This window comes from Plecotus auritus, assembly GCF_963455305.1.
Source record: "Plecotus auritus genome assembly, chromosome: 8".
NCBI lineage: Eukaryota > Metazoa > Chordata > Mammalia > Chiroptera > Vespertilionidae > Plecotus > Plecotus auritus.
In genome coordinates this window covers 71,223,270-71,295,358 of record NC_137782.1, presented here as the reverse complement: position 1 = coordinate 71,295,358, position 72,089 = coordinate 71,223,270, and the positions used below count along the sequence as shown (strand labels likewise).

Below are 72,089 nucleotides of genomic sequence, written 5' to 3'. Positions count from 1 at the left end.
TTTAGTTTTATGTTTTATATCATAAAAATAAAGACTGATCTTATGTTTATAATATTACGATTTTGGATTAGCAATCAGCTGGTCTGTTTTTCTAAAAGATGTGCTTGTTATTCTATTTTCAAACAGGAGGCATCTCTGGAACGTCTTCACTCATGTTAATGAAAAAACAAATTGCATATAACCACTTCTGTATTTCCTCTTTTTAATCACTCATTTTATGAGATCTAAAGATATGCTGATTTGATCTGGCCATTTGGTCTGGCCATGCCAAGGAATTAGGGGTGAGGAATTTTAAAAACATTTTAAAATATATATTTTTATTTCAGAAAGGGGGAGAGAGAGAGAGAGAGAGAGAGAGAGAGAGAGAGAGAGAGAGAGAGAGACATCAATGATGAGAGAGAATCATTGATAGGCTGCCTTCTGCACACCCCACACTGGGGATTGAGCCTATAACCCAGGCATGTGCCTTGACCAGGAATCGAACTGTGTCCTCCTGGCTTATAGGTCAATGATCAACCACTGAGCCATGCTGGCTGGGCTGATCTGCAGGAATTTTAATCAGAAGAATTCAATGTGCTGATTTGGTGCTGGTCACATTGAGAAAAAATTATATAATTACTATAATTTATGTGATCTTTGTATAGTAATTAATGTTTCTTTGCTTTGTGTCTTCAACCAACCATCATCTATGAGTACAAGTTAAACATATGTTAAAAACTGTGGTAGATTACATTATTGTTCAGAAAATATTTACTTCCTCCTATCCCCTACCTGTGATGTCTGCCTACCATATTGATGTTCAACTTAGTCTTATCACGTGTTTCAGTTGCCTGTTGTATATGTTTAAAAATAACATTTTATTAATATAATTTCCCTTCTAAATTCAAATAAAAATAATTACTTCAAAAATAAAAACAATAGGATGGTAGTGAGAAGCACAAAATTGGTTACAGTATTAGCTTTCATGGTTGGCAGTTATAACATTCAATGTATTAAATGTTTTAGCATTCAATTTATTCATATTTTTTTGTTTTGGTTGGGCAGTATCAAGAAATTTTCAATCACAAAGAATAATAATTACAATGCTGACTTATATTTTATTTTTATTTATTTATTTTTTTAAACTTCATATGCTTTTATTTTTTTTCCCATTGATCTCTTTTATTATATTTCCTTAAACTGAGGTATAAGATACATAGGTAAAGTGCACAGATCTCAAGTGAACAACTCAGTGAATTTTAAACATGTATGTGAAATGACTATTGCCCCATCTGTGCTCTTGGCCTCCAGCTCCAACCACTCCAACCCATGCTCTATGCTACCACCAGAGGATCTTAGAAAATACAGATTTGACCAAACAGTAAGAATAATGGCATCAGCTGTTACACCTCCCCCACAGCAGTGACTGACTGTTTAATATTTGCCAGTTGCTGCCCTGAGTTCCTTAATGCCTTATTTCCTTTAAGATAAGACAAGTCATGCACTTAGCACATTGCCAGCCATACAGTGAGCATTAAATAGTAACTATTACTATTATTATTTGTGCACAGGAGCCCAAAGAGGTCAGTATTTTTATCATTACCAATTCATAGGTGAAAAACCGAGTCTTAGAAGGCTTGAGTCCTTTGCCCAAGGTTGCTCTGCTTAAATGTGCAGAGGAGGGAGCTGGACTCCTGAGTCTAGGATTAACCACTAGGCTTCAGTGCCATCTTAGAGCTGGCATTTCTTTTTTTAAATTTCTTTATGATTAAGGTATTACATATGTGTCCTTACCCCCCCATTACTCCCCAAACCTCCCACTCATGCCCTCACCCCGCTCTTGTCCATATCCATTGGTTAGGCTTATATGCATGCATACAAGTTCTTTGGTTGATCTCTCCCCCTTACCCCCACCCTCCCCTACCTTCCCTCTGAAGTTTGACGGTCTGATTAATGCTTCTCTGTCTTTGGATCTGTTTTTGTTCATCAGTTTGTGTTGTTCATTATATTCCATAAATGAGTGAAATCATGTGATATTTATCTTTCTCTGACTGGCTTATTTCACTTAGCATAATGCTCTCCAGTTCCATCCATGCTGCTGGAAATGGTAATAATTCCTTCTTTTTTAATGCAGTGTAGTATTCCATTGTGTAGATGTACCACTGTTTTTTAATCCACTCATCTGCTGATGGGCATTTAGGCTGTTTCCAAATCTTAGCTATGGTGAATTGTGCTGCTATGAACATAGGGGTGCATATATCCTTTCTGATTGGTGTTTCTAGTTTCTTGGGATATATTCCTAGAAGTGGGATCACTGGGTCAAATGGGAGTTCCATTTTTAATTTTTTGAGGAAATTCCATACTGTTCTCCACAGTGGCTGCACCAGTCTGCATTCCCACCAGCAGTGCATGAGGGTTCCTTTTTCTCCGCATCCTCGCCAGCACTTGTCGTTTGTGGATTTGTTGATGATTGCCATTCTGAAGGTGTAAAATGGTACTGCATTGTCGTTTTGATTTGCATCTCTCAGATAATTAGTGACTTTGAGCATGTTTTCACATGTCTCTTGGCCTTCTTTCTGTCTTCTTTCGAAAAGTATCTATTTAGGTCCATTGCTCAGACTTATATTTTAAACCTTGTTTTACAGCAGGGGTAGGGAACATGCAGCCTGTGGGCTATATAAGGCCTGTGAAATCATTTGGTCTGGCCATGCCAAGGAATTAGGGGTGAGTTTGACCAAATATAGCAGGCTAATTTTAAGTTGATAATTTTGTATGGTCTGTGAATGATGTTATAAATATACAAATGGCCCTTGGCAGAAAAAGGTTCCCTACCCCTGTTTTATAGCGGAAGGATTATCTTTAAACTAGAAGCCCTAAAATGAATTATTAGGAAATTATTTTATTATAAATTAAAAACAATATATATTACAATTATTTATATTCTTTGATGTAACTATGAAAGTTAGAAAATAAGGAGTCCAAACTTATCATATAAGTGGCAATATACAATAATTAAAAATTATAGACTGTTATATGCAAATGTTTTTACTTTAACCATTTTAAAAATTTTTAGTTTTCACTTACCGTTTACATTCAGTATTATTTTGTATTAGTTTAAGGTGTACAGCATAGTGGTTAGACAATCATATACTTTACAAGTGATTCCCTTGATATTTCAAGTACCCACCTGGCACCAGACATTATTATTACAATACTAGAGGCCCCATGCATGAAATTCGTGCACTGGGGGGTGGAGGGTGGGGAGGGTCCCTCAGCCCGGCCTGTGCCCTCTTGCAGTCCAGGACCCCTCGCTCCTTACCTCTTGGCTCACTGCTCCTTAGTGCTGCCACAGAGGCGGGAGAGGCTCCTGCTACCACAGCTGGACTAGCCAGCTGTGAGCCCGGATCCTGGCTGAGCGGCGCTCCCCCTGTGGGAGTGCAATGACCACTAGGGGATAGTTCCTGTGTTGAGCGTCTGCCCCTTGGTGGTCAGTGCACGTCATAGCGACCAGGCTTTCCACCAGTCCTTCTGCAGTTCGGTTGATTTGCATATTAGGCTTTTATTATATAGTATTATTGACTATAGTATCCCCTATGCTGTACTTACATCCTCATGACTATTTTGTTCCTACCAATTTGTACTTCTTAATCCCTTCACCTTTTTCACTCAACCTCTCAAACCCTGTCCCCTCTGGCAACCATCAGGCTTTTCTCTGTATGTATGAGTCTGTTTCTATTTTTTTAAATTTATTTATGTGAACTTATTATTGAAGAACTACCCTGGCAGACACCTCCTCTGAGTGACACACCTAAGCCTTGGCTGGGGTTAAGTATAACACACAGATACTGGTGCTCTACCTCCTTGATCTTCCAAATGTGGTCTGTGGATAGCAACATTAGCATTGCCTGGGAGCTACTCAGAAACGCAAAATCTGATTAGCTGGAGACCACTGAATCAGAACTCAGGGGTGTAGGGTCCAGCAGTCAGTGCTTTAACAAGCTGCCTGTGTAATTCTGATGCAGTTCAAGTTTAAGAGGTGCTGAGCCAGATGGCAAGACACTGGGACAATACACTTATATAGACATGCATAGGCCAGAACTGAAATAAAACACCAGTCTAGAAGCCCTAGTGTAGTATAATTCTTGTTAATAGTTAATAGCTCATTTAGAAATTTTCACAAATCTAAGAGAGAGGCAGGAGGAGATGTATTTTAAATTTCTGCATCAAAAAAGAAATGAACTTGAAAGCAAATGATTATTCCAATATAGCTATTTTATAGTATATAATTATTTTTATTTTAAAAATTATTGTTTTACAAATAACTAAGTATATTTAAAACAGAAATCTGGATCAATTTTCTGGAAATCTTGAGATAAAAACTCATCACTTCTGTGCAGTTGCTCACAATTTGGTGGGAATAAAAGGCAAGACAAGAGACGGTAAAGATGCTGGGGCCTCTGAGAACCAGGCAAAGGATACTGTCAGATACAAAGAATCAACCCTGGCCAAAAATGTAAATAGACAGGGAGCTTCCAGACAGAGACAGCAAGGACTTGAACATTTGGGATCGATAAGCCAATGAATATGACTGTGTGATTTTTTTTACTCTGATGGGCAAAGAAAAGTCAGCTTCTCTTTTGATTTTTTAACCACTTTATTGAGATTTAGTTCACATGCCATAAAATTCACCCATTTCATGTGTACAATTCAGTGTTTTTCAGTATATTCACAGAATTGTGCAACCATCTTCACTCTAATTTTGGAGCATTGTATCATCCCACAAAGAAAGTCCTGTACCCTTTAACAGACACTACTCATTTATTCCGACATTTACCACTCCCAACTCTAGGCAAACACTAATCTACTTTATGCTTCTATAGATTTGCCCATTCTGGAGTTTTCATATAAGTGGAATCATATGATATATGTCCTTTGCCTTATTTTGTGTCTGGCTTCTTTCACTTTGCATGTTTTCAATGTTCATGCATGTTACAGAATATATCATTACTTCATTACTTTTTATTGCCAAATAATATGCCATTGTATGGATATAACAGATTAATCCATTCATCAGTTGAAGGACATTTGAGTTGTTTCTACTATTCAGCTATTATGAATCGTGTTTGCTATAAATATTTATGAACAATTTTTTGTGAACATATGTTTTCATTTCTCTTGGGTGGGATTGCTGGATCATATGGTAACTTTATGTTTAATCATTTGAGAAACTCAGACTGTATTCAAAAAACATTGGCTGCATTATTTACAGTCTCACTACTAATGTATGAAGGTTCCAATTTCTTCACTTTCTGCCAAAAGATATTATTGAATGTTGTTTTGATTGTAGCCATTCGTGTGTAAAGTGGTATCTCATTGTGGTTTTGATTTGCATTTTCCTAATGACTAATGATATTTTTATGTGCTTTTTGGCCATTTGTATGTCTTCCTTGGAGAAATGTCCATTCATATACTCCCCACCCCCCCTTTTTTAAAAATAACTGAGGTCTAGTAGTTTTTCCATAATCTGGGTATAAGTCACTTGTCCATCTAAATGATTTTAATTGGTGAAGTATAATTTAATCTTCATTCTCTATGAAAACCCCCTCAACAATGGCACAGATGGGAGCCTCAGGATGATAGCTTGATGGTCAAGGGCAGGCCCTATCCAACAGGTCAGGTGGGCCTGATGACTGAGGGCAGGTGTGTGGGAGCAAACTGTGCATGGCTTGTCACATGGGTCAGCAAATGGGCTCACTGGGATAGGTCCCTGAGTTCCCACCTTGCAGGGATAGATGGGCTACCAGCTGGGATTTCCGGGGAATACAGCACATTGCTGACATCAGCGCACTCTGAAAGAGATTCCTGTTCCCCAAAGCCAGATCTGTGGGAACTCCTTAGATTTACCATCCATCCGGACAGTGTCAGGGAGTCCACTGATGAGAGACAGGGAGAGTTGACTCCCACCGAGGATCTGTGTATTTTCCCTACACAGGGCCCACGAGGTCTGGCACAAAAGATTTTCCCTGCTCCACCTCAGGAGTGCCGTGCGTGTGAAGCGGTGGCCCCAGGAAGATGGCCTGCTTGGCAGGGGCAGCCTCCATCCTCGCAGGCTGAGGTCCTGCAGTACAAAGGGCAGGTGCGCGGATAGCGAACTGCGCATGTGCCTGCAATGCCAGTGCACAATTTAGGATCCCTGTCCTGGGTCTCCAGGTCCTCACGTGGGGACAGGCCAGGCCCCAGGTGGGGACCTCTGAGGAGCACATCCTGCTGCCAGAGTCCATCCTGCCGGAGAACAGAGGTGCTAATTCCCCTGGTGCCAGATCTCGTGGGATCTCGGAAGCCCTATGGGATGAAAAGGCACCTGGGAATCACGGTTCCCAGACAGGCCCGAAGTTCCGTAAGGAAAACAGAGGCTTATGAGATCTGACAGTAATCAATATTCGAATATTCTCATCAGTGGTGCAGTTCGGGAAACTGTGGGGCCATGGACGATGACGGGGTGGGCAGGGACAGGCCCTGTCTAACAGGCCAGGAGGGCCTGATGCCTGGAGGGAAGCTGCGCTGAACGCACTGCGCATGCACCTCCTGTGTGACTCAGCACCCAGGCTGCATGGATCTGTCCTGACTTCAGTCCATCCCCTAGATGGGCCACCGACTGGAGTTTACAGGGGACACACAGCGCTGTGCATGGTGTGAGGTAGGCATTCGATTCATTATCTTGTTGTCTCAGCACCATTAAAAAACAAACAAATAACTTTTCTTTCCCCATTGAATTTTCTCAGCACCCCATCAAAATCAATGGCCCACAAATGTAAAGCTTTACTTTGGGACTCTCAGTACTGTTCTGTTGATTAATATATCATTTTATGCTGTCTTGATTACTGTAGCTTTGTAGTAAATTATAGGATTGAAAAGTGTGAGTCCTCCCACTTAGTTCTTTTTCAAGATTATTTTGGCTATGCTGGGTTCCTTGCATTTCCATATGAATTTTTTGATTCTGCATTTCAATTTCTGCAAAAACAAAAAACATCCGAAATTTTGATAGGCAATGAATTTGTCGATCCACTTTACTTTCTTATTGCAAATACCTGAAATATGGCAAGGAATCTCAAATATCTATACTTAATCCAATCATGTTAGAAATTGTAGGCTTGCATATATATAAATGCCCACCTGGTCACCTCTGAGGTATCTCAAACTTACCACTTCAAAGTAAGTCTTGGTGTTTCTCCCTGTCACCTGAACTTCATCCACCTTTCCACCTCCAGGTAAATGGCACTGCTGTATACCCAGTGGATTATGCTGTGTATCAGGTCAGATTCTTTGGGCTGTAGGTGATTTAGACATAAAAAGTTTCATTTTATCATGAAAAGGAAGCCTGGAGGGATGGAGGACTGGTTGGTATGTGAGTACCTGCCCTCTTTAATGTTTGGCTCTTGTCTTCATGGTCCAAATTGACTGCCGAAATTACTATCTCACATCTGAGTTCCAGACAATAAGGTTTATGTGAAGAAGAGTAAGGCCATGACATCTATCTTTTAAGGAAACATCTCAAAAACTCCCAACACTTCTCTTATATCTTACTAGCCAATGTTTAGTGGCATATATAATAATCATATATAACTGAAAGTGATACACAAAAATACAAATCTTATCAGGGACTCTTGGCAACACCAGAGAAATTTAGGGTTCTGTTAAAAAGGAAGGGGGCGATAGATATTGGGATAGGAAATTAGCAGAAAATGATCCTGTAAAGGTCATTTTCCTTTTCTTTCCTTCTCTCCCAAACCATCACTAAGTCCTATTCAGTTTACTTTCCAATAGTATATTAAATTAGTTCATTTTCTATCTCCAGTGCCTTTCTATCCAAGCCATAATCATATTTTGCTGGCTGTAGTATCTCTTTATCTCTGCTGCTACTCTTTGCCCCTGTATTCTCCAAATACCTGTCAGAGCAATCTTTTACAAATGCAAATCTGATAACATTGTTTTCTGACTTAAATCTCCATTATAATTCTCTTTGTTCTTAGAATTCTTAGAGTTGCATTTTGTGGCCTTGATGGGTGGATTGGATACTACCAGTATCTCCAGCTTAACTCATACATTGTACTCTTCACTTTCTTTGATTCTACCAGGTGGACCTTTTTCAATCCTTCACACACATTGTGCTTCCTATCACAGGGCACATATTTTGCCTCTGCTGGAATGCATTGTCTTCCCTCTTTGACTAGCTAAAATAATTCCTTTCATTCTTGTGATCTCCCTTTTGAGGTCAAACCCCCTATTATAAACTCCCACAGCTTCTCTCCTGTGAATTATGTAGTAATTTCACTGAGGTAATTTCACATTTATAAGATGATTTGCTATTTGTAAAGGCAGACATGATGTCTTTATTGTGTTCTTAGAATAGCATTTGACATTTGCTACAGTCAATAAATCTTGGTTAAATGAATGAAATAATGAATTGAAGAGATATCAAGGGGAAGAGTGAATCAATTTTTTGGAGTTTCATAAATACAAAATTAGGACTGACATTAAATTTTGGGAAAGCAACATTGTTAAAAAGAAAAGAACATTATTATATGTAGAATAGCCCAACAACATGTGGGCAACTTTTCTTGTGAATGTATGATCTCATTAATTTATCCAACAGTTGTTGAGGAGCCAATGTATGCCCTGTCACTTGCTGTTTGTATGAACTTGGCAAGTTAAATTCCCTAAGTCTCAGTTTTGTCATTTCCTCAAGTAACAGTAATTGATTTCCCAGGACTCTTTTCAGCCAGTCTACTGAAGTCTGCTCTTACATTTTTAAAATTTTTATTTCATGGCCCTCCTCACCTGTTCATTAATTCACTGGTAATTAAAGATCTTTCTCTGAGGATAGGAACCTATCTCTCTGTATTAGAAAGTTACATATTAGTAGATGCTTTTTTTAGCTGGGTTATATACTGTCATTCTAATGAGTTATTATAGGTGGTTGGTAATATTCATCATTGAACAAACTGGGGATTCCTGCCTTCCTGGAAGTTATAGTCCAGTGGAGAGGAACGCAGATATAATTTTTTTAGATTAAATTCCAAATTGGAATAGGCAAATTTTAATGTTACTTTTAATAGCATTTTGTCTTTGAGATAATATTTAGCCTTCAATCTAATTACATTCTACTTTTCTATACCAGATATCACTTGATACTGCACATTAATTACATAGTAAGCCTAATTATGTACTTTTTCATCAAGACATACAGGTAGAAAAATCCTATATAATAAAAGGGTAATATGCAAATTGACCCTAATGGCAGAATAACCGGTCACTATGATGCACACTGACCACCAGGGGGCAGATGCTCATTGCAGGAACTGCTACCTGGTGGTCAGTGCTCTCCCACTGGGGGAGCTCTGCTCAGCCACAAGCTGGGCTGACTGCTGGCTGTCAGTCAGACATTCCCCGAGGGCTCCCGGGCTGCCAGAGGTATGTCTAACTGCCAGCTTAGTCCCGAACTCCCGGGGCGTGGGCCTAAGCTGGTAGGTGGACATCCCCTGAGGGGTCTCGGACTGTGAGAGGGTGAATTTTTGTGCACCATGCCTCTAGTAAACAATAAAACAATGGCAAATAAGTCAATGTGAAGAAAGCATCTGCTGCACAACTTTCTAAGTCAGGTGTGATTTTAGTGTCAAAGCCAGGATTTTACTTCCAGTGAATTAATTGACAGATGAGGAGGGCTGTGAAATAAAAATAGGAAAAGACAACATGGAGGCTTTTTAGTTTTTATTTATTTTATTTTCTTTACTTACTTTTTTTTTAAAATCACAGTAATGTCCTGGGATATCAAGAAATACATCACCCTCACTCAAAGTTACTTATAGCTGTTTTAGATGCCAAAAATAATCTGATTGTACTATGGTATGTAAATTAATGTATATGTGTATTCCTTCAAACAAAGAAAGAGAAATGGAAATAAAGACTCATATCCCTAAAGCTTTTACATAGTGAAGTGTTTACAATAGTGAAGTGTTTCCAGGGAATTTGGGTATACCATACATCGATCATACTTTGAGAATTCCCACCAGATGATTTGTAAGCACATGTTCACATGTAGTATTGGAAAGAGAAACATTTATGAGCTTATATTCACAATCTGGACAATGCTAGGTATTTGTCACAATGTTTGCTCCAAATGTGACTCTTGGGAGGCATGTAATCACAAGACGTCATTGAGTGTTTCCAGTGTCCATAGACGAATGTTTGCTTCATCAATTCAGAGGACTGGATGAGCCCTGGTCAACTGGTGAATCCATTCTTTCCCATTCAAAGTGGGATCTACATGGTCAACCAAAGACAGATGAGAACCATGCCTGTTCTGAGAGCTCTATGGAGAATATTTCACAAACTCAGCCATTTGTTCTTGTGTCAGTCAACTCTCCATTATTAATGAATTCTTCCTTGTGTAAAACCTCTGAAGTCTGAGGCTAAGTCAGCCTTACTATTTTGTCCCAGTAGAGAAAAGAAAAAAAAAATTTGGCTACCATATAATTATGGTGATTAGTCACCTTTCAGCTCTGTCCCTTCTGGTTTACAAAATAATCTAAGGTTCATTTGCTTTCTCTGACATACCAATTTTGACCTTTTCTTAGTGATGCTAACTATACTTACGTTTTATAAAACAAAGCTTTATAACTGGGAAAGGAGTTTAACCAGAAGTCAAAAATCACATGAGAAAATAGGTTCCTGAACTCACTGGCTAATGTTCTTTCTTCCCCACCTCAGTAAAATCCCTTTTTGTCTCTAGAACAACACTTACCATTTCTAGAATGCAAAACCTAGACCTGTAGGGATTGATAGCAAAATGGATATTTGGAGGAAGATGGTAGTTATTAGGAAAAAAGTCATTGGTTTTATTCTAAAGCCTTGAGAATGAGAATTAAAATTGTGATGGATTTGCCATCCCTCAAGCATTTTCTATACTACTAATCATTCTCAAAGCAGGAGTATGAACATAATTGGGTTTGTTGTCATTCCTGGTCTTGGTTCAGGGGTTTTGGTGATGTAAAAATCAGTCATTATGGCCATTCTCTGCCAGTTCCACCACAAGATTGTGAGAGTCATAAAGTCTGCTGGCCTTGACTCCTGCTCTGTGAGTAAATTCTAAAGCCTTGGCCAAAGAACACTCCTAACCTCTTTCAACACCCACTCTGTATCTTTAATTATAACACTAACAGAGCCAACACTTATTGGGCACTTATAATGTGCCATTTACACACACACATACATACACACACACACATATACATATATATGTGTATATATATATATATATATTTGGAGAAAAATTAGAGAATATAAATAATTTAAAAGTGCATAGAAATATTTTATAGATTTGTTGTATCTGTGTCTATATGTATATATGTATATATGTGTGTGTGTGTGTGTGTGTGTGTGTGTGTGCGCGAAATTCGTGCACGAGGGTGTGTGTCCCTCAGCCCAGCCTGCACCCTCTCCAATCTGGGACCCCTCTCACAATCCAGGACTCCTGGCTCCCAACTGCTCGCCTGCCTGCCTTCCTGATTGCCCCTAACCACTTCTGCCTGCCAGCCTGATCACCCCCTAATCACTCCCCTGCCAGCCTGATTTATGCCTAACTGCTCCCCTGCCAGCCTGTTTGCCCCTAACTGCCCTCCCTTGCAGGCCTGGTCACCCCTAACTGCCCTCCCCTGCAGGCCCAGTCGCCCCCAACTTCCCTCCTCTGCTGGCCTGGTTACCCCTAACTGCCCTCCCCTGCTGGCCATCTTGTGACGGCCATCTTGTGTCCACATGGGGGCAGCCATCTTGTGTGTTGGAGTGACTGTCAATTTGCATATCACTCTTTTATTAGATAGGATATGAATATACATACATATATAACATACTAGAGGCCTAGTGCATGAATTCATGCCTGGGTGCGGTCTCTCGGCCTGACTGGTGATTGAGGCCAATTGGGGCTGTCTTGCCCAGTCCTGATTGGGGCCGGCCAGCTGGGAGGAGGGACTGCGGGAGGTTGGCTGGCCAGGGGAGGGACAATGGAAGGTTGGGGCTGACCCGATCTGGGCTGATCGGGGCTGGCCAGCTAGGGGGAAGGACCGTGGGAAGTTGGCCAGCAGCAGGAGGTTTTCTGTGGGAGTGCACTGACCACCCGGTTGGCCAGTGGGAGGGATGGCGGGAGGTTGGCCAGTCATAATGGTCACTTAGGCTCATATATATATATATATATATATATATATATATATATATATAGTGTCCCCAAAAATGTATACACACACTTTGAATAATTACAAAGGCAATGTTTATTAAATTAAAGACATTTCATTTTCAAAATTGAGCTATCAGCCTTTAAAGTGTGTATACATTTTTTGGGACACCCTGTATATATATTTATGAATATATGCAAACACTACATAAACACATATATACATAAAACAAATACAAACCTATATGCATAAAATAAGGTCTGGAAGGAAATATTATAAAATATAAACTGTGATTATCTAAGGCTTGTGGAATTATATTTTTGTTTTCTTCATACTTTTCAGCATTTCCAAAACTCCCAGTTGAGCATCTGTAGATTTAATCATTAAAAAGAACAAGAACAAAGTGGGAGAAAATATTGTAGATCCCAATTATATAAAATATTATAAGGTTTTAAAGTCTATTATATACATTATCTTATGCATTTTCCTATTGGATGAGATCTCCCACAGTTAAATAATGAGATGAAACTGTGTTATGGAAGTCCTCTTATGTGAAATCTCTGTGAATATGTAAGAGAAGAGACAAGCTTGAATTAGAGATAACTCTGGTGCCTGGAATAAGTGAACTTGCAGGCAGATCTCTATAGCTTTAAAAAGTATATTAGAGCTCTAGCTGGTTTGGTTCAGTGGATAGAGCATTGACCTGTGGACTGAAGGGTCCCAGGTTCGATTCCAGTCAAGGGCACATGCCCAGGTTGTGGGCTCAATCTCTAGTAGAGGGCATGTAGGAGGCAGCCAATCAATGATTCTCTATCATCTTTGATGTTTCTCTCTCCCTCTCCCTTCCTCTTAGAAATAAATTATATATATATATATATATATATATATATATATATATATGTATTAGAAGTAAAATTGCAGTCATTCCTTGACCAAGAACTCACAAGGTGAAGTGAGTCAGCTGCATTCATCTAGTCTTGGGTAGAGGAAGGGACAATTTACTCAGCAACAAGAAAAACTTGCCCTAGCTGGTTTTGCTCAGTGGATAGAGCACCAGCCTTCAGATTGAAAGGTCCTAGGTTCAATTCCAGTCAGAGCACATGCTGGGTTGTGGGATTGATCCCCAGTAGGGGGAGTGCAAGAGGCGGCCAATCAATGATTCTCTCTCATCATTGATATTTCTGTCTCTCTCTCCCTCACCCTTTCTCTTTGAATTCAATAAAAATATTTTAAAAAACATGAAAAACTGTATATACACAATTGACCCTCGAACAACATGGATTTGAACTTGCGGCTCACTTACTAGCGTATGTGTATTATTTTTCAGTAAATATATACAATACTGTAAATGTATTTTTTCTCTTCCTTATGATTTTCTTAATAACATTTTCCTTTTGCTTGCTTACTTTATTGTAAGGATATTCTATATAATAAAGAGGTAATATGCAAATTGACCATCACTCCAACACACAAGATGGCTGCCCCCATGTGGTCAAAGGTGGCCACCCCCATGTGGACACAAGATGGCCACCACAAGATGGCCGGCAGGGGAGGGCAGTTGTATGCAATCAGGCCAGCAGGGGAGGACAGTTGGGAGGGACCAGGCCTGAAAGGGAGGGCAGTTGGGGGCAATCCGGCCTGTGGAGGAGGAAGTTGGGGGTGACCAGGCCTGCAGGGGAGGGCAGTTGGGGGCAACTAGGTTGGCAGGGGAGGGCAGTTAGGGGTGACCAGGCCATCAGGGCAGGGCAGTTGGGGGTGACCAGGCTGGCAGAGGAGGGCAGTTAGGGGTGACCAGGCTGGCAGGGGAGGGCAGTTATGGGTGACCAGGCCAGCAGGGGAGGGCAGTTAGGGGTGACCAGGCCAGCAGGGGAGGGCAGTTAGGGGCAATCAGGCTGGCAGGGGAGCAGTTAGACATTGATCAGGCTGGCAGGGGAGTGGTTAGGGGGTGATCAGGCTGGCAGGCAGAAGTGGTTAGGGGCAATCAGGCAGGCAGGCAGGCAGGTGAGCGGTTGGGAGCCAGCAGTCCTGGATTGTAAGAGGGATGTCTGGTGGGATCGACTCTAAGCGGGCAGTCAGACATCCCTCGAGTGGTCCCAGATTGGAGGGGTGCAGGCTGGGCTGAGGGACACCGCCCCATGCACAAATTTTGTGCACCAGGCCTCTAGTAATATATAATACATATAGCATACAAAATACGTTAATCAACTGTGTTATTGATGAGGCTTCTCATCAACAGTAGGCAATTTGTTAAGTTTTTGGGAAGTCAAAAGCTATATGCATTTTTTGACTGCATAGGAAGTCAGTGATCCTAACCCAAGCATTGTTCAAGGGTCAACTGTACATATATATTTATAATTATTACAGATAATACATAAGTTAGAGGATATAAAATATATACCAGAGTCACCATTTTGGTCACTCAAACTTAAGATTTTTGTTTTCTCACATGTAATGTGAACAGATTGGACTAGTCTTTGAGGACTTGTCCAGATATCAGTGTCTGGAATTCTGAGTCAGTATGAAGTCCACCATCTAAAGACTCTTAGAACTCTCATAGGAGAGCTATGGATGAAGGATAAATAAACCTTCTCTCTAAGCACCATCAGTCTCAGGAGTAGCTCCTTGTACAATAAGAAAAATAAACCTTTTCAGTTTCCACTGAAAATCACCTTTAGTGCCTTTATTGTGGTTTGCAGGGGTTTCTCCCTCCCCTGCCCCCGCTGCACACATACTCTATAGTTAAAAACACCAAAATGAGAAGGGCCTGTATTTGTTTTCTGGTCAGCTTGAAGGGACAAGTAGAATTTTTTTTATAAGACATGATTTTGGACGGGGGAATCACCCAGAGTTGAGAGGTCAATGATGCAACATCTTAGAATCTGAGGGCAAATGGAAAGCACTAAGTGTGGAGATAGTTTGGGGAAGATATATGTACATTCTCTCCCACATTAAACCCTTCTATAGTCAAGAGTATTCCACTTTCTATTTCCTGGCTATGCATTTCTTATACACTTGAAACTCAAACATCAATTACCCATTTGGCATTTCTACTTGAATGTCTCATAGGCATCTCCAGCTCAATATGGCCATAGCAGAGCCCTTAACTTCCCCCTTGAGCCCGGCTCTCCTCAGCCTTTCCATCTCTGTCAATGGCACCACCATCGACCCAGTTACCAAAGCCAGAAGCCTGAGAGTCGTTCTTCACTCCTCTCTTCTCCTCATTCCCCACATCCAGTTCATCAGCAAATCCTGTCAATTCTCTCTCCAAAATATACCTCATCCCCATCTATTCTTCTCAATCTTGAGAACTCCCACTCTCTTGAAATCACCATCATGTTTTATGTAGATTTCTGCAATAGTCTGCAGATTGGTTTCTTCATTCCACTCTTGTTCTTACAATATATTGTTCACATCACAGCCAGAGGGATCTTTTATAAATTCATGTTTATTGTCTGCTTAAATCAATCCTATCTAATAAAGAGGGAATATGAAAATTGACCATCACACTATAACAAAAATGGCTGCGACCACAGCAGAGGCGGGGATCCCATAACACAAGATGGCTGCATTCACAGCGGAGGCCGAGTTCCTGTAATGAGCCTTAACAAGCAATCAGCAGGGACCTGAGCTGCGCCTCCCGCCTGGTGGGGCTTGACAGGGGACTTCAAGCTGCACCCCCTGGCCCAGGCCAGGGGACCTCAAAGCGCGCTCCCCGGCCTAGGCTGGGGGACCTCAGGCCATGCCCTCCGCCTTGGTGCCAGGCCAGGCAACCTGAGGCCACACCTCCCACCCGGCAGGGCTTGACGGGGGTGGGGCCGGCCAGGTCTGGGTCTCGCACGATTTTGAGGCGAATGTGAGTGGGTGGGAACTTGACTCTGGTTCCCGTGGTGTGCCCCAGACTCTGAAAGGAGGAAGATTTTCATATACATTTTACTAATTTTCTTTCATCTCTGACACTTCTATTATAGAGAAAGGGCAAATAGCAATATTAAAATATTTCCTCTAATTAATTCCCTTTTAATGTTCACAAATTTCATGCACCAGGTCACTAGTCGTTAGAATAAAGACTGCTCCTATCCATGGGCTATAAATGCCTGCATGAACTGGTTCATTTTCCTCTGCATCTCCAGCTACTGCTCTCTCTTTTGAAATATGCAGGCCTAGCTTCTTTTCAAGCCTCAAAACACACCTACTTATTTAGGCCACAAGGCCTTTTTCTGCTTCTCCTCTCCCTGGCATATTCCTCCTAGCCCCAATGGATCAGATCTCACTGTGGCAGTCCCTCAGCTTACATTTCACTTCATCATAATGGTGTTACCATGGCCACCCTATTAACAACTGGACCTTTCTCTCATTCTGTACTGTGATATTCTGTTAATTTTCCTTATGGCTTTAGCATCACTAAGTTACTATCTGTTTATTAATGTATTTAATTGTGAATAATCAGCCAATCCCATTTGTATCTGAGTTCTCAGAAGACAAGATCTTTTACTTTTTTTTGTGGGATCCATAGCCCCTACACAGTGCTGGCTCATAATAGGTAATTGATAGGTCCTTGTCGCAGGCATGGTTACGTAGCTGGGCTCAGGCCTCCACCAGTGGGAAATCCAAATATATTTTTGACCATTGAGGGATCACATGATGTAGAGTAATGTCTTCAGAAGTGGCTACTTTGAAAATTATTCTTGATTGGATGCATAACTCTTAGAGAGTTTAGCTGAAGAAAAAAATGTCATTTTTGTATCGTACCTGCTGATTGGAATGGATTTAAGATCAGTAGAGACAGATAATCTTTTGCTGGCATTTTCTCAAAGGAATTAGTGGTCCACCACTCTGCTCCTGAGATCTATGTGTCAAATATGAACCCTCCTTACTAGCCCTGCATGGCATCCAAAACACATCCTAAATGCAGTTTTCCCAAAAGTATTGGTGTAACTTCAGCCACCATTGACCCTCCGTCCCTCAGTTTTCTCATTTATGAGATAATACAAAAGGATAGGGGACTTTGAAATATTTTTTCTCAGGTTCCTTTAAATTCTAATATTTTATAACTTCAGAAGACAGATTTATTTTCTCTTAACCCACAAGTAGAGGCACTAAGGTATAGCATTTTGTTTCTAAACCTTATTGTACTTGTGAACTTCCTCTAATTATTTGCTATGTATATATCTGCCACTTACAGAATTACTGATTAACATCTTTATTTAAATTGATTCACTTTTGGTTACAGTGCCATATACATTAAAAACAACAACAACAGAATCATGGATATAATTAGAGTTTAAATTAAAAATATATTAAAAACTTACACTAATAAAAGGATAATATGCAAATTGGTCATGACGCCCTCACAGTAACAAGCGAACAGTAGGCTGTGTGGGGCGACCAGGCTGGCAGGGGGGTTAGTGAGGGATGACCAAATGACTGACCAGCAAGCCCCGTGGGGCGACCATGTTGGCAGGGGGGTTAGTGAGGGATGACCAAACAACTGACCAGCAAGCCCCGTGGGGCGACCATGTTGGCAGGGGGGTTAGTGAGGGACAACCAAACAACTGACCAGCAAGCCCCGTGGGGCGACCATGTTGGCAGGGGGGTTAGTGAGGGATGACCAAACGACTGACCAGCAGGCTGCATGGGGAGACCAGGTCAGCAGGGGGACAGTGAGGGGCGACCAGGCTGGTGGGAGTGGCAGTGAGGGGCGACCAGGCTGGCAGGGGAGGGCAGTTAGGGGGCGACTAAGCCAGCAGAGGGAAGCAGTAAGGGAGGACCAGGCCAGTGGGGGGGGGCAGTTGGTGGCAACCAGGCTGGCAGGGAGGGCAGTTGGGGGCAACCAGGCTGGCGGGGGGGGGGGGCAGTGAGGGGCAATCAGGCTGGCGGGGGCAGCAGTGAGGGGTGGCCAGGCTGGTGGGGGGGCAGTTAGGGGCGACTAAGCCAGCAGAGGGGGGCAGTGAGGGGCACCCAGGCCAGTGGGGGGGCAGTTGGTGGCGACCAGGCTGGCAGGGAGGGCAGTTGGAGGCAACCAGGCTGGCAAGGGTGGGGGTGGTTAGGGGCGATCAGGCTGGCAGGCAGAAGTGGTTAGGGGTGATCAGGCTGGCAGGGGGGCAGTTAGGGGCAATCAGGCAGGCAGGCAGGTGAGCAGTTAGGAGCCAGTGGTCCCGGATTGTGAGAGGGATGTCCGACTGCCAGTTTTGGCCCGATCCCAGAGATTGGGCGGAAACTGGCAGTCGGACATCCCCTGAGGGGTCCTGGATTGGAGAGGGTCCAGATTGGGCTGAGGAGAACTCCCCCCGCCCCCGCCCCAGTGCATGAATTTCATGCACCGGGCCTCTAGTTAAATATAATTAAGTAAAATATTTGTGTGCCTCTAATAATAATTTTACCCTTAACTTAGCATTTCTATTATAACTAACCTGGTATAATAGAAAAAACATGGTTAAAGTTCATGTTAAGACATGGGTTAAAAATTCTAGTTCTTTCAAATCCAAATTGGAAGAATTGGAACATTTTTGAGCTGTAGTTTCTTCAGCAGCAAAATATGGATAGATATATAGATGATTGATAGATAGAAAGATAGATAGATAGATAGATAGATAGATAGATAGATAGATAGACAGACAGACATATAGGCTTGGAAGAAGGGGTAACTGGTAAAAGAGGAGAATTTAGAGTTAATTACTCCTTGTGTTTTGTGCCCATTTTCTTGTGTGTGTATGGGAGAGAGAGAGAGAGAGAGAGAGAGAGAGAGAGAGGGAGGGGAAGAGAGAAACCTACTGGAAAATGTGTCAGAACATTCACCAACCAACCAAGCAATAAAGCGATGCATCAAAACTCTTCATATGCAAAAGCAACAACTGTGATCTTAAAAAGTTTCATTGTCATTGCAGTTATTTATGAGAGCATCTTATTAAAGTTGTTAATACTGAGTGTGGTTGCACCTGTTATAATTAGCAACAACAGGGATATTTACAAAAATAGATATGTAGGGAATAGACATGAGAGTCTTTTCACTGTGTGATTTAATTTTGACTGAATTATTTCTTTTCTGCTTTATGTTTATGGTACAAACAAACCTAGCTTCTAAGGCTTTTATTCCAATAGTTACTTAGTCATTCAGTTAGCATTATTAGCCCTAAGATCCTTGAGCTTGGCCAGTGAGTGGTTCAAAGAGAAATTTGCATATTCTACATAAAGCACCAGCTGAATTTCTCAGCACACATTGCTTAGTCCTCTTACCATTCAGTGTTTACATTTTACCCAATATTACTCTTTACTGAGGATGTATAGTTAACTTTGACAATGATGTAGTCTGTGAGAATATAAGAAACTTAAAAATTCTGCCTTGTGTAGCTTTAGGTCTACAAAAGTCAACAGACCTCCTCTTGATCTACAATACATAGATAATTTTCTCATGACAGTTATTTTTCCCATGCTTGTAAATAAGTACCTCCTCAAAGACATGATCAACCGAGGAGGCCTTTCTGCTCTTATTCTTTATTTTCTTGTTGTTCACAGTAACTTGGAGTCTGAATCTCATCCTAATTACTTAAATCTTGGCCCTGTTAATATTTTCTGTCTGGTAAGTTACATTCATCAGAGTCTAATGAATTTGAAAGCCCTTCTAAATGACCTCTGGAAGAAAATAGCTCCTGGCAATTAAAAAAGAATAATTTGTAATCATCATATATTGACTAAGAATAGTCATAATATTTATAAAAAACCATAGAAACACATGACTAACATGATCTACACAGTTGCTTCCAAACCTCCTCATAGCACCAGGAGTCACATAACATTTATTATCTGAAATGCTAGGTGATGGCATGTATTACTTAAATGAAGATAGAGAAACTAGACCTGATGGAGTGATTCCTTAATGTGGTTACTTTCCAAGAGCCTAGCCACATTTACGCAGAGTCTGATGACTGACGATTGATGAAACCTCAGTGCAATCATGCCCAATTAATTGAGAAAAGGGATTTCAGAAAGAGCAGAAATATGAAAAACAGAATTTATATTCCATTCTACAGGGTAGTGGAGGCAACACTCACACTGAAATGGAAGCCATTCATTCAGGATAAAAATGAGTAGAGTCTTGTCTCAGATAGCAAATTAAACCAAATGCTATATGAGTGTCATGTCACCAGACAGACGTGGAGTCAAGTGTTGGGGGATGCGTGCTAATTAAGCTTGGCCTATGCAGCACATGGAGAAATGCGTTGTCCCACATCACTTATCAAAGGATGACCTCAGAAGGCCAGAAAGAAGGATAGTCTGCTTCTGAATGTAATGAATGCTAGTTGGCTTCCGTGATCAGAAGCATTAAGCCTTGTGTCTGCTTTGATGCTCTGACAAGATCTCACCTGTCCCAACCTTTCTTTATTCAGCACATTTCCATCAAACATCTATATCTTGGGTTCTAATATAAGTATTAAGGAAATAGCATTGAACACATATGAGAATGAATGCTATAAGTTAGTTGTCTCAAATAACTGGCCTTAATGACAACACCATAATAATTCATTAGTAAAGTGTTAGTTTATTTGATGTCAGTCTAAATATTGGTTTATTTATGAATACGGTGATAAAATTAGAATTGTGTTATTCTCTTATTTCAATCTTTTATAATAATGTAATTCTATTTGAGGTTTATAAAATCATTTAGCTTAGACAAAACCTCTATATTTCAGGCCATAATCAGTTAAAATTGAAACACTATATATGTTCCTCGAGGTTAGGAGTTCTGGATTTGATTTTTGGGGGGCTTTTAATATTATACTGAAAGGCACTTAATAAGTATTAAACACTGTGAAACAAAATGGATCCTTTCTCTTTTAGGATGACTTCCCTGTCTCTTTGTTTTTCATTTGCCACATTTAAGGACTTTAACTTGGAGATTAAAATTAGTATTGCTTTTTGTTTTAGGGTCATTCAAAGACAGGGATGAAAGATACAAGGCCCTTTTGTGTGTATTATACTCATGTTTATTTTATGAAATGTTTGGAAGTAAGTTGTAGACATGATTTTCACTTTCCTCTAATTATTTCAATGTGTGCTTCCTAAGCACAAGGGCATTCTCTGATATATGCACAGTACAATTATCAAAATCTGGGAAATCAACATGTGTGCAATAATATTAGCTAATCTACAGACCACTTTAGGTCTTGCCAGTTGCCCCCACTGTTATTTTTCTGGCCTAGGATCAAAGTCAAGATTCTTCACTGTCCTGTCTTTCTAGTGATAGCTCATTTGGAATTATTTCAAGTCATCCCTGGTTTTCCATGGCCCCAACATCCCTGGAACATATAGAACACTCACCTTGCAATGTCCCCTTAATTTAGGGATGGCATTTCCTCATAATCAGACTCCTTTCACAGAAGTAATGCAGGGTCTCTCTCAGTGTATTATATCCAGAGAATAGATTTTGAAATTAGAAACCACAAATATCACAGTGTGACCTGGGGGAGTGATATACCTCTTCCGAACTGCAGTTTATTTATCTATAAAATAGTAATATTAATATGAACCTCCTAATCTTTCTAGGAAATTATGTAATAAGGTAAATTACTTAGAGCAGTGTCTGGCATATACAAATTGCTCAACAAATTTTAGCAGTTATGTCTATCATAGAAGATGGGCATAAGTAGGCCTTCAGAAATTATGGTAATTGATATCCAGGTTCCCTAGTATCTTACCAAGAAAGGAGTAGAATCCTTGTGATTTGTTATTAGTTTTGGCAAAACACTCAGGAGAAGAAAGAGGTGGATGCAATTATTGTTTCACGTGAGGTTTAGGATTAAATGAATCATCCAGTTCAGCAGACTGACACTGACTATGGTAACTCATGGACACTTGGGATTCAAGTGAGAGTACAGCCATGCAGTTAATGGAAAATTTGTTTCCCATCCAGCATCAGTAAGCCCAATTTGGGTGTAAGGAAAATGGGAGGATTAGGGAGTCTATTGGGAGGAACCAGCTGAAAAACAAGAAATACACCACCAACCACATTTGTGTCACCCAGTGGGACTTTATTTATTTATTTATTTATTTATTTGTTTATTTATTTATTTATATATTGACAGATGGTCTTCTGTTTGTTGTTGTTTATTTAAAAAAAAGATGATTTTTTTAGAGCAGTTTTAGATTCACAGCAAAATTGAGCAGAAAATACAGAGATTTCCTGTATATCCCCTTTCCCCTCCATATGCATAACTTCCCCAATATCAGAATCCTTCAAAGGAGTCCTAACTTTACTATAATTGATGAATCTGCATTGACACATCATTATCACCAAAGTCCATAGTTTACATTATGGTTCACTCTTAGTGTTATATATTCTATAGGCTTTGACAAATGCATAATGACATATGTCTATCACTATAGTATGGTACAGTTTCACTGCCCTAAAAATCTCTGCTCTATCTACTCATTTCTCCTTCCTACATTACTTGGAACCACTGCTCCTTTTGCAATCTTCATAATTTTAACTTCTTCACAATCATATAGTATGTAGCCTTTTCAGATTGGCTTCTTGCATATGTATCTAGGGTTCCTCCATGTCTTTTCATGGTTTGATAGTTCATTTTCTTATTTTAGCACTGAATTGTCTGGATGTACCAGAGTTTATCCACTCACATATGGAAGGACATCTTGGGTGCTTCGATGTTTTGGAAATTCTTAATAAAATTGCTATAACCATCCATGTGCAAGCTTTAGTGTGGATATATATTTTTAACTCATTTGAGCAAATATCAAGGAGTGTCATTGCTCAACTGAATGTTAAGAGTATCTTTAGTTTTGTAAGAAACTGCCAATTTGTCTTCCAAAGTGGTTACCATTTTGTATTCTCACCCCATTCTCCCAGTATTTGTTATTGCCAGTTCTCTGGATTTGGCTATTCTAACAGGTCGTTTGCCCATTTAAAAAATATTGTTGTTAGTTTTCCTTTTTGTTTTTTTTTTTTGGTTTTAATTTATCTTTATTGTTGAAAGTATTACAGCTATCTCCTTTTTTTTTCCCATTTACCCTCCCAGGCCTTCACCACATTATTGTCTATGTCCATGGGATATGCATATATGCATTTAAGTTCCCAGGTTCATCTTCACCACCAACCCCCCCCCCCCCCATCTCTGCCTTCCCTCGGAGAGTCCTCATTCTGTACCATGCTTCTGTTGTTAGTTTTCTTAATGTTGATTTTTAAGAATTCTTTGTGTATCTTAGATAATAAATCTTTATCAGATGTATCTTTTGCAAGTATTTTCCCCCAGTCTGCTACCCTCCTGCACCGTAACTTTCATTTCTCTCACTGTGAACCAGCTATATGGCAGATTAGTCTTGGATAGTCTCTGAAGGTGTATGTTAAAGGTCTGCAACTAGGGGGAGGGACTTTTCCTCATCTCTTTGTGTCCAGATAGAAAATTCCAAGTTAAGGACTCTTGATTGGACCATGTGCTGCCACATGTTCAACTTCAGGCTAATCAACTCAGCCTTGAGGAATTATTTACAACTAGAGGCCTGGTGCACAAAATTCGTACACAGCAGTGGGGGGGGGGGGGCATGGGCAGGGTCCCATCATCCCAGCCTGCACCTTCTCCAATCCGGGACATCCCTCTCACAATATTGGACAGCTGGCTCCTAATTGCTCACCTGCCTGCCTGCCTGGTTGCCCCTAACTGGCCCCCCTGCTGGCCTAATCACCCCTCACTGCCCCCTCCCGCCAGCCTGGTCACCCCCAACTGCCTCCCACTGCCGGCCAGATCACCCCCAACTGTCCCCCTCTGCTGGCCTGGTCGTCCCCCAACTGCCCCCCCCCTGCTGGCCTGGTCACCCCTCATGCCCCACCCCCGCCGGCCTGGTCACCCCATGTAGCCTGCTGTTCAGTCGTTTAGTCGTCCCTCACTAACCCCCCTGCTGGCCTGATCACCTCATGCAGCCTGCTGTTCAGTCATTTGGTTGTCCCTCAATAACCCCCTTGCCGGCCTGGTCATAGGCAGCCACCTTGTGAAGGTGGGAGGATTAATTTGCATATTACCTCTTTATTATATACACTTAGTGGCTAGATTATTATGATCTCTGAACGCATAATGATCTGGCCACTCAGTGTATATCCTATATAATAAAAGGCTAATATGCAAATTGTCCCCTCAACCATGAGTTCATCCAGCAGGCAGCCAACTTCCCATGTCCCCTTGCCCTGGCCAGACTGGCCAGACCAGACCTCACCCATGCACAAATTCATGCACCAAGCCTCTAATATATATATATATATATATATATATATATATATATATATATATATATATTTATTTACATACACACTCACACACACACACACACACACACACACACACACACACACACTGAGTGGCCAGATTATTATGTGTTCAGAGATCATAATAACCTGGCCATTCAGTGTATATAGGATTGGAAGGTTCTAGTAGAACTCCATGACTGAAAAAGATGGAGAAAATATTTCCTAGGGTGTTATTCTCAGAAGAAAGGAATCTTCCTGAGTAGGATAAAAAACAGTAGGTAAATTCAGAGGATTTGAAAAAATAATCTCAAGCCTAGTAAAAGTCTATCATATCAATGCATATCCAGTAGTCCTTGATTTGGTTTCAGTGTTTCTCAAAATATGGCTCATGGATTGTCTACATCAGAATCACAAGAAAGCTTGTAACAAAGGATTGATTTCTTGCCTCCATCCCATACCTACAAAATTCAGAATTTCTATGACAAGGACCAGTAATGTGCATATTAAATTGGTTCTTCTGATAATTATGAATCCCAATTAAGTTAGCAAACCACCAATTTAAGTTTTCTTTCTTTTTTCCTCCTCATCCAAGGATAGGTTAATAGAGGAACATGATGTGAGAGAGAAACATCTATCGATTGCCTCCCATAGGTGCCCCAACTGGGGATTGAACCCACAACCCAGGTATGTGCCTTGACCATATGGTGTAAGGGATGATACTCCAACCAATTGAGCCACCCAGAAAGGGCAGTTTAAGTTTTCCCATGCAAAGGTGTTTGTCAGATGACAAGGTAACAATTGAAATGATGAGTTTAGTTTTCTGGCCATGAAGCCAGAATGAAAACATTCCCTCCCTCTTCACAGATAGGGGATGCCACTGTGCTTCTGCATTTTAAATATTTTAAAAAGTATCCTATCAGTTCAGGTGAGCTTTTATTGTGAATGAATTTTCAAAACCTTTGGGATTTTGGAATTAAAGATAGGAGATTGTTTTATAACTAGTCTTATTTTTTTGCCTCCAATTTCTCTTTGTGTTTTAAAAAGGTCTTATAGACTTACTTACCTTCCATTTAGAAAAACTATTCTAGGCACCCCAAGAGATACAAAGTGGAGAAAAGCAAAATGTCTACCTTTAAAGATACTCATTTCTCTTAGGAAAAAATAGGCACAAAGAGAAATACCATAAGGGACAAAATGAAGGAATGGTAGGGAGGGGCAAAGTCAGCACACTGCAGGCTGAGGAAAAGTCTGCCGAGCATCAGGGTTCAATTTGGAGGCTGTGACAGTGTGGAGGGATCACTGACAAATTCCTTCTCAGGATCCCCATTGTTCCAGTGTCATACTAGTAGATTTGAGGGTCAGGATATTGAGATAGTTCTTTTAAAAATCCTACCTATACCACCTGTATGGATGATGGTAGGTGTTCTCCCAAATTTTCAACACTCCCTGTATCACTTACCTGTTTCTTTCCTTATCACTTCTTATGTCAGTTGTATGTATTATCTATTGTATAACCAACAACAGATCTTTGGTGTCATGTGAAAATTTGAGTTTATTGCTCACATGTCTAGTTTCATCTGGGGGACGGGTGGGTGGCTCTGCTGAATGGTGCTGGACTTTCATGTCTGGGGACGCCTGGTTGTCAGCTGATCTAGACTGCTTGGCTGGGTGACGTGGCAGCTGGAGCCCCTGGCTGTGCTTCAAAGGCCTCATCCTCCAACAAACTACCTCCAGGCATTTTTTCATGGCAGTGACAGAGGCATGGAAAGCAAACCCTGATGAGTAAGCCCATTTACAGTTTCTGTTTGTATCACTCCTGCTAATCTCCCATTGGCTTAGTAAAGTCACATGGCTGAACCCTAGTCGAGAGAGAGAGAGAGAGAGAGAGAGAGAGAGAGAGAGAGAGAGAAGGTCATCACACCCCCAGCAAGCAGAGAGCTCAGCTTACCTGACAATTGGTATGGATACAAAGAGGGGTGAAGAATTGAGATAATCTGCCCAGCCAGCGTGGCTCTATTCTTGAGCATCAACCTATGAACCAGGAGGTCACAGTTTGATTCCAAGTCAGGGCACATGCCGGGGTTGCTGGCTCGATCCCCAGTAGGGGACTTGCAGGAGACAGCCAATCAATGATTCTCTCTCATCACTGATGTTTCTATCGCCCCCTCTCCTTTCCTCTCTAAAATCAATAAAAATATTTTTTAAAAAGAATTGAGATAATCTTTTCAATCTTTAACACTCCTCTTTTCCAGACTTCCTGTTTTAACCTTTATGAAACGTATGACATGGTCACAATATCTTATCTTTTTTTTTTTTTTTACAATTTACTCCATACAACATACTAGTATAACCTCTGTCCTGGTAACCTTGAATTATTATTTACTAGAGGCCCAATGCATGAAATTCGTGCAAGGGGCTCGGCCCTCGCAGCCCTAGCTGCCTCATGGCCTGGCCCACTGGTCATCCTGGAAGGTCATTGGTCTATTCTAATTAGCATATTAGCTCTTTATTATATAGGATTCCTGTACTCACACTATGATTGTCCACAATGTTTCTTTTACTTAGAATGTTCTTTTCCTCTCTCCATGAATCCTTTAGAACCTGGCTGAAATGTGCATGAAACTTTCCCTCTCTATGATAGGTATTTGTGTGCAGTGCACCATGCTAAGCACAAATGAAAGGTAAGGTCATTGTCTGCTATATCTCAGTATAACCAGCTAGGCTTTCAGGGTGGGGAAACTTTTTCCTGCCAAGGGCCATTTGGATATTTATAGCATCATTCTCAGGCCATACAACATTATCAACTTAAAAATCACCCTGCTATATTTGGTCAAACATTTAATTAACTCACCCCCAATGCCTTGGCAGGGCCAGACCAAATGATTTTGTAGACCTAATGTGGCCCTTAGGCTGGATGTTCCCCATCTCTGCAGATAAATAGAATATTGAAAATACCATGGCAAATTTTATGAAAAAAAAAAAAAAAAAGCCCTACCAAGAAGTTCACCATTGAGAAGAAAGGCAGTAAAAATGTGAACTGAATAGAACACATTTTTTTTTACTTGTTTTATGAGATTTAAAAATAATGGCTATCAATTCAGCCACTTACCTCCTGCCTCCAATGAGGTGCTAATAGGTGATCAAGATAGCAAAATTAAGTAAAAGGCCCATTTGTTTATTCAGATTCATAATGGTTACCTGTATTATTAAATGTTCTGAAAAGTCCTGCAATTAAAAGTCTGTTTAATCAGAATTCCTCAGTTAAATCAAAAGAAGTTCAGCAGACCATCAAAGAGAACAAATTTGAATCTTCACTTAGGGCTTGGGTCACAACTCACGTAGGAATGGGTATTAGAGTGAGAATATCATACATTTTGAAGTTACTACAACCTACATTTAAATCCTCATATTTTCACTTTATTATTTGTGTAAACTTAGGCAGATTATGGACTTTCTAAGGATTTCATTTTCCTCATTCTTCCATAATGTATTGTGAAAATTAAATGAGGCACATACATTATGTGAGGTCACTGGCACATCTTAGGCATTCAGAAATGTCAATTTACCCTTCCTTTTCTTCTTTCAAAGGAAAGGAAGCAAAATAATATAAAACAACTCATAATTTAATCTTTCCTTCAGGAATGTTATGTAGTCTGCATTACTCATTTTTGAATTGCTTTCCTATTCTATCACTCCTCTAATAAAAGATCACAGGTGTGCCTGCGGCACACTCACAGGGAAAAGTGAGGCACCTCCACCTCTGACACCAGTGATTGGTGAAAATGCTGGTCAGTTCATCTGACATCCTCTGTCTGCTGTGTCTGTGTCATAGCCCAGATGGTTGGCAGAACATAAACGGCAAAGTCTCTGCAAAGCTTTTTGCAACATCTGGAGATATGCTGATGTTTGATGTCCTGATCCAATCCATCAAAGACGGTGTGCAGAAAACCACGTGCCTGTACTATTGTCTGCACAGAATTCAAATACGCAGCACTTGGGCCAAAATCATTTGGCAGATTCAGGAGCCAGAAAGAAGAAAAATGATGATGGCTGCAAAGTGACCCTAAACCCACCTTGTACCTTGTTCTGACATTGCTCTGCTATCCAGAGGCTCACTGCTAGTCTTCTAGAGACTGAAAACAACCCTCCAATAGCTCTATGAAGGTGATTTATATGCAGGAAAGAAATATCCCAGTACCAGTTCTGTGGTCAAAGAGAAGTGAATTGTTAACCTCAATACTTTGGGCTTTGGTTTGTCAATTATGTAAAGAAGCTCCCAACAGTGTACTTGCCCCTCGAATATTAAACACTTGGCAATCGGCCACATCCTGCGGAGCTGAGATCTTGCTTTTGATTTGAAAAGCAGCATCATAGTTGGGTTTCCACTTAAGTGACTTTCAGCTGCTTTTGAATTGCCTGAAGTTGAATAAAAAAATGTTTTACCAGGTGTTTCTAAGCAAGGTTGCTCAGAAATCTGCTAGAGGAGTTGGGGACTGATTTGTTAATGTGGGTAATCATGACTGGGCTCACCAATCTCTAAAAACAAATAATGAAGATAGAGAGACATAGTACATCTATAATGAACCAATTCTTTATATTTTTATGAGAGCATGTTAATCCTCTATCCAAGGCTTGAGAGAAGGAAAGACATATTCATTTTTATTAAACCATATCAAGTAATGGAAGACCAGGAAGCAAGCACTTATTACTGTAGGAGAACTCTTACTTTATGCTAGAATTAAAATAATAAGATGCACCTTTAGCCATGGGCTCATGCATGAGGCAGCTTGATAAAGTGGAAGAGGTTGATAGGAGACTTGACTCCTAGTTCTCTGAGATAGAGATTCATGCAGCATCCCTTAATTAGGGCTGCTCTCATGATGGACTCTGTGGAAATGAGGCAAAAGAGGCAGGATTGATCAGAGGGAGAATGCAGTTCCAATGAAGCAGGGTGGGCCTTGGGCTAACATTGCACTATAGAGTTGACCCAGTAGGGTGAGGGGCTATATTTCTAGCATTCCTTTTTGATCCTCTTGGATGTAGGCTGCCCTGCAAGGATGCAATCTTGGACAAAGCAGTTTCTTCAGCTGGGTGGAGGGCATCTTCTTGTAGCAGTCCCAGCCAATGGAGGGCTAAGCCCTTCATCCCCGAAGGGGAACTTGGACATCACAGGGTCCACCACTCTACCTCACTCTGTTTTAAATAAAACTTAATTTTCTAATCCATAAGTATGTGTTTTTTTCTGCCAACTCCTATCTCAAAGCATCAAACAATGATCAAAAGTGTCAAATGTATAGATTAGTTTGCTTTTCTTTTTACAAAATGATAGCAATTCAAAGTTATTACTTGATATTAATTAAATGTTGATTCAAGGGAATACTTTGGTAAACAAAACAAAGTACCTGTCCTCATGTAGCTTACAAAATTATTCATGACAAATCCAGCCAAGTGTAAATACTAGTCTTGGCTTCCTAGAGGTTGTTACTTGGTCAGTAAAATTTAGTAGTAAGCAAATGATCAGTCAAAATATTTCCTTAAATACCATCCCTTTATGCTGTCTATCTTTTTTTTATTAAGGAGATTTGTGTGTGAAAGCCTACCTTCAAATTTCAGGAAATTTATAAGATAGTTTTAGGTTTCACTTTCTGTTTGTGGAAGGTCTCAAGGTCAGCTGGAGGTGAATGACTGAGGTCTTATACTTTCCCAGGTTTTTCCTGGGCATACTCATAGTCTTGTGCATGGGAGAGGTCTTTTAGATTCCCAGAAATAAGTTGGAACTTTTCAAAGTCCATTTGGTTCAATAGTTCTCTACACTTCCTTTTAAACTTTTGTCTAGGATCTAGCTTTTTTCTAACCCAAATCACAGTCGTAGGATCTGCAGTGTTGCTAGATACAAGCATGTCAAACTCAAAGGCTAACATGGCCAAATAAATGAGGCATGCGGCCCACAGGCTGCGAGTTTGACATGCTTGTGCTAGAAGATTGCTATGGTTTACACCAAACATGTCAAACTTGTGGCCCACAAAGAATATTTTTGCAGCCCAGCCAATATAACAGTATGTAAGAAATGTTTTAATAAAAATTGCGTATATTAATTTTTACAATATCCTGTTATACATAATTATTAATAACGAACTACAACGTTAGCTAATAACTGATTACTATAATCGTGTTGCATTCATTTCCCTTACATGCCTTACTCGAGGCGCACCATTTCTCTCCACTAATACTAGCAGCGAATATTTTAGCAGCCGATTGCCACATCATTAGTCCTGTAGTGACTTGTTTGGTGTGCGCAACAGGAAATATTTCGCTGTCGGAGAATAAGAAAAATAGGTTTATTTGCGTTACGCTTATTAATTTGTGCAGTTATTCAGTGTCTGGTAAGTTAATGTTCAAGACAAAATATTAACTTTTATTAAAATGTTCTATTATTTTATATTAATGATTACTCATTTATTTCAGCCCTTTGTATTCAGCCTGTCTCTATCTAAATAAACTTACGTTTCTCTGAAAATTGAAGCTTTTGTTTTTTTGCGGCCCACATAAACTTAAACCTTGTTTACTTGGCCCGTGTTAGCCTTTGAGTTTGACATGCTTGGTTTACACCAAAAAAATGCCCTGGGGTTAGGGTTTTTATTTTTGAACTGTGACTCAAATCAAATAACAACACAGACTTGGAAATGCAGATTTTCTAAAAAGCTACCAGTTTGGACAAAATATTGACTGTACTCTGAGCCTGAGGCTTTTAACAGAGCTCCAAAAGGTATCAATCTTTTCCTTAAGCTGTGCAGCTGCTGGCTTTTCCTGGCTACATTGAGCTGGTGAGGGCGAGCATAGTTAAAACAGCCTTAAGTTAAATGCCACCAGCTCTACTGTTTTAATGAGATATGTCAGTCATTTCTCTTGGACAAGCAAGATTTTTCGGTTCAGTGGTTTTGGTTAATTTCAAGAGTTCTAAAATTAATTGGTTTTAATTGTTTTACCAGTATTTTCATTGTTTTGGTAGGAGAGCAGGTTCTTGGACATCTTCACTCTGCCATTCCATAAGCCTATCTATTTCTGGGTTCTTAAACTTCATGAAGATGTGCATTGGTATGCCATTTTCATTTAATTATCCTTTATTGTTCTGAGTTTTTCTAATTAAGAAATACTTGGCTATTACTTTTGGTAATATCTTTCATATGATTTTTTAATGAATTCCATTCCTTCTTTTTTCCTTTTTTCTCCATCTAGAATGCCTTCTTCCCATGTTAATTTTCCAAAAGTCTTGTTATTTCTCTGTTCTTTTTTATACTTTCTAGATGTTTCCTTGACATTATCTTCTTAATTTTTTATTTTGATTATTATGTTTTTAATTTCCAAAAATTGTTTATTCTCCATTATTTAAAAAAAACATGTCTTTCTTATTTTGTAAGTATAATAATTTCCCAGTTTTCATTTTTGCATACCAATTAGCACTTTTTATGAAGTTTTGCTTGATGTTTTCTGGAGGTTCTATTTTCTTCCTGCTCATTTTCATCTTTCTCTTTCTTTCTTTTTTTTTTTTTTATGTTGGGAGCATATTACATTATTTGGTGGTCCTTGGTTATCTGTTTCATATTAAGAGTGAGGCATTAAAACTTATTGGCAGCTATATGTGTTTTGGTAGGTCTTATGAGTGGAATTTACATTAGGGTGATTATTTGGGTTGTAAGCAGACATTTAATTGGGGGACTCATAGTATGCAAGAAGTATTTTTTTATGTTATTATTATTAGGCAACTTAGTTTCTTCAGAGAAGAAAGTTTTTATCAATTGTATGGGAACTAGAAGTTTGGTCTCCAGCATTTTGTATATAGACTTTCAGGTAATAACCTCCTTTATTTTTAAGCCCCACATCTTGTCTTTTATGTCAATTTTGACCACCATATATGGTGCCTCTGAGTGCCTTGCTTTTTAGGGTTCTTCAGTGAAAATCATTCCTTCTACTTTCCATACTCCCTATTTTTTTTTTTTTTTACAGTGACCTTAGGCTGCATTTTTTCTGCATCTGCTAACTCAGTTATCTTCTTTCATCTGCTTTCTACCTTCTAAAACCTGTTGAAATCTTTTGTCTGGTGATAAAGACTCTATCTTCCTTATTCTCTTTGTCTTTGAATTATAGCATTTTATACCTTACTTTTATTTTGGTGATAATTTAAAAGAAGTCCCACTAAAAGGAAGAGGAAATAATGTTTAAAAATTAATTGAAGAAGAGGAAAGAATGTTTAGATGGAAGTCTTTCACATTTGACTTTATAAGCAAATATTTCAGGCTATTTTTCATATTAGACCCACCATTAACAATGATAAAATTTCAGAATGTAAGCAGATTTTGAATTTGGGTGTGAGGAATATTTCACAAAAAGTAATTTCTTATATTAATGCAATTTGGAAATTAAAATGGTCAGTTAAGTTATATCATATAAAGTGAATATATCATAGGTTCAATTAATGTTTGCATATGCATGTATCCATTTTACTACCTAGAATAAGATATAGAGTACTTCAGTGTCACAGAAAACTTTTTTATGTCCCCTACCAATCAATACCCCCCTCAAAGGCAACTACTCTTCTGAATTTTATGGCTATTAATTAGTTTTGCTTGTTCTTGAACTTCATATAAATTGATCATACAATATGAACTCTTTTATGACAGGCTTCTTTTACTACTATTGCATCTATGGGGTTCATCATGTTGTTGTATGATACACTAATTAATCTTTTATTGTTGTATAGTGCTTTATTGTATAAATATGCCATCATTTATAACTTGATTATTGATGAATATTTGTGTTCTTTTTTTTTTCTATTATGAATAAAGCTGATGATGTGAACATATGCCTACAAGTCCCTTGAAAATTATTTTTAAGGGCATTAGTAAAAATAAAAACCCCAAAGAGGGAGAAATGAATTTGATACAATGATACCAAGACATATGATTGTCACATGAAGGAATTAGTTTGATGTCCCTCAGGTATAGAGGCCAGAAATTTTGGGGGTTTTCCAAAAATTGTAAGGAAGTTATTTCCTTAGGAATGAGAAAAGCATTATGAACTAGATACATTTCTTGACTTATTATCATTTTGCCAATCAAGGTGAAGTTGCACAATTCTCTTTCTGTGATGCTCAGCTGCTCAAATTTTCGAGTAAGCTGGTGAAACCAACCAGATACTTCATGAACTTGATTATAATCTGAGCTATTTTACAAGGGTTACAATTTCACCTAAGTACCACATAAGTGGTTTGTTTAAACATCTCAGTTATATTTTATGAGTTGGATTTCTTCTATAATTGGGAGGGAAATGAAGGAAATGAAGCCATTAAGACTTGCTCTTTGGCACTGTCACTAGTATTTCCATTAGTTTGTCAAATTAAAGATCATATAATGCTATTCAAAACGGCTGTTTGTATTAAACCAGTTTCTCTAAAATGTGAACAAATGAGCATTATTTCTTCTGCATAACAGATGAACATACTCCTATAAGACATTGGTTCTCAAGGTGTGGTCCCCACACTTAAAAACATCAGCTTCAGGGTCACTTGGAAACTTGTTGGAAATGCAAATTCTTGGGTTCCATCCCTAACCTACTTAACAGAAACTCTGGGGTTGAGGTCCACAGATCTGTATTTTAACACATCCTCCAAGTGATTCTGACACACACACTCAAGTTTGAACTTAGCACTCAAGTTTAAGACATTGGTTTTTAATCCTGAATTACACTGGAGTCACCAGTGGGACTTCAGAAAATACTGAAGCCTGAGTCCTACCCCCAAAATTCCTATTTAAATGGTATAAGGAGTTATGGGTATGAATTTTGAAATCCCCTTAGCTGATACTAATGTGTGGCTGTTTTGAGAACCATTTGTTTTAACAGGATCAAAAGAAATAGTATCCTGGGTTTGCTAATTGTTGGCCACTGGATAGAATAAGCTGGAGGCTATCACTTGCATTTTGAGATAGGTCTTTGATACTGTTCCTATTTTCATCTGAGTCCCGTTAAGAAAATTAAGTGCCTCCAGAAAACAAGTGGATTGTTGAGTGTTAGAAGTAGCTCCTTTGTTCCTATTTAATAGAAAACCCTTCAGTTAAGAAAACACAAGTAGCTCACTCAGTGATACGTATGAGGGGAATATTGTAAAATGAGCTTCTTGGCTAAATGGTGAACTTTATTCGGGAAGGGGAATCAAGTCTGAATCTTGCATAGGAATAGAGAATCTGGAGGGAATGCTACTCTGGTTTGTATTTTTACATCTTGCTCTTCAAGGTGAGACAATGTTGTAGACCCCTCTTATACTCAAAATTTTTAAACCACGACTCAACCAGTATAACCCCTTTCCTTTGTGTCATAATCTATTGGTTATATGAGATGCTATTTATTTGCGGGGCATGATGGGGGTGGGGAGCAATAGACAACTTGAAAATCAAGATGTGGAGGAAGGTCCATTCTTGGCTAATGGGTTGATACTGAAGTCACAAAATGCTAAAAACTTACTCCTTGGTGAAGACCTGCAACTATAAGCTATCTGAATTAAGGAGGAAATTTGCTAATCTAAGGGTATACTGATAGTCACCCTGATAACACCTCTTTTATTAAGGTGAAGAGGAGAGGCTAAAACCAAGAAAGGGTTTTGAACAGGTGTGATGGAAGAAATATTTGTGTAATTTACATTAGCTTTACTTAGAAATGTATTCTTCTGAGATAATTTTGGGATATCTCTACTATTCCCAGGAAGCCTTGAGTAATACATCCTCCTAAGAATGTATAAGCCTGATGTCTCTACCACAACAATACAATTTCCTAAGACTCTAAAAGTCAAACTGCTTTTCCTTTCTCTCACTTATTGCCTCACCCCCAGTGGTCATGGGTAACTCCACTAAGGCCCTGAGTGACGTTTGCTGATCAGGGAAATAAAATACTATTGCCCTGCTTTTTGCAGAGTTCCCCCGCCCCCCCAGACTTCTGTGAATATTGGAGCACGAGTCTGGATCTTGATCTAAATGACACAATGCCCAATGCCTTGGTTTCTCCTTCTAGGTTGGGTATTGTATTCATATGAAGATCTAAGGAGAAAGACAGTTGTCTTTGTCAGTTTCCCCTGTTAGAATTTCAGTCGGGAGTTACTTGGATAAAGTTGATTTTTAGCCAGAGATCCTCATAGCATTTGGTGAATGTTTATACATTACATAAACAAGAAAGTTGTGGTTATGAGATTATTTAAGCAGGTATTGGCTGGCTGCCTATGATTATGGCCAGGTTTCAGAGGTATGATTCTTTATTCTTGAGTTGTTTAGTGGAGATAATATAGAAATCTAGAAAGTTTGCTGATATACTAAAATTTCTTCAACTGTGGGATGACCATAAACCAGAAAATGTTTACCATAATCATAGCTAAATACAAGTGAATTTATGTAGAACTCCTCTGGGACTGCCCAGGAATTAGGCTTTCATTATACTCTCTTTTCAAGCTTTCCATTTATTCTGGTTTATGGATTTTTGAGTCTCTCACAGTATTTGACCATAAAGTTGATATGGTCACATCAAACCAGACATGATTTCTGAGAGCATCTAGAAAGTGTTATTCCACAGTGCCCTCAGATTGTAAATATTTGTAGGATTTCCTGGAAATGAACAAATTAGGAAGAAGATATTCTAGGTGGCAGGGCTAAAATGCTATTTTTTTTTTTTTTTTTTTTTTTTTTTTTATAAACTGAGAGCTGAGAAGGCTTGGATTTCCCTCACATGAGTTCCATTCAGCAGATGGGCCTTTGACCCAGGCTTTACTTTTTCATTCTGAGTAGGTCGTGTATTCAAGTGGATAGTTTTGCTGCTAGATGAAAGTATCTGAGAGGGATAACCCAACCAATTGATTTTCTGTCCAACTTCTCTACATCTTCTAATCTGAAGGCTGTAAGACTGGATGCAATTTGTTTTGAATGAGGAAAGTCATGATATTTTAACATACAGTTCTCATTCTTTCCTGAGCTTCTCAGCATAGAAAAGCCTGGATCCTGTAAAAGCTTGTTTCTTTCTTCTCAGCAGCAGCAGCTGGGTGGTCCAGCCTAGAACATTTGTTAAACATGGGAGGCGATTGGGTAAAGATAAACATTTCTTGGCAAGAACAGGAACCAGGTAGTAGCAGCTGCTGCATCCTGTTGGTAACATTGAAATCTGTATCTTTATTTAGAGTAGTTTGTTTGTGATGATCCCCTGAAGAGGACAAGATTCCTCTCTCAGATGAAGAGGCAAGATCTCTGAAAAAGAAGACTTCTCCTTGGGTTTCATTTATTACTATTTTTTGCCCCCAGTTTTTGTCCTTTGAGGTGAACAGGGCATGTGCTCCTTGGTGGTATATATCTTTTACTTCTTACGACACAACTGAATGTGGAATGCTGGGCCCCCTCAGTCAGAGTTCTGGTTTTGCGTCTTTGTCCTGAGAGAAAACATTAATGTCTCTCTATCTCATATCCCCTCCATGAAGTGAGGGCAGCAGTGATGCTTCTCAGTCTCTCAGGAATGTAATCAGATGCATAGGTGGTAGCAGCTCTTGGAAGAAAGGTTCTATGTAAACACCAGATAATAATAGGAAGAATGATAAAAACTTCATGCATCTAAGTGTAGGCAAAACATAATTTAGAATGAAACCATATCTAATAGATAGGGGTAAGAAGCTAGAGAGAGAGTAGCTTTTTATGACTTCTGTGGGAGTTGGTAGCAATGAAACCAGTCATGGCCTTTGCTGCTCCCTAATGGTAACTAACTTAATGGGATCCTGATCAAATTAGAGACTACTTGCATGTTGTGTTTCTTATAACATTATAATGATTTGTGAGCATGCTTTTATATTCTTCTTGACTGTCAATTCTAGATTGTGAGGAATGCTTCATCTTGTACATATATTAATTCCAGCATCTTGCCAAGTGTCTGGCACATAGAAGGTGCTTATGAGGGATTTGACAGAAAATAATGTTAGCTCCCATTTAAGCTATTGATATCCTCCCCTGGAACCTCTCCTAAAATCCCTGCCCTTAAAAGCCCATGGAGGGACTTAGAGAGTATTATGCTAAGCGAAATAAGCCAGTCAGGGAAAGACAAGTATCACATGATCTCACATATGTGGAATTTAATGAACAGAATAAATTGATGAACAAAATAGGCTCAGAGGTATGGAAGCATGGCACAGACTGATGGATCTGAGAGGGAAGGGGGGTGGGCAGAGAATAACCAAAGAACTTATATATATGTATGCGTAATCAATGGACTCAGCTAATAGTGTGGTGAAGGCCTAGGGTGGAGCAGGGCAATGGGGGAAAAATGGAGGACTTCTCTAATACCTTCAATAATAAAGATAAATAAATTAAAAACAAAACAAAAAAAATTCAATGCCAACAACAACAACAACAAAAAGCTCTTAGGACTGAGGACCCAGCATGGCTGTCTCTTTCTTTCTCTGGAACACACCTTGCTTTTCCTTAACTTTTTCTTCCCTCAAGGCATATACCTTTGCTTTCTTTTTCCTAAGCTCTGAGGGCCCTTTTTTGCCTCTGTAATGTGTTTCCTGAGCCCACACAGCCCATTGGCTCACTTCTTCCATGGCTCACTTATTTTACCTCTGTGACTTTCTAAATAAACTTTTGCTTGTTTAAAAAAAAAAAAAAAGAAAGAAAGAACGAAAAAAAGGGGTTCAAACTATTTGTTAGCTACATTTCTAAACAATTTTACGATGTGATAGCATGTGTAATTCTTATTTTAGCCAAGCCATTTAATAAGATTTTCTAGTGACCCTTTTTCACACCTGGGTTGAGAATGATGCCTCTCAGCCTAGCACAGTGTTCATAGACATCTGCCGAACTGACTAGAACAGGCAGCTAATTCTGTATCTGATGAAGTAATGTCTCCGAAGGTGTTAATGACTGATTATGACAGGTGTGTAACTTTTCCAGTGGTCTTTTACATTTAACAAAAGCTGTCTAGGGCTACTTTCTTACTACCAGGGACCACTGTGCATGCCCTTTAAAAAAAGCCTCCCAACAGAGCTCCTTAATCACACCTATTTATAACTACTCCCCAGGCTTATACACAGCAGACCGTATTGTTCTGCTTTCCCCAGCCATCAAAGGGTACACAAGGACATAGCAGGTGTCTTACTTTTCCTGGCAGCTGTGTATGCTCCACCTGCAGCCCCCGGCTCCTGCATTTATAACTGTTTTTAGAATTTTCTTATGCCAGTTTCTGGGATAGCATAATAAGAAGAGCTTGCCCTGTGTTTGGAATTGATGGTTTTCAAAGACTCAGTTTCCAAATCAAATACCTAAATTGGCACCCAATTCCTAATTACCCATTGATTCTTGAAATATCCCATGAACTCTACCAAGCAGAAACGGGAAATGAACTAAAACAGGACATTGGCCTACCGGAAGGATGCTATTTGAAGAAGTGGTTTTAAAATTTCACTTTGGTTTTAAAGATTTGGTACTTGGAAAAGGCATGTACTTGGCACTGTTCTATTTTGATGGAGAAATAATTGTAGAGTATTAATGTTTTTCAAGAGAGTTTATTTTACCAAATCCTTCATACTCATATTTTTGCTCTCAAATCTACACAAAGTTTTCTGTACTTGACAAGTGTCAATTGAAGATCAGTATTCCATTCCATGTCCTCACTGGAGGACATGCTTAGAGAGACGAAGTGTTTTGCATAATTGATTGGCTCCATGAGTCTCATACATCAGTTATATTGTTTGTCAGAATCAAGTGGGGGCATTTAAAATATTCTGCACAAAATACTGCACCCATGCCCCACACCCAGTGCTTCAGATCAAATTGGTCTTTGATGAGAGCTAGTTACCTGCATTTTAAAAAATCATTCCAAGTGAGTCTATAGCCAAGGTAAAACATACTGGACTAAAGTTTTTGGAATTAATGAATTCTATAGCCAAGATAAATAATTTTTTAGTTTATTTGTTTTGTAACTTTATTTGTGAGAAAAGACCACCTACTTTATTTAACTTTTTCTCTATTGTCTTAATTTTCTATGTAAATTTAAATTATCTTAAATTATTTTTGGAATAATATGGATATTAATATTTGGATTTTTAGAACAGAAGTTAAATGAAGCATGCAAGAATTCTGATTTTTAATGGAGTTAAAAGAAAAAATATACATTAAAGTGTACATAAATAAGGTCAACAGAAGTTGAATATTCTTTTTTAAATTTTTACTTTTTTTTAATCCTCACTGGAGGACATGCTTAGAGAGACTAAGGGAGAGGGAGAAACATAGATGTGAAAGAGAAACATTGGTCCATTGCCTTCCGTACCCGTCCTGACCAGGGACTGAATTCACAACTCAGGCATGTGACCTGACTGGGAATTGAACCACTAACCTTTCAGTGCACCAGACAAACACTCAACCAACTGAGCCACTCCGGATGGGCTATAGCATTCTTTTATATTACATTTACTGAAGGCTTTAAATGTTAGACATTAGTTTTTGGCTCTTGGAGGTTTAAGATAGATAATAGGGTTCTTTAGTTGCAAGCAACAGAATTTATTTCTGCGAACTCAAGCAGAAATAAAATTTATTAGAAGAACTTGGAGGGGGTACAGGACTAAAGGGAAAGAAAAAAGAAGAAAAGGAAGAAAAATCAGAATCAGAATGGACAAAACTAGGCATTCCAGTGATTTCAGTAACATCAATTATACAACTGTTTTGTTGGGGATCTAAGGTTGAAAGGAAAACACTCCAATTATTCTTTTTTTAACCTTGCATTACTCAGTTCAGGGTCCAAAGTCCCAAATCAGAAAGTCCACTTTGTCCAGCTTCAGCAATGTGCCCACAAGCTTGGCAGGGAAGGCCAGACCCCTTGATTTATAGCCTCTTCAGGGCTGGACCTAATGAGGGAAAACAACCCCCCAGAAGGTAGTTACCAAAGGAAGGTGGAAGGATGCTGGGCAGCCAAAGCACAATCTCCTAGGCCTTCATTAAATAATTGTAACTAGAAGGCACACTCAGATATTCAAGACATAATGTTAAGAGCCAGGCAAATGATTTTTACCATGGGCCAGTGTCACTCATTTATTTCTACTAAATCCTGGAGAAGTAAATGCTGTTGTCTGAAGTTTTTACAGATAATGTAAAAATTAAGTCATGGGGCCATTTAGTCAATTAACAAAAGTCACACAGGTGACAAATGTCTGTGGTAGGGCACAGACTGAAAACTGTTAGACTGTATCAACAGACACTTTCCTACCAACACCTAATACATTTAAGAATGTGAATAGAAGAGGGAAAGGTCATCAGTGTCAAAGGAGGGGAAATTGATTCTTTGGGGGAATTGGGAAGACCTTGAGGTAGGGTTGGGTCAGGTGCAAACAGTCATCTAAGTGAAGGCTGTGTCAAAATGCGTTTCAGGGAGAGATGAAGGGGGGAACAAGGCTTAGTTAGAGACAGTTTAAATGAATCTATAATGGAAATGTTGGTAAATAGGTTAGATGGGATCTTGGGTTTGGATTTTTATCTGACCAATAATAGGAAATAGTCAATACTCTTTGATCAGGGCTAAACAAGGGAGGCACAAGAAAACCTGTGTTTAAGAAAATTAGTTTGTGATTGTGTACAGTATAATGGAGTAGGTAGGGGCTCAGAGAGAGAAACAAACTGACCATGCAAATGAGCAGGTGAAAGGTAATGGAGCTAACAAAGGCCTGTCTAGGAAGCTGTCAGTGAGAATGCAGTAGCACTGATAGATTTCAGCTACTGATTGGATGCTAAAAGTGGTGGTAAGAGTGAGGGACATGTTAACATTTCTAAGATTTTGAGCAAAGGTGGCAAGCTGATGGTAGTACCATAATGGGCAAGTCAGAAAGAGGAGCAAGCTTGGAGGATGATGTTCAAAGGCCTTTGCAGATGGGGAACTAGGGCTTTGAAGAATGGCATGGCCTGGAAATAGAGATGGGACATTAGCTATCTGTACAGAAATGTTGCCTGAAGACATGGTAGATGTGTACTATTGCAGCTTTGAAATGATCCCTAAAATTAATCTGATCAGGTCCTGATTGCATGTACATGTCAGAGCTAATGGAGAGCTACTTTTTATATAACAGTGATCACCAAATTAACATTATTTTATTTTTCAAGCTAGAAAAGTTCCAGGCAATTTGCATATGTTCCTCTCCTAATTAAACCCATATTCCTTCATATGTGGATGGGTGGATGAGAGGGGAGGATTTTGAGCAATCATCTTTGCTACAAGCAAGTAGTTATTACAGAATAGCAGAGCTGGGAAAAACCTTAGAGTTTTATATTGGCAAATTGCCTCATTGTACAGATGGAAAAAGACTGTTGTTTTGTCAGTTGACTCTGAAGATATAGGGAGTGCTGGAGGTGGCACCAGGAATCTAGGTTGGTGCAATGTAACCTCACAGGAGGCTTGGGAACTTGTCTGTGGAATGAGGAGAAGGGCCTGACACACCGATTGCCTTTTTATCCCCTAAGTATTTGTGCTGCTGGTCCTTGGTGCCGAGGAAAGAATGCTGGTATGTTTACCTCAGAATTTCAGATGGTTAAAAACATGATCCTCAAATACATATAGAGTTAACCCTAGTTCATTTTATACACCTCATTAATTAGGGAAGCAGGAAGGATGGCACAGCTGGTTCAAACCTTTGAGCATCCAGGGTATGGATAGCCCATTAGGAAGGACATGCTAAAATCAGATTTTGCTTTTGAAGTTAGAGTCAAAACTGTTTAAAGTACTCCTGGGTAATACCCTAACCATTTGGGTTGTCTATGAGAAAAAAGAACAGTTTACAACCTATAGGACCATCATCTACCAAGTTAACTTGTTATCTGGGCCCTTATCAAGTGCATATAGCAAGTCAGATAGGGTTCATTTTCCTTTACTAGAGCAAAGTTTGGCAAAACCAGGGGCCAGAAGCCACTGGCCACCTGTTTTTATAAATAAGTTTTAAAATATAAAGTTTCTTTGTCAAAATGGACAAAGCTATGTCCATCTTGTTTGTGTTCTCCATGGCTCTTTTGTGCTCCAAAGGCAGAGCTGAATAGTTGGGACAGAGAGCCTTATGTGGCCCCTAAAGTCCACAATATGTTCTGTCTGACCCTTTACAGGAAAATTTTGCTCCTGACCTAGAGAATAATAGCATCCTGGGTTGGGTTGTTAAACAATGAACATGAACACACAGTTATCCTTTTGCTGTTTCACATTTTGAATAACTTCCTTCAACAAGAGAAAGAAATGAAAATCCTGACAATGGTAATCTTGTAGTTTGAGAATAAGGAACAGCAGAATGCAAATTACCTTGTGTGCTAATTGGAAAGGACAGGATTATCACATGACTCCCAGTCATGATCCAGTTTCCAGTACCAGTTTGTTTATGTATACTTCTAGTGTCAGGACAGAGGCAGATAGAGACAAAGACAGGGATGCAGAGCAGTTTTCTGTATTTCTGCCTTGGGCTTCTGGCCTGGGTATCTTATGCCGAAAGCTAGCAGGGGTCCTCAAACTCCGGCCCATGGGCCACATGTGGCCTGCCAAGGACATTTATCCGGCCCGCCGGGAGCCGCTGCCTGTCCTGCTTAGCAGCCGACTCGTCCCGGGCCCGCAGTGTGCATAGGAATTTGTTCATAGTTTTTTTTTTAAACTATAGTCCAGCCCTCCAATGGTCTGAGGGACAGTGAACTGGCCCCCTGTTTAAAAAGTTTGAGGACCCCTGGCTAAGAGCATGAATACTATTTCCTTGCCTCAGACCTAGTAGCTCAGGAGAGCTACAGAAAACAGGCTGGCTAAAATGCCATTCTGGGAGCCAGTAGACCTGCATTCAGACAGAGGCTCATTGTTGTAGGGTTTGTATTTATTTGAGTCCAGTGTGACCTGTGTTTTCAGTTCTCAAACACACATCACCTCCCTTCTCAGAAACAGCCGTGGAGATGACCCACAAGTTCTGTCCACAGAAACACTGGATTCAGGCTCAAAGCCCATTTGCTTGGGAGGGAAAATGCATGCCCAGTTTGTAAGAGAGACTGAGAACAGATGAACCCCTGCTTCCTCAAAATCTGCATTGGGCTTTAAATAATACATTTGCCCCCCTAAAAGAAACAAGGAACCTACTCTTCAACAAAATGGAATTACAGCTTCCATCGTTGTGGGACAGGGCAACAACATGGGCTTTGTTAGAATTTAGAAGATTAAAAATTATGGAGAACATGATACTCTTTCTCCCCCAACTGAGTTTGATGCTTCAAGCACCCACTATTATCACCAGTGGTACCATTGTTGTCACTATTCATTGTATATTCTTATAAGCACATTTAAAAATAATGCTAAAGCGGTTGATACAACTTAAATATCCATGGCGAAGGATTGGATAAAGAAAATGGCCACTCAGTGTGTGTGTGTGTGTGAATATATATATATATATATATATATATATATATATATATATATATATTATAGCATATGTATATATTCACACACACACACACACACACACACACACACACATATACTAGAGGCCCAGTGCACAAAATTCGTGCATGGGGGGTGTGTGTCCCTCAGCCCAACCTGAACCCTCTCCAATCTGGGACCTCTTGGGGGATGTCCGACTGCTGGTTTAGGCCCGATCCCTGTGGGCCTAGACAAGGACATCCCTCTCACAATCTGGGACTGCTGGCTCCCAACCGCTTGCCTGCCTGCCAGCCTGATCACCCCCTAACCACTCCCCTGGCAGCCTGATCGACGCCTAACTGCTCCCCTGCTGACCTGGTCACCCCTAAGTGCCCTCCCCTGCCAGCCTGATTGCCCCTAATGGCCTCTGCCTTGGCCCCCACCACCATGGCTTTGTCCAGAAGGACGTCCAGATGGATGTCCAAAAGATGTCTGGTCTAATTAGCATATTACTCTTTTATTAGTATTTTATTAGTATAGATAACATATATGCCCCTAAAAAGTTATATTATTTTACATGCTTTAAATTGTACAGTACATATTCAACCCTGTTTTTCTTTTTTTTCTAAATATATCTTATTGATTTTTTTCATGGAGAGGAAGGGAGAGGAATAGAGTTAGAAGCATTGATGAGAGAGAAACATCAATCAGCTGCCTCCTGCACACCCCCAACTGGGGATGTGCCCGCAACCAAGGTACATGCCCTTGACCGGAATCGAGCCTGGGACCCTTCAGTCTGCAGGCCAATGCTGTATCCACTGAGCCAAACTGGTTAGGGCCCCCCACTTCTTCTTCTTCTTCTTTTTTTTTTTTAGATTATCCACATTTGTAGATATGGCATTAATTCATTTTCCATTGATTTTTAGAGAGAGTGGAAGGGAGAGGGATATATAAAGAGAAACATCAATGTAAGAAACATCCCTTCAATTGCCTTCGTTAGGAGCCCTGATCAGGGATCCAACTTGAAACCCAAGTATGTGCCAGGTATGTTCCCTGACTTGGGATTGAACCTGCAACCTTTTGGTGCACAGGACCACATTCATGCTCAACCAACCTATCCACTTCAGCCTGGCTGTTATACAATTTCTGGAATTTTATTTCAATTAATTCTCGCAAAGTCTGTGGTTTAGGTAATATTCACATTTTGCTGATGAGAAAAAAACAAAACCAACCTCTTCGTTTTAAGACATTATTCTTCCCTCATTGCTGCGTTTTCCTGCCAGCCCTAGAAAGGCTCTTTTTTTTTTTTTTTTTTTACTGCAGCACTTTTATTTTCCTCACAATGACGTGTTGCTGGGGCCTAATGTTCTCACGTGACAGTAAAAATTTGTCATTTCTTTAAGAATCGTGTACAAAAACCTTACATAAATTAAAAGGATGAAGATTTACAGGTGGAAATGCAAACTGTTTTCCAACTCAAGGCAAGTAACAGCCCAGGTGTTCTGGCAGGAACATCAACTAAGAAAGGAAAGTGGGCCCCAACACTGGGACCCTCCCAACCCCACCCCCTTGGACGGCAGGGCAGAATGGTAACGGGGCTGGGGGCAGGGTGCAGGACTGTGCCAAACTCAAGAGCGCCTGGAAAGGGCAGCTCCCACAGGCCAGTTCCCTGCACACATGAGGCCCTGCGGGCTCCTGGGGCCAATGGGTTTCTCCTGCAGAAACATGTTCTCCTCTCGGCCACCAAGTGACCGACGCGTGTACAGGGGTTTAAATGAAAGGTATGTACAGGGCATTAAACATGTACCAAGGGAACAGGTAATTTGAATACAGGTCAACATCAGCAACCAGGCCTACAATCCAGTGCTGAGCTCAGATACAGGCTTCAAAGACAATTTATTTTCGAAGGCGCGTTCCAGTTTCAGGGCGGCATGAGGTGTGCCTTTGCCAGGGCAAACGGAGACTCATCCACTCATGCAGCAAATGCTATGCATCTGCCTGCAGTCCATTTAAAAGCATTTGTGGTGGATGATGGAGGGGCCCGACTCATACTCCTGTTTGCTGATCCACATCTGCTGGAAGGTGGATAGAGAGGCCAGGATGGAGCCGCCGATCCACACTGAGTACTTGCACTCTGGCGGGGCGATGATCTTGATCTTCATTGTGCTGGGGGCCAGGGCCGTGATCTCCTTCTGCATGCTGTCCGCGATGCCCGGGTACATGGTGGTTCTGCCAGACAGCACCGTGTTGGCGTAGAGGTCCTTCCGGATGTCCACGTCACACTTCATGATGGAGTTGAAGGTGGTCTCATGGATGCCGCAGGACTCCATGCCCAGAAAGGAGGGCTGGAAGAGCGCCTCTGGACACCGGAGCCGCTCGTTGCCGATGGTGATCACCCACCCGTCGGACAGCTCATAGCTCTTCTCCAGGGAGGAGGAGGACGCAGCTGTCCTGGCCTGCCAGGTCCAGACGCAGGATGGCGTAGCCCTTGTAGATGGGCACCGTGTGCGTGACCCAGTCCCCAGAGTCCATGACAATGCCTGTGGTGCGGCCAGAGGCTTACAGGGACTGCACGGCCTGGATGGCCACGTACATGGCGGGAGTGTTGAAGGTCTCAAACATGACCTGGGTCATCTTCTCACCGTTGGCCTTCAGGTTCAGAGGGGCCTGGGTCAATAGCACCGTGTGCTCCTCGGGGGCCACGCAAGCTCGTAGAAAGTGTGATGCCAGATCTTCTCCACGTTGTCCCAGTTGGTGACAATGTCGTGCTAGATGGGGTACTTGAGAGTCAAGATACCGTGCTTGCTCTGGGCCTGGTTGCCCACGTAGCTGTCCTTCTGCCCCATGTCCACCATGATGCCCTGGTGAGAGGGGCGCCCGATGATGGACAGGAACATGACCCAGGGGGTGTCAACCCCAGCGAAGCCGGCCTTGCACATGCCGGAGCCATTGTCTATGACCAGTGCGGCGATCTCTTCTTCCATGGTGACCTGGGAGGGCAGCGGGGTGCAGAAAATGAGAGCGAGCAGAGCAGAGAGGAGCAGAGAGCTGGCGGCTGCAGCGACTGAGCCCTAGAAAGGCTCTTGACAATGGTTTCACTGGGTATTCAGAGTCAGAAGCATTCTCCTCACCACTACCCTCTCCAAAGCCTCCTCTGCACTGGTACCGAGGCTGTCCTGGAGGGCGCAGAGGCTAGGCAACTGAGATGATGACGGGATTTGGACCACTGGAGCCACGGTACCTTGCCTGTCCTCTCGCAGCCTTTCTCCGCGGTGCTGGAGAAGGTGGCCGGAGGCTTTCGGCTGCACAGCTCTTCGGGATAGGCCAAGGTTTGCGGCGCTAGCTGTTTGGACACCGAAAGGGCTGCAGTCGCTCCCTCTCCCAAGCCTCTGTCGCCCCGGAGGTTATAGGGCTGCCCTGAAAGTTCTTTGCGCGCCTCCTGTCCGTGGCAAACATGGCAGTGGACTCGGTGATGGAACTGCTCTTTTTAGATACTTTTAAACACCCCAGCACTGAGGTAAGACTTTGCTTCTTGATTCTGACTCTGCTTCTCGACTGTGGGACATGTACAAAAAATCCTTAGGCATGCTTCGACTTTCCCTCCTGCCGGTGGTCTTAAATGCCGCACGTATACACCCCCTCCCCGCAGCTGGCTGTGGGCACCAGGTGGCCAGGACATTTCTCTGCATTACCTTAGGCTCCTGCATCTTTGGTTGAGTTAGCTGTTCTGCTTGTTTTGCTCCCCTGTCCCCTTACCCCCATCAACTTTGGGCCTTGAAAATATCTTGGTTCTCAGGTTTAGCTCAGGTGGTGTTTGGGAGGGTCTCAGACTGCCTGTGTTTGACAGCAGTTCAGGAGACCAAGCAGGTCATGATTGCTTCGTGATTCCTAAATTCCTATTCCCAGGTCCTTTTTCTAATGGGAGTTAGGTTGCCCAGATGTGACACCCATTCTGTTTAGGATTCGCCCATTAGGACATGACATATTTGCATGGACATATTTGAACAGCTTTTGTGTGGAGGATACCTGCGAGGAGGGGAATCAGTGGTGAAAGGAACCAATGGTGGATTTGGAACCCCCAGACAGGGAACCTCGCTCACTCCCTGCATGTCTCCCCACTGCACATCTCCCTCAGCGGCTGGCCTGGGTATGCAGGAGGCTTGACTTCCTTTGTCACCAGGCGACGAAGGAAGCCAAGCCTTCTGCCCTCTCTGCTGGCTCCGTGGCTTTAGCAGACATTGCCATTTTTGTGGCTATGGGCACCACCATATTTGTGGCCATGGGCACTACCATATTTGTCGTGGAGTGACAGTTAATTTGCATATTACCCTTTTGTTAGATAGGAGATACATACATACACACACACACACACACACACACACACATATATATATTTATTTATTTATTTATTAGAGGCCTGGTGCATGAATTCGTGCATGGGTGGGGTCCGGCCAGCGTGGCCAGGGGGAGGGGACATGGGCAGTTGGCCGGCCTGCCTGCTGGGCAAACTCCTGGTTGAGGGGAAAATTTGCATATTATATATAGGTCTAGAGGCCCAGGGCACAAAATTCGTGCACGGGGTGGGGGGGGGATCCCTCAGCCTGGCTTTCACTCTCTCCAATTCAGGATTCCTCGGGGGATGTCTGACTGCTGGTTTAAGCCAGATACCACGGTCTGACATCCATCTCGCAATCCAGGACCACTGGATCCTAACCGCTCGCCTGTCTGCTTGATCGCCCGAACCACTCTGCCTGCCAGCCTGATCACCCCTAACCACCTTCGCCTGCAGGTCTGATCGTCCCCAACTGCTCTCCCCTGCTGACCTGATCGCCCCTAACCACCTCTACCTTGGCCCTGCCACCATGGCTTTGTCCGGAAGGTCTTCGGAAGGTCTTACTTCGCAATGATATGCATGCTAAAGTCTTAACCTGGTCTAATTAGCATATTACTCTTTTATTAGTATAGATGTTATCCCAATAAATTTAATAAAAATTGTCTGCAAATTATGCTTACACTGGAAGTGAACCACTTATCAATTTTATTTTAATCATTACTATTGGTATACCCTGTAGGTGTAAAATTTGGCTTCCACACTGTCAGCATTTCTTGGGGCCTAGACTTCAGAGACTTCATAGATAGTTCTGAGGTCTTTGGCCTTGCTCCGAAGTTACTGGTTGCCCAAGTTATCACTTGAGGTGGTCAATTTTTCTACATTGTCTTGGTCTTTTTCTGGATCGTTTTTATTCCATTCCTCATTTGGCCTGTGATAATGGCCACATATTGTTGGCTTTATAGCTTTCATAGGTTTTCTTGAAGGGGTAGGAACTTTTGGGAAGGCTCCTTTCCTTGAACTCCCTTAAAGACATCTTTTCACCCCATGGATGTTTTTAGTACCTGGAAGGACAACAGAGTGAGTGCAGAAGGACATTGGTTTGTGGGGAAATGGCTGGGAAGAAAGGGAAAAAAGTCTTCATGAGAAAAAGTATGTGTTAAGGATGGAATCTTCCAGGCAAGACCAGGGAGTCTTGGAGATATGCCACTAAAGAAGAGGAGGAGAAGTTTGGGTGTGGTCCTTTCATCCTGGACACTGGACCTGGGTTAACAGGGCTTCTTCCTCTTTTACCTTCTTTTGGTGAATGCGGTTGATTGTTACATAACTGTGCTAGGAGTTTGTGGTTTCCTGGTCATCTTGACCATGTCAAATTTCCCAGGGCCCTACCCCAGGCCTCCTGAACATATGCTTTTCTCTAGGACAATAAGGGGCCACACTCCCTAGGCTTTAATTAATCAGGAAGCCTCTCTTTCAGCTAATGGTAGCTCTGGGAGACAAACTTAGACATCATAAAACACCATCCTGACACTTCCATGGGGTGGGGTGAGGAGGCCAAAATGCTTTGGTAAGAGAAAGGGGGCATTTCTTTAGCACTCCTAAGCCTTCTCAAACTTATTGACCCCATGTTCAATTCTGATGGGTCACATGGTAGGGAGATGATGCTTCCTCCAAATGTTTCTCTAGGCCACCCATTTCAGTGGTTCATTGTTCTTTCTTATCCTTCACCATTAGCTAGTGTTCATAAGATTTACCTAAAATCTTTTCAAGGAAATGTGACTGTCTCTGTGGAGATGTGAATCATCCTGCTTCCCTAGTACAGGTTGCTCTTATGCACCTTGAAAACCATTCACTTCTTGGCTACTACCAGAGAAATTTTCCATCTCACCCCCCTTTTTCCACTGTCCATGTGGCTCTCCCCAGCTTTCTGTTTTCAAGGTTGAAATCATTGCCTTTAGGCTGTCTTTAATGAATAGAGTTGCTCAACTGGTTATCTTAGCTTTGTTTAAAATCTTGGGGGTGATCATAGTAGGTATAGTATCTAGATTTGGGGTTTAACAGTATAAGGTGAATGAGGCAGGAATTTAAATTCCCAAAGTTGGGCTTCCTGTTTGTATGTTGAAAGCTGCACTTCCCCCCCACCCCACCTCCTCAGGGAACTCGGGTGGTCAGACCCTTGGTCTGAGGATTGCAGACTCAGGTTCATAGAGGACAGGAGGCCCAGGCCCTGTCAAAGTATGGATCAGAGGCAGGGCTAAAGGACCCTGTGGAATCCATCTCAGCCCCTGCCATCAGGCTTTGGAATTGCTGGGTTTGGTACCGGATGTGACGTACACTGACTTCCTGCAGAAGACTCAGGGCAGTGATGCCTTGATCTGAGGACTCCGGCCTTGATTCAGCAGAGGGAGGATCCCAGGACCTGCCAGGGCTCAAGGTGAGGAACGTGATGGAGGAGGGAGGGACCCTGGACCCTAGAACAGAATCATCCCATCCAGGGCGCATGACAACAACAGGCATCTGCATCTCAGAGACTCGGGGGCTTTGGTATAGGGAGCAGGACCTATACGCAGAGGACCGGCCCAAGTCCTGCCAGAGTCAAGGTGAGGACCCCAAGGAAACACTAAAGGGAATCTGGATGCCACAACAGAAGGGGCCCCACCAAGGCCCTCCCCACTGTAAGCCCTGGGAGTCCCCAGGGTGGGATGACAAGACAGGCAATTTCTGCATCTGGGTCTCAGAGACTCAGGGGCTTTGGTATAGGGAGCGGGATCTCAGATACACAGAGGACCGGCCCAAGTCCTGTCAGAGTCAACATTAGGGTGTAATGACCCTGGATCACCTAACAGAAGGGACCCCACAGAAGCCCACCCTTGCTGTCAGCCCCGGGAGTCCCCAGGGTGGGATGACCACATGCAGTGTTTCTTGACTTCCACAAACAGGTCTGAGAGATCCTGGGAACATGGTATCAGGAAAGGGCCTCTGGTCCACAGAGGGGAGGGCCCTGGTCCTGCTGGATTCAGCTGCCGAGGCAGTGGTCTGCCCAGGCTGGAGGCTAATGATCTCACTGTTCCCACCTCACTCCGCCCTTTCCTGCCCACCCCCTGTCTGGTGTTCGGTCAAGCCTTCAGTTGTTTTGGACGTTACGACCCTGGCTCTTTATATATATAGATATACACTGAGTGGCCAGATTATTATGCATTCAGAGATCATAATAATCTGGCCACTCAGTGTATACATGCAATTGAATAGTATTCAGCCTTAAAAAAAGAGATCCTGTCATATGCTACAACTTGGATGAATGTTGAAGACAGACATCATGCTAAGTTAAATAAGTCAGTAACTGAAAGACAAATACTACATGATTCTCCCTCTGTGAGGTATCTAAAGTAGTCAAACTCATAGAAGGAGAAAGTAGAATGGTGGTCACTGGGGGAAGGGAGAAAGGAGTTTGCTGTTCAGTGGTTATAGAGTTTCCACCATGCAAGATGATAACGTTCTAGAGACCTGCTGTACATCAATGTGCATATTGTTATATTGTTAGCAATACTGTACTTAACACATTAAGAGGATTGATTTCATGTTGTGTGTTTTTTAACTGCATTGTTGTTTTTTTAAATTTATTTATTTATTATTGTTTAAAGTATTACAAATAGTGGTACATATGTCTCCTTTTGTTCCCCATTGAACTTCCCCCAGCCTCCCCTACCCCCTGGCACATGCCCTCACCACCCCCCCCCCCACAGTGTCTTGCATCCATTGGTTATGCTTATATGCATGCATACAAGTCCTTCGGTTAATCTCTTACCTCCCCCTCCCCCCAACCCTCCCCAGTCTTCCCACTGTAATTTGACAGTCTGCTCTATGCTTCTCTGCCTTGGTATCTGTCTTTTTGTTCATTGGGTTATAATGTTTTTTATTATCAATAAATGAGTGATATCATGTGGTATTTTTCTTTCACTGACTGGCTTATTTCACTTAGCATAATGCTCTCCAGTTCCATCCATGCTGCTGCAAATGGTGAGAATTCCTTCTTTTTTATAGCAGCATAGTATTCCATTGTGTAGAGTACCATAGTTTTCAAATCCATTCATCTGCTCATGGGCATTTAGGCTGTTTCCAATCTTAGCTATTGTAAATTGTGCTGCTATGAACATAGGGGTGCATATATTCTTTCTTTTCTTTTTTAATTTCTTTATTGATTAAGGTGTTACATATGTGTCCTTCTTCCCCCATTACCCCCCACCCCCCCCCCCCCACTCATGCCCTCACCCCCCCTGTTGTCTGTGTCCATTGGTTAGGCCCATATGCATGCATACAAGTCCTTTGGTTGATCTCTCCCCCTTGCCCTCACCCTCCCCTACCTTCCCTCCGAGGTTTGATGGTCTGATCGATGTTTCTCTGTGTCTGGAACTGTTTTTGTTCATCAGTTTATGTTGTTCATTATATTTCACAAATGAGTGAGATCATGTGATGCTTATCTTTCTCTGACTGGCTTATTTCACTTAGCATAATGCTCTCCAGTTCCATCCATGTTGTTGCAAATGGTAGAAATTTCTTCTTTTTTAGCACAGCATAGTATTCCATTGTGTAGATGTACCACAGTTTTTTAATCCACTCATCTGCTGATGGGTACTTAGGCTGTTTCCAAATCTTAGCTATGGTAAATTGTGCTGCTATGAACATAGGGGTGCATATATCCTTTCTGATTGATGTTTCTATCTTCTTGGGATATATTCCTAGAAGTGGTATTACTGGGTCAAATGGGAGTTCCATTTTTAGTTTTTTGAGGAAACTCCATACCGTTCTCCACAGTGGATGCACCAGTCTGCATTCCCACCAGCAGTGCACCAGGATTCCTTTTTCTCCGCATCCTCACCAGCACTTGTCATTTATGGATTTGTTGATGATCGCCATTCTGACAGGTGTGAGGTGGTACCTCATTGTTGTTTTGATTTGCATCTCTCGGATGATTAGTGACTTTGAGCATGTTTTCATATGTCTCTTGGCTTTCTGAATGTCCTTTTTTGAAAAGTGTCTATTTAGGTCCTTTGCCCATTTTTTGATTGGATTGTTTATCTTCCCTTTGTTAAGTTGTATGAGTTCTCTGTAAATGTTGGATATTAAACCCTTATTGGAGATAACATTGGCAAATATGTTCTCTCAGTCAGTGGGCTTTCTTGTTGTTTTGTTGATGGTTTCTTTTGCTGTGCAGAAGCTTTTTATTTTGATGTAGTCCCATTTGTTTATTTTCTACTTAGTCTCTCTTGCCCTAGGATCTATGTCTGTAAAGATATTGCTATGACATATGTCTGCAATTTTTCTGCCTATGGAGTCATGTTGTGTTTTTTTACCACAATAAAAATAGGGGTATTTATTTAAACAAGAATTCATTTTCTTTGAAAATCATCATAAAATACATTATTGCATAATCAAGGAAACATAGATAAGCCTCTGTCTGTAAGATATGGAGACCATGCACCTTAGTTAGGATACTTGAAGGCACTGTAGGGTTTCCAATGTTAAGCCTAAATAGAGACTATTGGAAACTTTCTTAGTATTAGTGGCATTTAGGCTACCATATTTGAGTTTGTTTCAGGTGTAAACATGTTGAGTGAAGCAGGAAAATTTAGCATTTGGTTCTTATCTTGATATTTCAGTGGGGGATTTTGAAAGTTACTTAGACAGCTGGAAATGTAATCATACTAATGAATATCTTCACTGAAATAAATTCAGGTGGGCATAACTATAGCGGGGATGATACTGATGATAGACTCTTAGAATGACCACAGAAGTTGTCACTGAATTGTCAAATAAAGCCATGAAAAATAACTAGATTTTAACAAGCTCTAAGTTAAAATCTATAATGATTGCACAGTCCCAGGATAGGATGATAGGAATGTTGGACTCTGCTACGTTTAAAGTTTTTTATGGCCAAGCAGAAGATCTTTTGAGAGCCAAGGAAATGACAACAATCTAAAGTAGAGATCAATCACCCGGTTTAGAGTTGTAGACTTCTTCATATATTATGAATCCAGTGATGTCTTGGACTAAGACCTCTCCCTCTGTAATTGTGAGTTAATTGACATAGCAACTATAAATAGAGTTCAAAGCACCTATTAATGTCTACAATAAAAATCCACGCAAACCCTTGACTAAAATTGTCATCCTTATTATCCTCTAGGACACTGGGGAGGTAACAATCAAAATTATATAACATGATGAAATACTTTATAATGTCCAAATACTATGCTTGGCTCAATATTTAGTGGACAACAGCTTAAATTAACTGGACTGGGGGTTCTTTTCCTCACTGATTAGTTATCTTTTAATTTCAATAATGTCTAGAGCATAAGTAAGTACAAAGTATAAGATGTTTTAAAATATTTAACAAAGTCAAAACCATAGTATTAATGTCATTTCATTAAAAAAAAATCTACTAGTTTATATTTTACTAGAGGCCTGGTGCACGAATTTCGTGCACAGAGGGGAGTTCCTCAGCCCAGCCTGCACCCTCTCCAATCTGGGACCCCTCGGAGGATGTCTGACTGCCGGTTTAGGCCCATAGGGATTGGGCCTAAACCGGCAGTCAGACATCCCTCTCGCAATCCTGGATGACTGGCTCCTAACCACTTGCCTGCCTGCCTGCCTGCCTGCCTGATTGCCCCTAACCTCTCTGCCTGCCTGCCTGATCACCCCTAACCCCACTGCCTGCCAGCCTGATCATCCCTACTTTGTCCCCCTGCCTGCCTGATCGCCCCTAACCTCTCTGCCTGCCTGCCTGATCACCCCTAACTGCCTCTGCCTGCCTGCCTGATCTCGCCCGCAACTGCCCTCCCCTGCAGGCCTGATCTCACTCCCAACTGCCCTCCCCTGCCGGCCTGATTGCCTCTAACTGCCTCTGCCTCAGCCCCCACCACCATGGCTTTTTCCGGAAGGAAGTCAGACATCTGGACGATGACCAGTAGACCCGGTCTAATTAGCATATTACCCTTTTATTAATATAGATAGATTATATAGGATATGATTGCTTAAATGGGGGGGGAGGGAAGTCTTTTCAGCAGGAGAAGATGCTCTTGGCAGACAAAAGCACATAATCCCTATATCTGGACTGATAGCCAGCCATATGCACTATACTGCCAAACTGGTCATTAAAAAATTAAATCACTTTCTTACACCTTATACCAAACAGCTATTGCCCTTAAAACCCCTCCTCAGCCCTGACCTTAGGTTCTGCCTTCACAGTTCACCAAGATTTGGTTCTGATTGGTTGGTTTCTATGCCAGTCAGCATCAAAAGCCCTGCCTCCTAGGCAGCCATTGGCTCCTCGCACTTCACCCACATTTGGTTCTGATTGGTCAGTTTCTATGCCAGTCAGCATCTCCGGGCCTATCTCCAGGCCTGATCATAGAGGCAGGGCTGATCAGCAGCCACCCCAGGCTGCTGGCGAGTAGACTGAACTGCTGACCTCTGGGAGAGAGAGGTTTGGCTGCTAGCAAGGCAGGGAGAGAGAAACAGGGTGATCAGACAGTCCGCGGCTGATCAGCCCGCCTCTCTCTCTCTCTCTCTGAGAGGTCAGCAGTTCAGCCCGCTCTCCTGCTGCGCATGCAGCCTGGCGTTTGGTTCAGGCTGCTGGCAAGTGGGCTGAACTGCTGACCTCTGGGAGCGACAGAGAGGCTTGCCTGCTGGCGAGGCCCAGAGAGAGAAGCAGGGTCTGATCACCCTGCTTCTCTCTCTGGGCCTCGCTGCTGATTCGCCCCGCCTCTCTCTCTCTCTGAGAGGTCAACAGTTCAGCCCACTAGCCTGCTGCGCATGCAGCCTGGCGTTCGGTCGAGCCTCCAATCACTGTGGATGTTACGACCCTGGCTCATATATATATATATATATATATATATATATATATATACACACACACACACACACACACACACATATATATATATACATATATATATATATATATACATATATATATATATATAATTCTGTAATATTTAAAAATATTTAGCCTATTAGAATAAAGAAAATATCCAGTTAAAATTTAGAGTTGAGCAATTATTTAATTTTTTAAGTTTATATATAGAATTGGATTGTTTAAGAGTATATATTCCAAAAAAATTAATTTGAAATTTTAAAGCTATATTAATTAAAGTGATTAGATGCTCAAATAGTTGATATACTTAAAAGTGAAATAAAAACATCTGAACATTTAATGCAGTTAAAATGTTTAAGATGATTTAATGAATTTGTTTGTAGTAACAATATTAGTCAAAGGTCTCTTAAAAGCAATACTAAACTTGGCTAGGAAATGGGATTTTCAAGCTAAACAAAATAAATGATAGACAAACTAGGTTCTTGAAGTTGAACATCAAATTCAACATTACTGACATTTTTGTCATGGAGTGATGGTTAATTTGCATATTACTCTTTTATTAGATAGGATGATTCCAATTATGTATGTGTCCTTGTGTCTGCATGGGTATCTGTTGCAGCCAATTTTTCAACTCACCATCCAACTACTGGATTAGTAAGAGGGTATCAAATGTATAATCCCCTTTTCCTGAATGCTAATTTCTAAGGAAAAACCTACTGAGGAGGTTTAATAGGTACTCCTACCCGGTCAAATTGTTTCCAGCTAATAAAGGGTTGGGGTTGGGCAAAGGTCTCTTAAAAGCAATAGGTCTCTTAAAAGCAATAGGTCTCAACAAAGGTCTCTTAAAAGTAATACTAAACTTGGCTAGGAAATGGGATTTTCAAGCTAAACAAAATAAATGATAGACAAACTAGGTTCTTGAAGTTGAACATCAAATTCAACATTACTTCGTTAAGCATAAAAAAATCACCTCCAAATTATCTTTTCTGCATTTAAAAATTATGCTCAAGAATTTTCAAAACCTCATATATACCATAGCTTATTTTTGAGATAATGAAGTGGAATCAAAGAGAAATAAAGTGTTTTATTAGAGAGTAAAAAACCTAGCAAAGATAACTTCAATCTCTTGATGTTCAATGAATTGTGGATTTTTTTTTTTCCAAATACATATTTAGACATATTGAATATGGGTAATGAAGTTTGTCTATTTTAACAACTGATTATTTCAAATTGTAGCTTTTATTTCTCATGTTTATGTCATAGTTCTTTGGGACTTACATGATGTTTTTCTTACTCTATTGTGGTTTCATTGTTATCATTTCTAATGACATTTATTTGTGGGTACACGGGAATAAACTAAACTTATACCTTTCTTAAATGGCTAGCTCAACTCTTTTTTACTGAAATATATAAAACTATCAGAATTTGAAGTGGAAGAAGAACCTGACATTAAAGGACACTAAAAGAATCGAGTTAAAATTATTGAACTAGCAAAAGTAATTTTTGGCAGCCTCTGATTTATTGATAGTCACATTCAAATCGATTTTGTTTGAAAGCAACTCTGCCACACTGCAGTAAATTTAGGGGTGGCCAATGCCCAACCCCAACCCTTTATTAGCTGGAAACAATTTGATTGGGTAGGAGTACCTATTAAACCTCCTCAGTAGGTTTTTCCTTAGAAATTAGCATTCAGGAAAAGGGGATTATACATTTGATACCCTCTTACTAATCCAGTAGTTGGATGATGAGTTGAAAAATTGGCTGCAACAGATACCTATGCAGACACAAGGACACATACATAGTTGGAATCATCCTATCTAATAAAAGAGTAATATGCAAATTAACCGTCACTCTGTGACAAAAATGTCATTGCCCATAACCACAAGATGGCAGCACCCAGTCCTCTCAGCCCCGCCAGAGTCCCCCAGTCCCAGGGCGGGCTGCCGCTGAGAGCTGGCAGTGTAAGTGGCCTGGTGGAATGCTGCCCAGAGGCCCTCCTGACCCTTTATAAAAAACAAAAACAAATTCACTCCCCACGGAGTGATCCCACACACACACCTGCAGGCTCGGGCCTCAGCCTGGGAGGTGCCCACACCCCCATGCAGCGATCCCCTCCCCGAGGCAGCCCGGGGTGTCTGGCTGGGAGGCGCCCTCACCCCTATGGAGCGATTCCCCCACACACACCTGTAGCCTCAGGGTCTCAGCCTCAGTAGTGCCTGCAACTGGGCGAGTGATCCTGCCCCACTGGCAGCCTAGGGGAGCCTGCCTTGGAACTTCCCTTGCCCACAGTGGAGTGATTGGAGATGAGGGGAGGCAGGTATCTGGATGACACTGTCCAGCAAACCTCTCCCATTGGGTAGAAACTTCTGACCAGGTTAGGGAGGTAAATGGGTTTTGTTTAAAATCTTTACAAACCTCAAAGGAAATGTCTGAGGTAGGGTTTCACATCTGAAGTAACTTACAACTAATTTCTGAAGGCAAACTGCAACATTGCAATTACATTACTGGAGAGTACCCCAGAGGTTGGCTCTGCAATGGCAGTGGTGGGCGCTCCACGCCCTGGTTCCTCAGCACCTCAGGCAGGGCTTGAGCCCACCCAGGAAGGCCTTTTCCCCTACAGTTTTCACCAAGGCAGGGAGGTTTTGTAGACATGAATAAGAAGTGCCCACGCACAAGTCCTGAACATGCCAGGGCGGCAGAAATGACAAAGAAACCGGGAAAAGAGCAAAACCAGAAACACCACTGATCCCAACATAGATCATCTTTTTCTTCAGATGACGGTGTGTTTCCCTCTTCTTCGTCTTCTGGAAGCAAGACAGATTCAAGTACTGACGATTCTACCAATGGAAAAGTTAAGAGAAAGAGAGGACAGAAAAGGAATAAAAGGAGAAAAGAAAGAAAGGACAAAAGATGAAACATCAAGAAAAAGAAAGATAAGGAGAAAAGGAAGAAACAACCACATGATATCACCTTTTCAAGGTCTCATGAAATTCCTGTTTAAGGAGTTTATTTTATGACACTTTTAGTTTGGCTTTACATTTTTACTGGTTTGTCAAGACCATGGCAGGTACACTGTCCAATATGTTTTTTTAAAAAATATATTTTATTGATTTTTTAAAGAGAGAAAGGGAAAGGGGTAGTGAGCTAGAAACATCGATGAGAGAGAAACATCGATCAGCTGCCTCCTGCACACTCCCCACTGGGTATGTGCCCCCAACCAAGGTACATGCCCTTGACCAGAATCGAACCTGGGACCCTTGAGTCTGCAGGCTGACGCTCCATCCACTGAGCCAAACCAGTTAGGGCTGTCCAATATGTTAAAGAAAAAACCCTATCTAATAAAGAGGGAATATGCAGGGGAGGGCATTTGGGGGTGACTGGGCTGTCAGGGGAGGGCAGTTGGGGACGATCAGGCCTGCAGGGGAGCAGTTAGGCATCGATCAGGCTGGTAGGGGAGTGCTTAGTGGATGATCAGGCTGGCAGGCAGAAGTGGTTAGGGGCAATCAGGCAGGCAGGTGAGCAGTTGGGAGCCAGCAGTCCTGGATTGTGAAAGGGATGTCCGGATTGTGGGATCGGGCCTAAAAGGGCAGTCAGACATCCCCTGAGGGGTCCCAGATTGGAGAGGGTGCAGGTTGGACTGAGGGACACCGCCCCTCCCAGTGCACGAATTTTGTGCATCGGGCCTCTAGTATAGTATATAGCCTTTCCAGATTGACTTCTTTCACTAAAGATGCTTCCTTATCTTTTGATGGCTTGATAGCTTCATTAACAGACTTTGGATTTAATGGACAAAATTTCTGATCTGTATGTCATATATGAAAATTAATGCCCTGCTAATTTTAAAATGCTTTTAACCAAGATTTATTTGTGATTAAATTAACAGGGTTTTTTTTTTGTTTTGTTTTGTTATTAATTCACTGTTATTTTAACAAATTTGAGCAAAAGGCCATACATTGGAAAAATATTGTAGTAATTTAGGCAACGTAAGTAAATATTACATATCTACAACTATAGTCTACATATTTAAATCCAATGGTCACTTCTTGTTCGGTGTTCTGCCAATGGTTATCACGTGATCACACTACATTGTGTGGTAATTGGTTCTGTTGTCTAAAGTACTTCCTTTCACATTTTTTGCAAGGCTGGTATTCTGGCAACAAATTCCACCCATTTTTTTTTTTTTTGTCTGAGAATGTCGTTATTTTCCCTTCATTTTTGAAGGATAATTTCACATGACACATAATTCCAGGTTGTTTTTTCTCTCTCTCAATACTTTAATTATTTCACTCCAGTATTTTCTCGCTTATATAATTTCTAAGAAGTTTGATGTATTTCTTATATTCGTTTCTCTGTAGGTAAGGTGGTTTTTTTTACCCCCTTCTTGATTCTTTCTGGATTATTTATTTATTTATTTTATGTTTGAAAATGATTTGCCTATGTATAATTTTTGTTTTTATATTTATTCTACTTGGTATCCTCTGAGCTTCTTATATCTGTTATTTTGTGTCTGACACTAATTTGGGGAAATTCTCAGTTATTATTTTAAACATTTTATGTCCCTTCTGATATTCCCGTTCTGCATATTCTACCTTTTTTAGATGTTTCACAGTTCTTGGATATTCTGTTCTGTTTTTCCAATCTTTGTTCTCTTTTGAGTTTTCTAAGATTATATTTATACTAGAAGCCCGGTGCAAAAAAATTTGTGCACTTGGGGAAGGGGGTCCCCTTAGCCCTGCCTGCACCGTCTCGCAGTCTGGAAGCTCTCAGGGGATGTCCTATTTGGGGACCACGAGCGGGTGGCCAGCCCTGCCCTGAATCACCCCGCCGCTGCTGCTGCCTGTGGCCTCCCTCTACGGGAGGCGACTGGGTGGGTGATCAGGGGATGGCGCCGGCCCCCATTGCTCTGCCGCTGGTCACTGCTGCCCGCCCCCCACCCCATCGCCCTGTCCCCTCCCTCTTCCCGCTGGCAAGTGCCTTGGCTGGGTTGGCACCACCTGCTCCCTGGCCCCGCCCCTTGCCAACCAGTCATCCACAGTTCGCTTCATTTGCATATTACTTTTTTATTATATAGGATAGGATAGCTTCTACTCCAGAGATTGTTTTCTCAGCCTTGCCCAGTCTACTTATGAGCCCATTAGAGCCCTTCATTTGTGTTACAGTGTGTTTTATCACTAATATTTCATCTGGGTTCTTAGTATTTCTATGTCTCTGCTTATATTGCCCATCTGTGGTTGCATGTTATCTGCTTTATCTATTAGAGCCCTTAGCACACTAATCATAGTTGTGTTAAATTCCTGGTCTGATAATTCCAACATACTTGCCATATTTTATTCTGATGCTTGATCTGTCTCTTTCCAATGTGTTTTTTTCCTTTTGATATGCCTTGCAATTTTTTTTCTTGATAGTCAGACATGATGTATAAGGTACATCTTTTGAACTCCTGTAAATATACCATTAGTAATGTGATGGTGAGCTATGGGGGAGGGAAAGTGTTCTATAGTTCTGTGATTAGGTCTCAGACTTTTAATGAGCCTATGCCTCTTGACTGTGGACTTGACAAATGCTTTTCATATTTTTCTGTCCCTTAGATAGGATCGGTTGGCTAAAGTGAGTTGGAATTGGATATTTCCCTTCCTCCAGGTTAGTTAGCCTCTGGTAATACTCTCGTGAGTTAGGCTCTGGTTAGCTAGTTTCCCCTAAGGGCAGAGTGTTCTAATGTATTTCAAGGTGGTTCATTTTCCCCTCCACCTGGTAGAAGAAGGAGGGGAATTTTCACTGATATTTACTAGTACTGTGGGAACCTGGCCAGATTCCTAGAGATGTATTTTACAATATTGTCCCCTTGCACAGCCCCCATGACTGGTCTCTTTGGAGTTTTTAACTATCAAAATTGTCTACACTGAGGCTCCAGCAATCTGTCAATTATAGTTCAGGTTTCCCTATTTTGTACTTGACCCCGATGTCTGTGTTCTGGTAAGTTATGATCCTCTATGCAGCTGACTTCAGTTTTGGGAGCAGAGGTTTGCCCTATGTGCCCCCTCTCTTTTTAAAAAAATAAATTTTTATTGATTTCAGAGAGGGAAAGAGAGGGAGAGAGACATAGAAACATTAATGATGAGAGAGAATCATTGATCGGCTATCTTCTGCACACACCACACTGGGGATTAATCCCACAACCCGGGCATATGCCCTCCTGGTTCATAGGTAGACACTCAACCACTGAGCCATGCCAGCTGGGCAGTGCCCCCTCTCATAAGGATTCAAGAAGAGTTTTTTATTTTTCAGTTGTCTGTTCACTTTTTAGTTCTTGTTAGGATGGAATGGTAGTTTCCAATGTCTTTACTTGCAGAACTGGAAACTAGAAATGTCACTAGTGAATTAAAAAAATGTTTTGAAATAACTTAGACATACAGGAAACTGTAAAAATATTAGAGTTCTGTGTATCATTCACCAGTTTCCCTCAATAGTGACATTTCACCAGTGAATTTTACCAAATAATTAAGGTGGAAAAAAATCCACCAGAAATCTAGAAAAAAGTCATCACATCCCAACTTTCTTCATGAGGTCAGCATCATCTTGATACCAATATCTGATACAGAAGACAAATACACATAGGGAAACCTACAGTCAAATCTCTCTGATTCAAAACCTCCTGATCAATAGATTTAAAAATCCCCTATATCTATTGAATTATGGAAACAAAACATTATGATCAAATTGGGTTCATATCAATAACACAAGGGTGGTTTCAGATTTTAAAATTAATGAATGTAATTCTCCATATTAACAGATGAAAGGAAAAATAATATGATCATTTGGTGAGGAAACAGGTGTAATTAAGTTCAAATTTATATATGAAAGAATTTCTTAGTAAGGTAGAAATGAAAGGGTACTTTCTTAATTTGATAAAGTGTATGTTTAAAAAACCAATAGCAAACATGCTATGATGAGCTATTGAAAGCTTTCTCTGGGAGCTTAGGTACAGTGGGAAACCTTGTATTTTATAATCTAATAGTATTACCTCAAGAAGAAATGTCTATTTTTATCTAGTTGGGTTCTTTCCCTTATGCAAGACCCAAAAAATCAATGGGCAGTATTCAAAAGTAGGCCTGCCAACAGGAGTTTCCTATGAAGAAATCCATTGTCTTTTAAAGGAAAGGGCTTGACCAAGAAACACAATTACCTAATCCAACTATTTTAAATGGCTTAATTGTATGTTTTGTTCTATTTGGATTGGATGGTAACTATGAAATTAAAGATGATGCATTTTGTTATGTTGAAATCTGGCTGGACTATGATTAATGAGATGCCTCACATTCTAGTCACATTGATTGCCTTAATCATTGTCCATCTTTTTTTTTCATACATTAATTACAACATAAATTTGTGTATTTTTCAATAGACTGCCATTTTCTACACAAGGGAATAAATTTAATGTAGATTAATTGTTAAGAAAATTGACTTCAGGGAACCCTCTGATACTTACCATCCATCTTCATGGATTTGTATCATTGAGCAAAGTGATTAAAAACTCTAATTTTCTATTCCACATTAAGGTAAAATCTAGAAAAAGTTTTGTATATACAAGGTCAATAGTGAATTTTCCCACATTTTATGATTTTCTAATTCCCCCTTGTCTCTCTATTTAATTTTATTATAATAATATAATTTTGATATTTGAGATTTTAGAGGTCAAGAATCAACTTTCCCCCTAATTCTTTGGAAATAGACTCTGTGTGAATGAAGTGGACTTTTGTAGGAGGTCTGCTTTTTCACTGCCGAATAGCTAATGCTGGGAAATTATTCCTTTATTTCTCATTAGAATCAAATATATATTTTTTTGTGGGTAGAGTTCCATGTCTCATTCATTGATTATTCATACTTTCCTTTTTCTTCCTTATCACTTTGTCACATTTTACTACTCACCATCTGCAGCACTCTATTTTGATGCTTACGTATTTTATTTCATTGTTTGCTTATTTCATTTATTCTAGTAATCTGCATTTCTAATAAGATAACAGTATTTCAGACAGGAAGACATAATCAAAGACCCTCTCCGGTGGTAAGGCTTATGGTACAAACACTAGAGAACACTGATGCATTAGGGCCCTTTGAAATGGTTCTGACAATTGTCCCTAGACCTTCATATTTCTTTCCTAAAATTTTCATACATAAAGTGATATGAAAAAATGATCTTTCCTCTTAGAGTCTTAAATAATAAAATATCAGTGCGCTAATGTGTAATTAACAAAAGTTTTACTTCCATGAAGGCAAGATAATTGTCTCTTTACACTATAGATATGGAACCTAGTGCCAAGCTTAATATATAGCTAGAACTCTATACATTAGCATGGAATGGGTAATGGAATGGATTAGTGAGGGCCTTCTCTAAAACATGTTCACACCATCACTCAGGAGGGTTTTCACCAATAATAGATGTGTTAGGCATATTAGTTGGTTGGAGCATTGTCCCATGCAACAAAAGGTTGAGGTTTTGATTCCCAGTCAGGGCACATAACTAGGTTGCAAATTTGATCCCTGGTAAGGCCTGTATAGAAAGCAACCTGATTGATGTTTCTATCTATCTATCTATCTATCTATCTATCTATCTATCTATCTATCATCTATCTATCCATCCATCCATCATCCATCTATCTATCTCATCTTTCTCTCGCTCTTGCTCTCTCTCAAATGAAACACACACACACACACACACACACACACACACACACACATATCCTCAGGTGAGGATTTTTAAAAAAAGTTTTTATCAAGTCATTGATCATAATGACAATAAAGCCAACTGAAAACCTACTTTTGCCCTATCATGTATATTTCATATATGTCTGTATATGTCATATATGTGGATATCTTGCAGTTTTGTGAAATTGAGATATACATTTTTTTACTGGTTTCTATTAAAGATTTGAATAATGGATTGAAAGTTTGAAATTCAAGGTCATAATAATAGGAATGGCACTCTGTTGCCAAAACATTGCCATCACTACTCCTGGAAGCCTTTCTTAATTACTCTCTCTTGGTTATCCTTTTTTTTTTTTTTTTTTTAATTCTCTATTGCCAAACTCTTCAAACTGCCTAGTACTCAGCCCTGTTATGTTGAATTCATTCAAGCTTCAGTTAACCTGGCCTTACCGTCCCTGCTATCTTGTCATTTTTTTTTCTGACCAATTTATTGCCTGAATGTATGAGAGAAGCAGAATGAGTCATGAGCAAATTATTAGAGAATCAGTAAATTCTGAATATTTTTTTTCCAATTTGACTAAGTAATATAGGCCCAAGGCAAAGTTTGGTTTCAGCAGAAGCGCATAGTGCATAGAATTGGGAGTTAGAAAAGTTAGGCACTAGTGAAGAATTGAACTATAGTAGGGATATCAATAGGATTTTATTTTACATGTCAACTCCTATTAATTAATAGTAGCTGCTTGCGGTGCTTGTTGAGAAAGTTTCTGAGCCAAATCAGACTTACGAGGAAATAGTGCTGTCAAACATTTCAGTAATCCCATTGTGCATTAGGAAACGCAGCCTGCAGTGTTCTTTTCATAAACTTACCATTCGTTGTTCCTATATCAGTAGCTTTGAGCATTTGCCCCCTTGCCACACTAGGGACATTTGGCTAAATGTGGAGATATTTTCAGTTATAACAACTACTGGATAAGGATTATACTGGCATTTAATGGACAGAAACCAGTGCCATGCATAGGATACCCACCCACAATAATTATCGTGTCCAAAAATGTCAATAATGCTAAGATTGAGGAAACTTTTCCTGCATAATCCTATCTAATAAAAGAGAAACATGCAAATTGACCATACCTCTGTTACGCCCACAAGCCACGCCCAGCAGCCAGTCAGGAGCAAGTATGCAAATTAACCCAACAAATATGGCAGCGGCCACAGAGCTGGAGGAAGCAGGAGGCTTGGGTTGCCCCCGGCGGTGGAGGAAGCCAAGCTTTCCACCCTCCCTGGCCTGCCCTGGCCTCCGCTCAAGGCTACAAAGTTTCAATTATAGAAGATAAATAAATTCCAACAAAAATGGTGGCATCCATGGAGCTGGAGCCAGCCAGAGGCTTGGGTTGCCCCTGGCAATGGAGAAAGCCAGGCTTCCCACCCTGGCTGGCCCTGGCTCAAGGCTACAAAGATAAATAAATCCCAGATACCAGGGCCTCCTCTTGGGTTGCCAGGGGGTGTGTGGCCAGCCTGCAAACTACCACAGGCCCCCTCGCCCAGGCCGCCCCACACGCCAAGGCAACCCCCACCCTGATCTGGGATACCCTTCAGGGCAAACCAGCCAGCCCCAACCCGTGCACCAGGCCTCTGATAAAAGAGTAATATGCATATTAACCATCACTCCAACACACAAGATGGTTGCCCTCATGTGATCAAAGATGGTTGCCCCCATGTGGACACAAGATGGCCACCACAAGATGGCCAGCAAGGAAGGACAGTTGGGAGGGACCAGGCCTGCAAGGGAGAGCAGTTGTGGGCGATCAGGCCAGGAGGGGAGAGCAGTTGGGGGGAACCAGGCCTGCAAGGGAGGGCAGTTGGGGGCGATCAAGCCTGCAGGGGAGGGCAGTTAGGGGTGACCAGGCCGGCAGAGGAGGGAAGTTGGAGGTGACCAGGCCTGCAGGGAAGGGCAGTTGGGGGGGACCCAGGCTTGCTGGGATTGGGCCTAAACAGGCAGTTGGACATCCCTTGAGGGGTCCCAGATTGGAGAGGGTGCAGGCTGGGCTGAGGGACACACATCCTGTGCACAAATTTCATGCACCAGGTGTCTAGTTTTAAAATATTCTTGGTTAAACCCCATAGATCTTATGCACACACAAAATTACATTGCCCTCACCCTTACTCTAACCCTAACCCTTCAAAGACTGGCAGCTTCCACTTCATGTTTCCTGGGACATTTGCTTTGGAGCCCTGAGCAAGATGCCACAAACATTCTGTAGAGGCCACTTGAAGAGGACCTGAGATTACATGGAGAAGGGGAATGCCCAGCTGAGCCTAGCCTTGCAGCCAGCTCCCTTGAGGCACCAGGCATGTGAGTGAAGTCTTGGATCATTGAGACCAAATCAGCCATCACTTGAACACCATCAAGTTACCTCAATTGACTGCACATGGAGTAATAGAATCACCTTAGCTCTGACCCACAAAATCATAAGATATATACTAATAAAAGGGTAATATGCAAATTAGACTGGGAGACCTTCCAGATGTCCTTCCAGACAAAGCCATGGTGGCGGGGCCGAGGTAGAGGCGGTTAGGGGTGATCAGGCTGGAAGGGGAGGGCAGTTGGGGTGATCAGGCCAGCAGGGGGGGGCAGTTGGGGATGAGCAGCTGGCAGGGGGGGTCAGTTGGGGGCAAGCAGGCTAGCAGAGGGGGGCAGTTGGGGGCGATCAGGCAGGCAGGCAGGTGAGCGGTTAGGAGCCAGCAGTCCTGGATTGCGAGAGGGATGTCCGACTGCCAGTTTAGGCCTGATCCCACAGGGGTTCCATATTGGAGAGGGCACAGGCTGGGCTGAGGGACACCCCCCTCCCTGTGTACAAATTTCGTGCACCAAGCCACTTGTATAATAATAAAATGGCTGATTTAAACAACTAAGTTTCGGGGCAGTTTGTTATACATTAATAGAGAATTAGTATACATATTATCTAATCCATACATTTCTTTCCAGTTTATAGCTGCAAGATGTCCAAACTCTAATCATCCTTTGACTACCACTAGGACCTAAAACTTCTCAGTCTTACCATTTTAAAAATCTCACTCACTTCCCTCCTATACCTCATAAATCCCACGGCTGATAACATGCTTGTGTACACATTCAACCCCTGAACTCTCTTGCTTTGTTATTTAAAACCCTGTTTTGTGCTAAAGTCATTTCTTCTCATTCTATACATCTATACTATGTAGAAGGGGGAAAACCCTAACAAGCTAAACTGATGGGTTTTACTTCAAATTCATGACCACTAACTTCTTTATTTTGCTCAGGAGTCATTCTGCATTTTCTTAGATTGGTCACTCTCCCACTCACCCAGGTCTCCATGTGTCACTTTTCCTTTATTATCAAGCTCTAGACTTATGTTCAGCTGACAAGCTTTTCTTCCTATTTCCTTAGAAAAATATAAAGAATCAGATGAAATGTTGCAGAATATTCCACCTCCACAAATACCCACCTATCAACAGCCATACTGTTTTACCTTTCTACTGCTAATACTTTTCTGTCTGCATATCCAAAACAGGCATTTCTACTTATATTTATGTAGATTATATCCTCTTTCAACACCTACAGGGAAAACTCCAGCTTTTCTTCTACCTCTCTTCTGCATCTTCAGTTTTCCCTTTCTATTAGATACTCTCCATAAAAAACACATATGCTCTAATTTCTCCCATTTAAAAAAATCTGCAGGTGTCTTCACCCACCTCCAGCTACTGTAACATAATTCTGCTCCTCCTTATGGCAAAATCTCTGGAAATGGTTGTCTATCCACTGTCTCAATTCTTCTTCCCCCTTTTTATCTCAAATGCCTTCCAATCAAGCCTTTACCTCTACCACTCCACTGAAATTGCTCTTGTCAAGGTCACTGTGACTTTCAATCTTACAAAACCCAACTGTTGGTTCTCAGTCCCCAACTGATGTGACCTTTAAATAGCAGTTGGCATTCTTTTCTTGAAACACTTCTTGTTTTCAAATTAACTTACTAGCCACTCCTTTTCCATTATTTTTGCTTGTTCTTCCTTACCATGTTGGACTTTCAATGTTGGCTGGCTCCAGGACTTTGTCTTCAAGATCTTTTCTTTGTCAACACCCACTTTTTTGGAGGTATCATCCAGTATCATGGCTTAAGTGTCATATCAGTTGACTCTCACATGTAAGTCTCCAGCGTGGAAGCTGCTCCTGAATACTAGTTTTATGTCTAACTTCCCACACAGCATTTCTATTTGGATATCTAAGAAGCATCTTAACATATCCAAAATTTATATTCCCCTAAAATCCATGCCTCCCATCATCTTTATCATCAAAGTGAATGTAAAATATACCTTTCTAAATGCTCAGGCCAAAATCCTTGGAGTCATCCTTGATAGCTCTCTTTGCTCCAATCTGTATATCTGTATCCATTTTGTATATCCACAATATATTTTATTTTAGCATTTCCATTGCTACTACCATAACCCAAAACACTATAATCTCTTGCTTGAATTTTATAATAAACTCTTAATTAGTCTTCTTGCTATGTCCTTACCCCTGGAGTCTATGCTTAATATAGCAGACAGAGTAATCCTGCTAAAAAATAAGTTGGATCATGACAACCTGAATGAATAAACAAATAATAAACCAGAAAAAGACTATTTTTAATACATAACAAGCTTCTAAAAGCTGAAAGGAAAAAGTTAACAACAAACAGTTGCAAAGAATTTGAATAGAAATTAATAATGACTATTAAACATGAAAAGGTGTTCACCTAGTTAGTGTTATTTAAAAAATCCCATTGCTTTTCTATCATACTAGAGGCCCAGTGCACAAAATTTGTGCACTCGGGGTGGGGGACCCTCAGCCCGACCTGCACCCTCTCGCAGTCCAGGAGCCCTCGGGGGATGTCCTAAGCTGGCATTCAGATATCCTTAGTGCTCCTGCGGAGCCAGGAGAGGCTCCTGCCACCACTGCTGCACTCGCCAGCTGTGAGCCTGGCTTCTGGCTGAGCGGCACTCCTCCTGTGGGAGTGCACTGACCACCAGGGGGCAACTCCTGCATTGAATATCTGCCCCCTGGTGGTCAGTGCATGTCATAGCGACCAGTCATTCCACTGTCAGACCGAAACTGGCTCTCCGACATCCCCCGAGGGGTCCCGGATTGTGAGAGGGCACAGGCCAGGCCCAGGGACCCCACCAGTGCACAGTTGGGGCCAGGGAGGGACGCGGGATGTTGGCCAGCCAGGGAGGGACTGCAGAAGGGCTCCAGGGTGTGTCCAGCCCATCTCGCTCAGTCCCAGTCGGCTGGACCCCAGCAGTAAGGTAACCTACTGGTCAGAGCATCTGCCCCCTGGTGGTCAGTGCATGTCATAGCAAGCAGTTGAGCAGCCTTAGCATATCATTAGCATATTATGCTTTGATTGGCTGAACGGCCAACCGGATGACTGGACACTTAGCATATTAGGCTTTTATTATATAGGATTATCAAAAATAATATCTAAGACTAATAAAAATTATGATCTTTTTGGGAAGGAAGTTTGTTTTAGTATGTAAGTTAGACCAGTAGTCGGCAAACTGTGGCTCGCGAGCCGCAGTTTGCCGCTCTGTTGACTAATGAGTTTGCCGACCACTGAGTTAGACTATATCCAATTCAGGAACTATTTGGATTAGGTACTGTTATTATTGCCATTTGATAGGGGAGAAAATTCAGGTACAGAGAAATTAGATAACTTACCTTCAGTCAGATAGAATATAAGTAGGAAACACCAGCATTAAAACAAAGCATTTTTCTCCAGCATCCATATATTTAATCACTTTTTATTCTTATTTTATACATGAAGATACGGAAGTAACTGGTGTTAAAGAAATTTGTTTAAAAACACAAGTATAGATTTGAACTCAGGCAGTTTATTCCAGATTCTGTTTTTTGTTTTGTTTTTACATTAAAACTTAAATGGTACTATAGTAGTGGGAGAATTTTAACCCACTCATGTCAAGTCATAATCATGTAATACAAAGTACACGAAAGTGTGTAATAATTAGATTTACATAAACATTAGGCATTACATTTTATATGTGAAAAGTGTAGTTGATGCAATATAATATATGTGGCAGTCAAGTATGAGAATGGGCCCCACCCATCAGATGACAGAATTCAATTTTGATTCACCTTGGGGAACCAAATAGAGAGCATTCCTAACCAGAAAGCAACAGAACATGTGATTTCAGCTGGGCCAAGACAATCTTATATTTTTCTTTCAGTTCTAGATGATCTCTATAACGCTCCTATGGTCCTCACCAGTTACAGCCTACTAAATAGACATCTCCCTCCTTCCACTATATTCCCCAAATTATGCTTCCTCACTCTTCTCCCCTTATTTTTCAAGTAATACGGTATTTCTCAAAGGAATTCTATTTGTATTTTAGGAAGGAAAATCTTATTATTTTTTTTAATCATTGAAAACTATCAAACATAATTTAGGAAGTAAATAAGTTGGAAGTTAATGACAATAAATAAATTAATTATTAATGTTTAAAAGCAAGATTTTATTTGTCTTGGGTTGAATTTAGAATTGAAATGAGTGGGTGTATGATAAACACTTATCGCATAGTGGAATCACATGTCCAAATTATTTATTAAAATATGTATTTTGGGTGTTGTGATCACATATTTTCTGTGTCTTAGACCCAACTTCCAGTTTTCACTGAAATCCCTTAAAGGCTTCCATTTTTATTTCAAGTTTAGTTATAAATAAACTCTGCTGTCACTCAGTAAGTAGCATGGCAGTCACTTTCTAAAGAATCAACTCTTAGAATTATGGCTCTGTAAAAGCAGTTTGGAGAAATTCCAGGACACTGGGAGTAACCAGTGTTACTTCCTTCACAGCATTCTTGTGGCAGACATAGGTGGCATGACAAAGGATAGGAGTGATTCAAACTATTGAATGCATCTCATATTAAATCAAAGTTAACCACCCTTTTGTTTTAGATTTGTTTTTTAAAGCCCACCCATCTGCTATTATCAGTGAGTGTTATCTGATGATAATATCACTTTTAGGAAAAGTGACACAATTGTTTTTGTTTAATAAAATTAATACATTCCATGGCTTTTTAGTCCATTGTTTATGTTCTCAAATAATATCCTTGAGGATTATCTAGTAATAGCTGCAGTATAATTTTATGGCCTTAGCTACCATTTCACAGATAAGCTTAGAATACTCTGTACTTTGTGGCATTTCAATTGTGTTTTCTAATTTCTGAGACAGGGATTAAAAAATAATTAAGACAAAAATCCTGAGCAAACACACA

General features: G+C 41.0%; 1 pseudogene across 1 annotated transcript; it reads right to left on the bottom strand.

Moving 5' to 3' along the window:
- Positions 1–45,887: 45,887 nt before the first annotated feature.
- Positions 45,888–46,862, bottom strand: LOC308255989 (actin, cytoplasmic 2-like; annotated as a pseudogene). The gene has a single exon. The product of its transcript is annotated as an actin, cytoplasmic 2-like (transcript).
- Between the last annotated feature and the right edge of the window lie 25,227 nt (positions 46,863–72,089).